The following is a 71,403-nucleotide window of genomic DNA, read 5'->3' as shown; positions in this document are numbered from 1 at the left end:
CTGTCAGGGAAGGTCTAGATAATACTGAGTCCTGCCATGAGTGCAGGGGACTGGACTAGATGACCTCTCGAGGTCCCTTCCAATGCTATGATTCTGTGCCTGGCTCTGACAAGTGGACTCTGTATTTTAAAAAAAAAAAAAAAAAAAAAAACACCTTTGAAATGAGGCAGGGGGCTGGGGTCAGGGGAAAAACTCTGCGTCTCTCGCTCTCTTTCAAAGCATGAAAGCGTCACCCCAGAGCTAAAAGGGTCAGCGTGGAGTGAGAACACCGGCACTCCTGCCGCCGTATTCCCAGCTGCATTAGCAGCTAATGTGCATCCCTCGCAGCACCCATCTCTGCAGGCGAGCAATTCAGCACTCCATTTGGGGAAGCGATACGGCAGGGGATGGGGGGGCACAAGTGGGACAGGGTCAGGGAGTGAGGTTTGTAGAGATGGGCCAGGAGGGATAATCCAGAGCCTTGCACTTCTCTTCCACCAGGTGTCTAATGGGGCCTCATTCTCCTCTTGGTTACACTGATGTAAATCAGGAGTAATGCCAGAGGGGCCATGCCAGGATTGGTGTGAGGGGGAGCAGGCCCTGAAGCCCAAATTCAGTCCTTGGTACAACCTTCTGCTGACTTTAGTGGGGGAGGGCTGGGCTCAGCACTTGGTGGTTCATTTTCTGGCCTCGATGCTAAGCGGGTTCCTAACCCCATCCCCCTGTTCTGCAAGAGACAGGAAAAAGAGAAGCAGGAAGAGGGAGTGAGCTGTTACCTGGGAAGATCAGACATTTAAGGCAATCAATAGGCATCGCTCTGACCCAGGGTGCTGGCCTGCCTTATGCTCCTTTTCCTCCCCTCTTTCACAGCACCAGCCACCTCGATTCAAAAAAAAATCCATATTCCTCTCAGATCTCAGGAGAAAAGTACTTACAGGGCACTCCGATCGCTATCAACTGCCCCCCATTTCTTTATCTCCCTCCTCCTGGCTTTTCCTCCCACTGCTGATCCATTCCCATTTACACAGCCAAGGTCAGCTCGATGGCAGCAGAAGCGCCTAATCAGCTGCGCGCCAGAAGCACACTGTTCAATGCGCTGCCAAAGGGCGAGAAGCAATGGGGTTGAGGGGCACCAGAGAGATCGTCGCCCACCGGAGCGTGGGGAACCCCGCCACACTTCCAGGCCTGTGCCCGGGACAGGATTGGGCCCAGGGTTGTGGGGTCCCTGATTTTCAAAGCAGGCCTCCTTTATCTGTGAGTACCATGATGATGTACCAATAGTGTGTTCCATGCTTGTTCCTGGCCAGTAGGATGAGACCATTGGTCCAGCCTTCATCAGCTGGTAGCTGGTGCCTATGAGAATAGCTGGGCAAAAAGAAAGGGCCATCCCATAATCCACCTGGGGCATGATTCTCCCCAGCACCTCCAGGAGGTGCAGTGTACCCAGCCACAGCCCATTCAGATGTTTGGGATTCTGAACCATGCAGCTGCCTGGAGTTACCTGGGCAGCCAGAAGCCCCAGTGCAGTGTCCTGTCACCCTCCCGTCCCCCGAGCCAGGGGATCTAGGGTGGGGGATACAGAGCCAGCTTCACACACTGCTGTGGTTTTCTCTGGGCTGAGGGCCTGTACAGAGGTGCCGTGCTGGAGGGTGATGGTACCTGAAACCAGCTCCCAAGGTGGCCTCTCCCTGCCTCCTGTCACTCCTGGGATGGATTTTTCAGGGACTGTCATAGTGACTCCTTCCCAGCCACAGCAGGGTTTGCCTCAATGCCTGGGATTTCCTAGGATTTGCTTTTCCCGTCCCTCTGCCCCAGGGATGCAGTCCTCATGACCACAAAAGTTTGTGTCTTGGCTGCTCATCATTCTGCTGGTTTAGCTGGCCATTAGGGCCACATCTGACTCCCTGCAGGAGCTGGAGGCCGCTTCAGCTCACCCATCATGCCAGATGGGTGACTCGGCCATGTATCTTTAAGTTCAGGATTGCACAACCTCACAGGGCAGTCACCCCCTGCACAGGCATAACCCACAGGCATAGAGAGCCAGAGACATGTGGAGCATCCTACCAGCTATCTGCCTTAGTTACCTGCCCCACTGCTCCCTTAATAGCCAAGCACCTCACAATCTTTAACGCATTTATTTTCACAGCTATCGGGGAGGAAGGTGCTCAGAGCTCTGTGTTCCAGATGGCACAGAAGGGCTAAGGGACTTGCCCAAGGTCAGAACAGGACCCTGTGGCAGAGCAGGGAGGGGAAACCCAAGGTCTTCCCCATGATAGATGAGTGCCCCAACCACTGAACAGGCCTTCCCCACATTGCTGCCTGGCTGCAAATCTTCAGTGCCTAGAAGGTGTAGAAGGGCCTTGCCTGCAAAGTCCCAGCGTCCTCCAGGACCAGTGCCCAGCTCTCTGGGTCCAGCTCCTCAAGCATCCCAGCTGCCTGCCCCAGGGGACGTTTCCGGGCTGACTGAGTCCTTACCACCCAGGCCAAGCTCCACTGACCCAGTCACATCATGAGAAAATCCGCATTTCTCCCTTTCTGTCGCAAACGTCCCAGCTTTGCAAATTGGCAGTGCCTGGAGTTAAAGTTGGCCAGCCGCTCCCTCCCTACCCCACCTCCCAGGGCCTTCCACTTCCCTCTGAATCAGGCCACCCCAGGGAGCTCTCTTGAGCCATTCATTGCTGAGCTGTGGTGCCCACACTATGTCCATTACCAGTTCACTGAAAAGGCCTGGCCAACGCTCCTGGGCTGCTGATGCCTCAGGAGCCTGCTGGATTCTCCTGAGATCGCGGCTCTGTTCCAGGGGCCACAGTTGCGCTGATTCAAATGTTTATAACCGCAGCACCTGGAGACCCAGCCCATGCCTCACTGGACCCGGACAAAGGGGAAATGACTTGCTCAAGCTCACCCAACAATAAGGAGAGAACCGTGTGAGCACATGGGCTGAAGCTCTCCCAGAACAAGTACTGCCTCTGCTTTCTCTCCGCATGGTGCTTTCTCCATCACTAGGCCTGTCCTTGGGCATTTGGACTGACCCAGCTTTGGGGACTGAGGGCCAGGCATCCCCTCGTCTCTATCGCTCCTCAGGCTGGGACCCCATTAGGTTGAGCTGGGTCGTTGCTTTCAAGAGAGACTTGGAAAGATCACCCAGGTGGTGTACAGGGTGCTAGTGAATCATAAATTGTTAGGGTTAAACAGGACCTCAACTAGTCCAACCCCCTGCTCAAAGTAGGGCCAATCCCCAAATGGCCCCTGGAAGGATTGAACTCACAACTCTGGGTTTAGCAGGCCAATGTTCATACTACTGAGCTATCCCTCTCCAAAATCCAAAAGCACCAGATGGAATAGCAGTGAGCACTGGCATGGACTTTTTTTTGCCAGTGGGTGCTCACTCCTCTCCAGCCCCTTGCCCCTGTGCAAGCAGTGGGCAGGGCCTCAGGGGTGAACAGGCCAGGTGGGAGAGGGACCTCAGGGCAGAGCAGTGGCAGGGCCTTGAGGCAGAGTGGGAAGGCAGAGCCACAGGGGCCCACAAAACATTAATACACCCCTGCGGGTGCTGAGCACCCCCTATTTTTTTTGGCAGGTGCTTGAGTCCCAGAGCACCCACGGAGTCAGCACCTATGTCTCTGAGTTAGTCTGAAACCAGCATCTCAGCATGGAGCCAGGGACCCTGTGCTGAGATATTGCCTTTTGGGTGCAGCTTGAACCCAAGGGCCTGACTAGCTGTGGTGATTAAAGTTCCCATTTGCACTTTGCATAAGAACAGGGCATCGTAGCAAAATTCCCACCTGGCTTTCTAGCCCGTCTATATCAGCTCCCTCAGCAGTTTCAACTAGAGATGATTTCCCCTGTTCATTCTCTACCCTGCAGTGTTGCTGTGGGCAGGTAAACAGCCCACTGCGCTCCACCCCAGAAGTGATTGCATTTCGGTGACACATGTCATTAGTTAAGCGCTTCGGGTTGGAAAGGTGCTGTGCCGTGTGAGCCTTTTGTCTTTCCATATCACTCTATTCCGTGCCCCATCTGGCGGTCTCAGCCTCCCCACACTCTGCCACTTGCTTTTGAACATGATCACCTCACCTGTTTCTATTTCCAAGTATAATGGGCCATTGAGAAATGAGCCTTTTGCCTATACTGCTCTTGACAAACCGACTTATCAGGGTTCCTGTTTCTTAGCTCCAGCCCATTTGTTTTCTTTCATGCCGGGCTCAGTCTGGAGCTGCCAGATTCCCTAAGCAAGACATACACAAAACCCCACAAAATTTAAGCTTCTCCAGAAATCCCTGAAACAGGCTGTTGAGAAAGAAGCTTTTCTATCTTTCTGATCGCAGTGGCACTTAATTAGCCCTCACGCCAGAGAGACAAATGATGCACAGATTCCTCTAACAGAAGTCAAGTGCTTTGTAACCAGGCACCAACTCTGCTGCTGGCCTCAGAGCTGCACCTACATATGCCAGAAATGGGTTTGGCTCAGGTCCTTAGATGCTGGCTTCATCACTTGGAACCTCGCTGACGTCCTCCCCTCCAAACACTGAAAGCCGGGGAGAAGTTCTAGAGTTTATGTCGCACTTTCCCAAACATGACCCTCACAGCACCCCATTGAGTATCCTCCTCACCATTTCACAAATGGGGAAACGGAGGCAGAGACATGGAGTGGCTTGCACAAAGACACAGAACAAACTGGTGCTAGCACCAGGGTTAGAACTCAAGAGCATCTTGCTTAGGGTGACCAGGCAACAAATGTGAAAAACTGGAATGGGGGGTAATAGGACCCTATATAAGAAAAAGACGAAAAATCAGGACAGTCCCTATAAAATTTTGACATTTGATCACCCTAATCATACTGCCAGGCCTGTGTGCAGATGGCGTGGTCTCCCCACTCTGTGTAGGTGCATACAGGTAGGAGTGGGAGCTGCACCTCTCCAGTGTTGAGCATGCTACAGGCCACCAGACTCATTACCCTAATGCCCCAAAACCAAGATTCAAATCTGCATTTCCTGGAATCCCACTCATCTCCCCCAGGGCTAAGGCTGTTCAACAGGGATGGAAGGGACCTCAGGAGGTCATCTAGTCCAACCCCTTGCTCAAAGCAGGGCCAATCCCCAGACAGATTTTTGCCCCAGATCCCTAAATGGCCCCCTCAAGGATTGAGGTCACAACCCTGGGTTTAGCAGGCTAATGCTCAAACCACTGAGCTATCCCTCCCCCTGTGTAATTGCTGAGGTTCCCAGCAGCCTCATCTCCCATGCCAAAAAAAAGTCACATCCCAAGGGCAAACCGGTGTGTCCTTCCCCCTCTAAGCCAACGCAGGGCTAAGGGAAAGGAGGCTCACCAGAGCTAGCTTCAAGGGCTACTTTCCAGCTAGGTGTCTGTGGGAACCCTCCCTAGCTCAGAGACAGAGCCATAGGGGCCAGGTTCAACCCTGGCATAAGTTGGATACACCCGTGGCTCAAGTCCCTGGCATTGCACCGAGTCTGAATAAAATTGACAGGACACATATGAAATAACTTAAAACCTGGCTAACTGATAGGTCTCCAGGCCCCACCACGGGGGACAATTACCCAGGGTCCCAGGTGATTTAAAAGGGCCAGGAAGCCCTGGGCCCTTTTAAATCACCCGAGCAGGCCGCAGTGCAGGGGTGCTAGGTGCGCGTTTGGTGGTACTGGTGGCGGTGAAGGCAGCCAGGCAGGCATGTGGAAACCCTGCCCGTGCCGGAAGGAGGTGCCAAGAGCTCCCCGGGCACCAGCCAGCGCAGGCGCAGCACTTCCCAAATGTCAGGCGGAAGGCGTCCATGCAGGCTGAGGGCCCATTCCCTGTTCTGGGACTAGAATTGCTGTCACTGGGCCTGTAGGTCTCCAAATGTAACTGTAACTGGGAAACCATATTCAAGTGGGTGTGTTTCTAGTGGGGTCCTGGAAGGATCACTTCTTGGCCCCTAAACTATCAAATGTGTTTATCAGTGACCTGGAAGAAAAGATAAAAGCATCACTGATAAAGTTTGCAGATGACACAGATTGGTGGAATGGTAAATAATACAGAGGGATCTGGATCACTTGCTAAGCTGGGTGCAAGCAAACAATAGGCATTTGAAGATGGGTAAATGTCGGCCATACTTCCAAGATGGGGGATCTCTCCTGGGAAGCAGTGACTCAAAGAGATTTGGGGGACGTTGTGGATAATCAGCTGAACATGAGCTCCTAGGGTGAGGCCATGGCCAAAAGGGCTAATGGGATCCTGAGATGCATAAACAGGGGAATCTCGAGTAGGTTATTTTACCTCTGTATCTGGCACTGGTGCAATTATTGCTGGAATAGTGTGTCTGGTTGTGGTGCATACAATTCAAGAAGGATTGGTGAGGGTTCAAAGAAGAGCCACGAGACTGATGCCTTATAATGAGAGACTCAAGGAGCTCAATCCATCTAGCTTAACAAAGAGAATTTAAAGGGTGACTTGATCACAGTTCATAAGTACCTATAAATTCCCTTATTTGGGGAACTGTAAACGGTTGGGACTCACCACCCGCAACACCTCCTGCTAGTGATTTTGGGAATTAGCTCAATTCCAGTGGAGCGCCCCCTCCTGGTGGTGTCCCATCCATTGTTCTGCCCTCCACTGCTGTCGCTGGACCCGCGTTGCTCCCTGCTCGGTAGCATCCTCTTCAAGGACGTTGCCCTCCAGCAGTGTCCCTTTGTCCATCTGGACCCCCTTCCAGGGATCGATGAGCAGCAGTCTGACATTCCAGCCACCATATGCAACCACACACCCCAAAGTCTAATCCCTCTTGTCAGGGATTGGCTATAGTCTATAATGGCCACTCCCCACAGTCAATGGCTGGGTGTACTGCAAGAAAGAAGGGGGGACCTAGGCCTTCCCTCTACTCTGGGTCCCAGCCCAGGGACCCTCTGCATTCAGCCTCGCTGTTCTCTTTCTTTCCCTTCCTCTGTCTGTTCCCCTGGGCTGCTTTCCCTATGGCCCCTTGCACCCGCTAGGCCCTTCCCTTCAGGGCCTGCAGCCTGGGGGCTATGGGCTAGAGCCTTCTAGCCTCCCTGAGCCTGCGCTGCGCTGTCCACAGTGCTAGTCTCCCCCTTGGAGACTAATCTTCCCCTATCAAAGGCCTGGGACAGACTAACCAACCACTCCTGCTCTGGGCAGCCTTTATATATGGGTGAGCCTGGCCCTGATTGGTTCCCTCCAATCTGGGCCCTGATTGGCTCCCCATAAGCCCTTTTCTGATTGGCTCCTGGGCTGCGCAGGCTCCCTGGCCTGCCACAGCTTATCCTCCCAGGGAGTGGGGCAGTCCACCCCACTACAGGAACAAATATTTGATAATGGGTTCTGCAGCCTACAGGTCTAACATGATCCAGTGGCTGGAAGTTGAAGCTAGACAAACTCCGCTGGAAATAAGGCGTACAGTTTTAACCAATGGAACAATTTACCAAGGGTTGTGATGGATTCTCTATCACTGGCAATTTTCAAATCAAGATTGGATTTTTTTCGCAAAAGCTCTGCCCTAGGAATGATTTTGGGGCAGGTCTCTGGCCTGTGCTAGGCAGGAGGTCAGACCAGATGGTCACAAATGGTCCCTTTTGGCACTGGAATCTAGGAATTTGACCCTAGGCAACATCAGAGATCAGAACTGAGCTCCCAGCATGCAGAATAATGAGCATTACAGCAGTGTTCCTCTGGACCCAGCCTATGAACCCACCCACCCTCCTTTCTCCACCTTGTTACTCTTGACATTCAACATCTCCTATGGCTTTGCAGCCACGCTGGCATCACCAGATGAGATTTCTTGGCCTTTGTTGCCAGTCTGTGCTACTGCTAAAGCTTCCCCTTCACCCCAGAGCCCCGCTGCAGCAGCTCAAGGGGTTAAGAAATGACCCCAAGTGCCCATGGTATCCCAGCCCGAATTGGGAGCTATCCAGTATTGATGGCTGTCCACTGTCAGACCAGTCAGGCCAGTTCCCAGCAGCCACATCTCAACAATAATTTATTAGTTGTAACCCTCGACTGAGCTTGATTGTGCCAGGGGCTGCAGGCACAGGAAGACAAGGTGCCAAAGGGCTTACGCTCTAAATAGACAAGAGGAGAAGTGATTTGGCCAAGGTCACCTGGCAGTTTAGCTGAGATTAGAACTTATGTCTTCTGAGTCCTCCTCTGGTGCCTTTCCCACTAGAGCACGTTGCCTCAGGAACACCTATGCACCTGGGAGGAACTGGCTTTTTTGTCAGTGGCAGCTGAGGCTCAAATGAGCCCACTCTACTCTGCCCCCTCTGGGAGTGGTCCCCAGGGCAGGATAGAGGCAGCATGGGGGAATCATGGCCCTGCCACTCTGTAGGACTCACAGGAGGTCTTCAGTCCCCAGGGCTGCCAGGCCAGTACCTCTCCCGAGAACAAAGGTCATGTGACGCCAGGAGAAACAGCCTGCCTCAGGGAAAACATGGGCCCTTGAACTTGCAGCCCAGAGGCTGCCTGCTCTGCCACCCGCTGCCAAGCAGCCTGGCCAAGATTGTGCCCTGTTAGCTGTTTTCCCCCCCTTTCCCACAAGGGGCGTGGAGCTGCCTCCGCTCTGAACAAGGAGAGCTTCATTGATTTCTTCCTCTCGTTTGACAAAGGGAACGGGGGGTGGGGAGGGTGGAGTATTATTAGCAGCTTCTCCCTTTCAGGGCCAGTCCGACAGCACCTTTAAATAGATCGGAAGGAGTCCAAGCGCCTTGGGTTAATTGATTGGCCGAGTGGATAGGAGATCGTTCCCAGCTGCATATCGGAGATGCGCCAAAGAGCTGAGAGCGGCTATCTCCTTCCATCCATCACTTGTCCTTTGTTCCTTTGATTTCTTCATCGTCTCCTCTCCTTCCACCTCAGACTCTGCCTCTCACGCTTGCTCCTTCCACTGGGGCCAGTTCCGCCCCCAGCCGTACTGCTGGCTCCATAGGGAATGGTCCACGCGTGCAGCTAGAGTCTGCCATGGCCCCTCTATGCAGGTCCCTTAGTGCCAAGGGCTTTTCCGGCTACCTGAGAATCGTCCCAGCTGATAGGGAATCTCTGAGTGGGGTACATAGGGTGGTAGCTCACCACTGCCCCCTCCCAGTTCCTGTCAGAGGGGCAGGTCCAAGGGAAGGGGGAGAGGCCAGAGCATTTCTACTCCCCAGCTGCCAGAATGACCCCGTGGGGCTATGAGCATGTAGCGGGGTGACCGCCCGCTCCAGCCTGGAAGGGGTTAGAAAAGCCCTGCAGAGGGCAAGGTAAAACCCTGGCTGATTGGGGGAAGTGGCTGTAGCTGGGGCCATGCCCCAAACTGAGCAACAGGGCCTTATATGGTGGCCAGGGAAGCCAGGAGCAAACAGTGTCTCTCTGTTTGTAGAGGGAGATGGGCCTGGCTGCAGGGAGCTGGACACAGGGTACCTGAGTGGAGCAGGGCTTGGGAAAGGCTGGGGAGCTCCAGCCCGGAAAGCCCCAGGCTGCGGCCTAGCATTGGGCTAACAGGTACTGGGGGTTGCAGAGGGCAGCCCAGGGGTAGGCCAAGGGAGCAGGTCCAAACCCCTTTGCCTATGATGAGTGGCTGATACTGCAGTCTGCCCCAGCGCGTGGGGCTGGACAATGACTGGCAGTAGCCATTACTGAGGCGAGGTGGGAATAGTGGGTGGGGGTTCCCTGGGGAGGGGAGACCCTAAGACTGAGGGGTTACTGCCAGGGGCAGCACCCCAGGTAAAAGGGCACTGGGTCCAGGGAGGGACACAGGGGCCAGGCGGATCACCAGCCTGCAGAGGGCGCTCCAGAACTGGAACCGAGCCAATTCCCAGGACTCACCAGCAGGAGGCGCCGCAGGGGTGAGTCTGCACATCTACAGAGCAGCTAGGCATAAAGCTAGAACAACCTTCAGGCTGCTCTATCTAGGAACCAGTCCCAGAGCCAGGGAGATGCAAAGGTAACATACAGCCACCTTTGCCCTGACCTGCTTCTACCCCAAACACCACTTGAATGGGCCCAAGAATCAGGACCTTTGTAGCAGAAATGGGCTGGAGCCTGGCCTCCAGATCCAGACAACCCCAAATCTGGGTCTAAGCTTCCGAGTGGGCCCTTTCCTCTCTAATGGGTTGAACCAAAGGACCCGACACAGACATGCCCAGGCTTGGATGCGTTTGCATCTCAGTCTGAAATGTCCGTCTTGGGCCTTTCTCCTCAGGCAGAACATCCTAGTGACTGATCCTCAGACAAGCATCCAGTCCTGCTCCAGGGTACTTAAAGAGGATCTGTTGGACACCAGCACACACCCAAGGGCAGACTGCAGCTGGAGGAGATTGCCTTGTTGGATGATCTACATGGGACGTGGGTTTGGTTCAGAACCAAGCCACAACTTTCAGATCCAGAGGTGGGATTCTACCCTCTGCAGCCCCTACATACCGCTGCAGCAGCTGCAAAAGCCCCACAGCTAGCGAGGAGGGGAGAATTCCCCTGCTGAAACCATGGAGAAAACCATCTGTGCCCTCCCTCTCCCAAATCTGTGGGGCCTGGAATTGGAATTTGACTTTTCAATTTTATTTTGGTTTTTGTTTTTTTGCCCTAAATTGAGACAAAAAGTCAAAAAAATTGAACTACGTTGCAGATAGATGTTTGGAAACATCAAAAGGCCTTTGCTTAAAGGCAATATTTCAATGATGTCAAAACATTAGAACACAATCTAATGGTCAAAACGAAATGAAATGAAACAAGAAAGTCTGCCCCAACTCCTCCATTTTGATTCCAGATCGTTTTGGAACTATTCCGTTGGAAATCTCGTAGCAATCGACACGTTCCCGGGAAGCATTGTGACTTTGACAAAACAGCCTTTCCCAACAGGCAACCATTCCCTCAACAATTTCTCACCCATCTCTCCAACACCCCTCTCGGAGGCCCAGCATGGAACCTCACCCCAGAGCCGACTCATTTTCCTAAGGTTTGTGGCTGATTCGGCTTGATGATCAACCCCCGTTCCTGAGCTCCCCAACCAAGAATTGAGTGCTGACCTCTCCTGTCAGTGTTAGTGGTAGTCAAGCACCCTCAGCACTTCACGGCTTCTTGAGCTCCCCAGTAAAGTTCAAGAGCAAACAGCCTGCTGGGCGTCTCTTGGTGAAGCTCCCATGATAGAGTGGCTACGTCCCTTATCCAACATCTAATTCATTGTTTGTGCCGTCAGAAACCGCCCATCAGAAGAAGCGTCTCATAGGATCAGGCCCTATATTAATAACCCAGGTCTCTTTTTATATTGGGATGCTATTGTGTGCTGCGAATGAAAGGTTAAGACAAGAATCAAGCGCAGTGGTTCTTAACCTCCGGTCTGCCGACCCCTGAGGGTTTGCAGATTATGTCTAAGGGGTCTGCAGAAGGTTATCTTTCCCATAGAACAGTGGCTTTCAACCTGTGGTCCGCATACCCCTGAGGGTCCGCAGACTGTGTCTAAGATCTCCAGAGGAGTCAGTGCCTCCATTCGAAATTGTTTAGGGGTCCACAAATGAAAAAAGGTTGAGAACCATTGACCTAGTGGTTAGAGTTGGCAGGGAGGGGACTGGGAGTCAAGACTCCTAGGTTTGATTCCCATCCCTGCCCCTCACTTGCAAGTCATGTGGCTGTTCTGTGCCTCAATTTCCCCATCTGTACCTATATCACAGTACGGTGGGTTTTATTCCATTCCTCATGTATACTCCAATAGTGACTAGGCAGGATGGGCTGGGCCAAGCACAAAGTTTCATAAAGGGCATGCCCTGCCCCCAAAGAACCAAGGCATTGTCTACATGGCAAGATTTTTCAGTATAATCTAAGGAGTGAATTTACACTGACACCTGTAGCAGACCCTTGTACTGATATAAGAAGTGGTCTTTTTTTCACTTCATCCTATGTCTCTTGGGAAGGGGTTTCAGCTCAACTGAAAAAAAGGCCGTTTTACACCAGAATAAGTGTGTCCACACAGGTGGTTGCACCAGGAGAGCTACTTGACCTGGGCGATTCCATTTTGTGGTGGATTTAGAAATATGGAAATCCAATTTCATTCTGGTTCAGAGACAGCACCAAAAATTTCAAAATTCTCCATGGAAGGTAAGCAAGGCAGGGGCTGGGAGTCAGGAGTCCTGGGTTCTATTCTTGTACTAGGAGGGCCCGTTGTTCGGTGGTTATCCCTAGAATGCCCAGCTCTGAGGCAGTCCTGGTGGCCACCCCAGAATCACAAGCCCTGAAAGTCCCATTTCCCAAAGGAATCACACAGCCCAACTTTCTTTATCCTCCGGACAGTCGAGTTTTCCCACACTGCACCTCAAACCAATGGCTGCAGCAGCCACATTTTGGGAGGGTGCTAGGAAGTATGGGATACTGGTGGTTGCAGTGTACATGCTGGAGCTCCAGATTGGAATCCAGGGGGCAACAATTCCTAACCTGGGGGTACAAATGAGTGCAGATGCTCACGCCCTAAAACAACAAACCTGGGATCTGCTAACTCGAATTCTGCTAGCCCTGGGCTTACACTACAACACAGACAGTCCCTGGGCAGGTCATGCCCACAGATCAGGTGCCAAGCAGAAACAGGGCAAAGAGCCAGTGCCAGAATGGGGTGATGGGGCCATATTAAAAAGTGACTTTAAAAATCACCTGTCTCCTTACTTTCCATATCCATAGATGGGGCATAATGTTGGATGATTGTTGTGCTAGGGGAAATACTCAGTGTCTCAGTGTTGGGGCAGGGGGTGGAGTAGTTTGGGTGTGTCAGCATTTGTATGGTTGTGTGTGTGTGTGTGTGAGAGAGAGAGATAGAGAGAGAGAGAGAGAGATGTAATCTGTGTGTACGTCTCTGTGTGAAAGACATCTGTGATTTGTGTGTGGTGTGTGAGACAGGTATGGGGTTTGTGTGTGTCTCTGTGTGTGTGAACCTTTCTGTGTGATCTGTGACGTGTATCTGTGTGCACCTGTCTGGGGGGTGGGGAGGGCGTAAGATCTGTGCTTTTGTTTTGTGCCTGGCTGTGAGGTCAGGGATGTCTGTGTGTGGATGTCCCTTAAGCCCTAGGCAATGTGTTGCTGTGACGGTACCTCCCATAAGGCTTTATGGAAATACGCTTAGAATGTGTTTTATGCTACCTATGCCATGTACCATGTCTCCGTAAAGATTATGATCTTCTGAATGTATTCATTCTATTTGTATGCATGGATCATTTTTGTATTCGAAGTTATGAATGTTGGCTGTGTACTGGCTTGATTTCTAAATAACCTTAGTAGAGCATTTGGTCAGTTCCTGGAGAAAGGAATGTTGAAATTAAGTACCTAATCAAGAAACACTTAAAGGACAGTGGATCTTGGAATGCTCCAGTTCACAGAAGAAGTCTACTTGAGGATGTTCAAGGTAGCGTGTAAACAATGGATGCTACCTGTAAAAACTGTGATTCGTGCATGGACATGTGACTTGCCAGGTGACTCCAAAACTCCATCTTGGAGCTAGACTTTGCATAGGAGAGAGGATGGGGTCTCCACCCACAAGAGAAAGTCTATTTAAACCCCTGGGAGACCCCTCCATTTTGTCTTCAGCTGGCTAAAGAGAGAGCCTCTCCACCCCTCTAGGATACCTGAAAGAAATTGGCACAAAGGACAGTGACTGCAAGGGTGTGAGTGATTGCTGGACTCAGGCTAAAAGGAGATTAGTCTGTAACAGGGAGCATTCTGGAACTAGTGAGGATCTTATCTGTATTCAGTTTGATTAGACATAGATTTGCACATTTTATTTTATTTTGCTTGGTGACTTTCTTTGTTCTGTCTGTTATTACTTGGAACCACTTAAATCCTACTTTCTGTATTTAATAAAATCACTTTTTCCTTATTAATTAACTCAGAGTATGTATTAATACCTGGGGGGGGGGGGTGGGCAAACAGCTGTGCATATCTCTCTATCAGTGTTATAGAGGGTGAACAATTTATGGGTTTACCCTGTATAAGCTTTATGCAGTGTAAAATGAATTTATTTGGGTTTAGACTCCATTGGGAGTTGGGCATCTGAGTGTTAAAGACAGGAACACTTCTGTGAGCTGCTTTCCGGTAAACCTGCATCTTTGAGGCAAGTAATTCAGACCCTGTATTGGACCAGACGGGAGTGTCTGGCTCAGCAAGAGAGGGTGCTGGAGTCCCAGGCTGGCAGGGAAGGCAGGGGTAGAAGTAGCCTTGGCGCATCAGGTGGCAGCTCCCAAGTGGGTTTCTATGATCTAACCCTTCACCGTTGCTTCCAGCATTTTTAGGTCTGTAGCACAATTTCTGGGACAAGCAGCGCTGGAAGGGCCGCGGAACAGGCAGCAAAGTTAACTGGGGAGTGGAGCAGGGTTTGCAGACGTGCAGGGCTCTTTCTGAGTAAGCCATGCACTCCTTATCCCTGGGGCTGCCATACTTATCCCTCCCCTGCTTGGTTTTTCGTAGTAGCTTCATATCAGCATCCTCACCGTTCAGATCTCTTTAAAGCGTTTTGCGGGTGCAATGAATCTCTTCTTTTCTCTTTTCTGGTGATGATAAAAGCTCTTTGGAAGAAAGCCCAAACAGGAGCTAAGAAATGTGAAGCAGCACTTGGGAGATGTGAATGCACACGTAGACACGTGTATCTCTCCTTCTGCATACATGTGCATGTATGTATGCCCCAGTCTGTCTTCAGGGCGTGGGTATACACATGCTTGGGAGTGTCCTTGCACACAGGTGTGTGGGTGAGGGTTTCTGCGTGTGCATGTCTCTTTCCCTCAGAGCACATGTGTGTATCTGTCCCTGTGCATGTAGCTATGTGCTCTGTGTGTATGCACTTCTGTGCGTGTATGTGTGAGAGTTTTCTTTATTTTTCTCCTCTAAAGCAAAAACTAGATGCCTGATTGGAAGCAGTCTTTCTCTCTCTCCTGAGTCGCCCTCTTAGGACACTAAAGAGAATTACTTTAACTAATCACTTAGCCCAGTCTCTAGCACTTTATACGCATTCGTTCATGCCATGGAATTAACGCACCCCGGTATTTTGTATTGCTAATAAAATGTGAGACCTGAGCCTAGTCCCGCTCATCACTGAAGCAAAACTCCCATTGGGTTCCATGGGAACTGGACTGGGACCTTAGTTTGAGTTGAATGAGAATTTTCTGCATGGGGGAGCAGCGAACAAAACACACACTACATCCACACTCATCCCCAGCAACCCTGCTGGCTTGGAAAACTCCCATGAAGGCTAGTGGTGGGTGGAACCTCTAGGTTCAGCCTGGACAAGCACTCAAAGTTCTAATCTTTCTCCAGGTCTCTTGAGGGACTGCAAACCTGGGGTACTCCTTGCTGTCCAGCCAGACCATGAATCCCCAAAGAATGCTCTCCCTTGGCCCACTTTCTTCCAGAAGGGCAGAGAGAGAATCAACACCAATTAGGAGAGCAAATACTCTTAAAAACATTTCAGCTCTAAGACTGAACCCAAGGGGTAGCCTGTCTTTCCTCTGAATCGCTTTGTCCCTCCTCAGGAAAGGTCAAGGTGGCCAGGAATCAGATGATGGGAAGCAGAGAAAGAAGGCGTGAGTCATACCTGACTACAAGACTTATAGGGCCCCGTAGCATCACATGGATAGGAGGGAAGAATAATTCTTTCCACTACTGGAATCAGTGGGTGAGGTGCTGTGCCCTGCGCTAACCAGGAGGTTGACTAGATCAGGGGTTCTCAAACGTCTTTGTACCACAACCCACTTCTGACAACAAAAATTACTACACGACCCCAGGAGGAGGACCAAAGCCTGAGCACACCTGAGCCCTGCCACCCTGGGTGGGAAGGCCAAAGCCCCAATGCCCGGGAAGTTGGGAGCTTCAGCCCCAAGCAGGGGACCTGTAATCTCAGCCTCACTGCCCAAGGCTGAAGCCCTCAGGCTTTGGACCCAGACATGGGGCTCGGGCTTTGGCTTCAGCCTCTGGCCCCAGGAAGTTTAAGCCAGCTCTGGCGACCTCATTAAAACAAGGTCCCGACCCACCGTTTGAGAACCACTGAACTAGACGACCGCAACCATCCCTCCCAGCCTTAACACCCATGAACAAGAATCGAAATGCCGCCCTGAGGCCATACAGTTCTAAAGTGACCACTAGCGGCAGGAGCACTGTGGGGCCTGCTTTTCAGGGTTGCCGAGTGCACACACAACGCCCTTGGGCTTCAGCTGGCACTGCGGAGCTCTGCATCCCTGCAAATCAGAGCCACAAGTCGGGCATCCACCAACCAAGTCACTCAGAATGACACGCCTCTCTCTGGAAAATGCAGGCCTGAGGTTTTTAATGAAGACACAGGCAAAAAGCCAGAGATACTGAAAGTAGCACTCCCTGGCCCCCTCCACTGAAGCACTTACCTGCTTGGGGGGCAGGGGGACAGCTTGACTGGTATTGGTAAAGGGCTAGGAGAACCTTGGAGAAAGATTGATCAATATATTTCTGAATTATTGTTAATTATTTTTATTATTTGTAGTAGTCGTAGCAATATGAAGACAAGCTTCTTCGGAGTGTGAACTTCCTTTTTGCATAAACACGTGTGTGTGTTTGTGTGTACACATGTGTAGATGCGTGGGCTCGGGTGTGCATTTGGCCATATCTGTGTGTGTGAGTGCCGGTCTGGGCATACCTATGAGTTTGTGTGCACACGTGTACCCGTGGGTGTGCCTGTGTGTGTGCATGCACATGTGTGTATATTTGGCCATGTCTGTGTGTGTGAGAGAACCGGTCTGGGCATGCCTGTGAGTTTGTGTGCACATGTGCCCATGGATGTGCCTCTGTGTGTGTGCGCACATGTGTGTATATTTGGCCATGTCTGTGTGTGTGAGAGAACCGGTCTGGGCATGCCTGTGAGTTTGTGTGCACATGTGCCCATGGATGTGCCTCTGTGTGTGTGCGCGCACGTGTGTGTATATTTGGCCATGTCTGTGTGTGTGAGAGAACCGGTCTGGGCATGCCTGTGAGTTTGTGTGCACATGGTTCTGCCTGTGTGTGTGTGTGTGAGCACATGCGTGTGTATTTGGGTTTGGGTGGGGTTGGGTTGTTTTGTTTCCATGGTGATTTATTTATGGTTCCTTGTCCATCACTGGAGTGAAAAGCCAGGGAAGTGGCTAAAAGCCAGCTGAGAGCCTGGTGCAAGCTGCTCCTTGATGCCCTGGATATACTCTCCTCACCGTCATTTGAATTCAGATTATTATGTTTTTAATATTTGAATATGGAAAGGCAAGAAATCAATCATTGGTGTGAGTGTTTGGAGTTCAAAGAGACTCACCCAGCGCCCCCTGAGTTAATAACCCAGCTAGAATCAGGAGCGAAAGCAGAAAACTTAAACACACATGCACAAAGGGAAGCCCGACTCATTTGTTTAATATTTCATGTGCTGGGGAATTGCGGGGGTCTGGGAACTGGGCAGGGGATGAGCAAGAGTCACACAGCACACGTCCGCAGGCTCTTTAAAGCCCAGCAGAGGCACAATGCAGCAGTGCCCCCTGCCAGGGAGGCTCAGCCCTTGGAAGGGGCTGTAGTCCAGGGATTCACCCCGTGGAGGCTGGTGGGGGGATGTCTCCTGGGATCAGGTGCCCTTGCTTTCATTCTGAGGTCTGAAACCAAGTCCACTCACCCTGGACCTTCATGTTTCTGGGCCTGTAATAACTCACATGCCCACTGTAGATCTGGCCACAGCTACTTTTGGGGCCCATCATGACCCCCCTGAAACACACACTCCTGCCACTTTCCAGGAACTCTGTGATGGCCATGAGGGGGAAGCTAATTGTGTTTGCCAGGGAACAGCCAGAGGCCAGGCCAGCCAAACCATTGAGCAGACTCCTCCTTCCAGTGCGTGGCACCTATCCATGACCACCGCTGAGACACCAGCCAGGTCCCTGGAGAGGTTGGGTCACAGGTAGCAACCCCACCTGACTAGCACAGTTCCTTCCCACGTGTGTGTTGAGGTTTGCCAGCCACAAGGCAGGGGAGGAGGAATGGGTGGACAAAAAGGCTGCAAGGTACTCCAGAATCCCCCGTCCCGCTACGCTGAAAGAAAGAAAGGTCAGCAGCCCAGGGAGGTGAGTAACAGGCAAGAGAAGAGTGACGGTGGGTATATCTACAGTCCAATTAAAAACCCGTGGCTGCCCCATGCCAGCTGACTCAGGCCGCAGGACTCTGTAATTGCAGTGTAGCCTGCCAGGCTCTAGGACCCTGCAACGTGGGTCCAGCTGCTACCCGCTCCTGGAAATCTACATTGCAATTGAACAGCCCCACAATGCAAGCCTGAGTCAGCTGGCACAGGCCAGCAGTGGGTTTTTATCACTTGCCCTCTCAGGGCCTGTTTCCCCTCCACCCTTTGTCTATTGAGACTGCAAGATCCTCAGGGCAGGGGCCAGACCTCACCTCGCACAATGGAGCCCTCTCCACTCTGGGCCTTCTAGTCAATTGCATAATACAACTGGATAACAACTACTCTCATACTTCACACCCCTCTCCCCCAAATTCCAGGGGACCTCTAATCACCCCAACCAGCTGGCCCTCGGTTTTTCATCTCACCCGGAAAAGGAACCCTTCTGCGGCGCGATGCACGTCTGACACCATTGGATGCTGCTGATCACTAACAAACACAGAAACAATGCTCAGCCCTGGTCACCTTCTGTCTTCAGAAAATGGTGGGTTTGGGGGGGAAGAAAATGGCTTTTACCACAAAAGGAAAATGTTCACAAGAAATGGTCATTTTTCTCAAATGTGAGAGGAGCCTGAGAAAAAGTAACCTCCAAATCTGAGCGGAGAGTTCAGTGACTGAAATTTTAAAGTTTTAAAGCATAAATGCTCATTTTTCAGTTGCGAAAAGTGGGGGGGGGAGGTTAGTTTTCAGTTTTTCTATGAAAACTCCCCAAAATATTGAGGAAAAGGTTCATGGGAAATAGATAAAATTTCAGTTTCGTCAAAAATTGTCTCTAGGGAAAAAGAAAAATTCCAACCAGGTCTGCTGAGCAAACAATGGGCCCTGCCTCTGAGTGAGAATCCTGCCTCAGGGCTCATTTCTGCAGACCGGAGACACCCAAGCCCACGACTGCTTGGGAGCCTCGTCTTACTCTTACTCGACTCTCACCTGCAGGCAGAAGATGATATACCAGGGCAGGCAGAAGTAGCCAATTGCCATTCACTACACGTGGCACAGCTGATGGAAACCCATATCAGGTGCCACCAAATATTGGCGGGGCTCTTTGGGATACATGTTTGAATCTGAATATCACCTATACTCCTAAAAGCCAATGTCTCTGTTCAGTTACTCTGTCTACGGGATGTCAGATGATCATCTTCATTCACTACAAACTGGACTACCAGTGACCTGGGGATAAATATATCCCAACCACCTATCCAGGGCAAGCCCTTGGGCCTGCTTCTATGTAAACCGGCACCAGCTCCATCAGCCTATGTGGTATTTTGCCCATTTATACCATCAGAAAAATTGAGCCACATCGTCTCTTATTACCAATCCCCAGAGTTATCCAGCCTCAAGTCAACAGGGGCCCAAACTACCGTGATCTGAACAGCTCCAATCTTGGGAGACGTCTCAAACATGATGCCACATTCTCGTCACCAATTCCCAGTGTCTGGTATGTTTCTTAAAGCGCCAGCTCCTGGAAACATGTGAACATGATCATTCATCTGCTGTAAGGAAAGTTTAACACTGGACTCGGCTTCCAAGGGACATTCTGGAATCCCCGTAATTGGATGGACAAACACTTGCCAGGGATAGTCTAGGTTGACTAGGTCCTGCCTCAGACAAGGAGTGGACTAGATTCCTTCCTGCCCTCCATTTCCATGATTCTGTGAACACATCAGGATTTCAAGTTTCAATGGGGGGGAGAGGAAGAAAGTAAGTTTCAACCTCAGATTAAAGCTTGAGAGCTTGACCCAAGTACGACCCAAAGGCTCAAAACTCAGAAGGCAAATAAAAATAACACAAGATTGATTTTTCATTTTTACAATCTCATACTTTTTAAAGCCAGTCTCATGTGTTAGAGCTGAACATGACTCTGACAGGGACTGCGTGTTTACAGGGCTATCAGCACAAGCGCTGACTTTTGGTGTTGCCAGTGGGTGTCCTTTCTGCCCCTTCCCCCAAGTGCGAGCAGTGGGCGAGCCCCTCGGCAGGGAAAAGGCCAAGCGGGGGCTGGGCCTGAGGGTGGGCAATGGGGCCCATGAAAGATTAATCCTGCCCTATGGGTGCTGAGCACCCCAAATTTTTTTTCCTGTGGGTGCTTGATCCTGGAGCAGCCACAGAATCAGCACCTATCAGGGATATCCAGCCTTATCGCAGTTAGTGATGACAAATTTGGGAAGCGGTATTGAACCTCCTGCTTCAGGTCTCAAGCCAGTTTCAAACGATTAAAGTTCAGGATGAGACCTGATGTGCAGGCAAATTCTCCCCCATTTGCTCCTGCAGGGTTCTTATGCCTTCCTCCAAAGCATCTGGTGCCGGCCACTGCCGGAGACAGGACACCTGGTTAGATGACCCTTGGGTCTGATCCAGTCTGATGGTGCCAACCTGCATCTTGTCACCATCGAAGATAGCGCTGGGTTGGAGAAGGTTTGACTCCATGTCATCTCTGCCAAGATTGGCCAATGCACCTATCCCCCGGCACATACATGGACACGCTCCGTGAACACTCATTGAGCAATCGATATCTTTTTATGTTACATTAAAAAAAAATAAAAAGAAGCCACACATTTAGCAGTGGCCCAATTGCTGCTAATTGCCTCCAAGTGCAACGCCTCAATACCTGGCGGCTGCAGGACTGAAAGGCTTTTGTTTCCTTGTACAATCACCAGCTGGGAGCAATCGCACCAGACACAAAAAGCAGCCTGTTGGAAAAAGCTGGGATTTCTCCCTAATTTCCTCACCACTTATCTGTGCTGAGTTCCATGCAAAGACCGAGATTTTCCTCCCCCTCGGCCAAGCAGCTTCCCCCCTGCTTCTGTTCTCCCCCTCCCTTCGCCCCGTGCATCTGCGCTGGCAGCATTCTGCACTCCGCCGTGATATTGATTTGGCTCTCACTCAAAGAGGAGCGAGCCAGGGCACTGAGTGGTAGAAGCACCCCATTGTTGTCAAGGTCCAAGCCCTTCCCCAGCCGCCTTTGCTCTGGGAAGAAAGAGTAAAACGGTGCCCTCGAGGGGATCAGGGAAAGGGAACTTCAAATCCCCAGTCTGTGTCTCTGTGGCCTCCCTACCCCTCTCCCCTAAAAACAATCCTCTCCCCATATCCTGTCCCTCTCCAGTCTCCTTCCCCCCTCATCCTCTTCCCCCAGGCTCTCCACAGCTCCCAGCGGAGGAGAAAACACCAAGCAAAAACTTTGCTTTAAAAACAAAATGGAGGACATGATGGCCTGAAGCATCATGGGATTGCGCAGGAGCCCTCCCCAGGCAGTGCCGCTGCTTAGGCACAGTGCTGAGACTGCTTTCATGGCAACTTGAAAGGTGGCTTGAGAGCTGCTGGATAAGCAATTTCGTTTGACCTTGCGCAGACTCCCGGCCTTTCGTGGCTATGTGCCGCCTCCTTCCACGCCCGCCTTCTTTAGCTTTCCTGAGCCCGACAAAAAGGATCGAGACAGCCGAGAGGGGGAAACAATGAATGAAACTACCCACCCCAGATCTCCGTGGGTCCTGAGGGTTCAGCATCACCAGCACCCGAGCATCGAAACCATCACAATTCCGGCTCCCCCAAACTCACGAGATTGGCTTCAAAATCACAGGACTTTTACAAACAATGCATTTGGTGTTCAGTGATTCGCCCTCTGGGTGGGAGGCTTTTAGGGACTCATGATTCCCAGCTTTTTCCAACAACCACAAGAGCTAGGAGCAGATTATTTTTTTAAACAGAAGCTGATATGTTCATGTAACCCCAGGGTGCCAGGAAATGAGGATTTAAGACACACACACACACATCGCAAATGTGGCAAAAGTTTGCATCAACCTACAGTGCCTCATTCTGCCTGGTGATATTTAGGGAGAGTAACAGAGGAAGAGGAGGGGCAATGGGAGGAGAGGAAGAGAGAGAACTACACTGTGGGACTGGGAATCTGGGTGCCAGCCCGGAAAAGCTGGTACTGTGCTGGCAACAGATGGGACCGCAGGCTCTGTCCCCGGTTTCTATCTGACACACAAGCAGATAAAGGCCGTGCCAGTCAGGCCAAGGCAATTTTGTCTTCTTGCTACACACGCACACGCCCAAGTAGAGCGGCAGGCCCTGTTTGACATGTATTACCACGGCCCCTTGAATGCCCAACCAAGACCAGGACCTGTCCTGGTCGCTGCACAGACACACAGCGAGAGAACAGTCCCTGCCCTGGAGAGCTTCTAATCTCAGTAGGTGAAGGGCAAACAGAGGGCAAGTGGCTTGTTTGACACCAAACCCAGGCAGTGCCAGGGCCCTGGTTTCTGGAGTCCCACAGCCTTATCCACTAGCCCAGGGGTAGGCAACCTATGGCACGGGTGCCGAAGCCGGCATGCGAGCTGATTTTCAGTGGCACTCACACTGCCCGGGTCCTGGCCACCAGTCCAGGGGTCTCTGCATTTTAATTTAATTTTAAATGAAGCTTCTTAAACATTTTAAAACCGTATTTACTTGAAAAACAACAATAGTTTAGTTACATATTATAGACTTATAGAAAGAGACCTTCTAAAAACATTAAAATGTATGACTGGCATGCGAAACCTTAAATTAGAATGAATAAATGAAGACTTGGCACAGCACTTCTGAAAGGTTGCTGACCCCTGCACTAGACCATACAGCCTCATCTCTAGTTGCCCCCACCCACCAGGCAGGCTAAGCGGGCTTGTAATGGGCCCATGCAGGGGAAACAGAGGCAGGTGTTTCCAGGCTATATGCTCCAAAGAAGATATGAGCCTAGTGCTGGCTGGAAAGGCAGGAGTGGAGCTGGGATGATGGTCACCTCCTTGGCTGACATGCCAAGGACAGAACCGGACGCCTTCATCTCTCATCGTAGGAACTGCTACTGCTTGAGCAAAGCTCCTCACCAGGGCTGTGAAACACCCACACTCACACACACAGAGTTTAGTCTGACCCTCCAGACGTTTTAACCCGGCCCTCGAGCTCCCGCCTGGAAGTGGGGTCTGGGGCTTGCCCAGCTCCGGTGCTCCAGCCAGGGAGTGGGGTCTGGGGCTTGCCCAGCTCCGGCGCTCCAGCCAGGGAGTGGGGTCTGGGGCTTGCCCTGCTCCGGCTCTCCAGCCAGGGAGCGGGGTCTGGCGCTTGCCCAGCTCCAGCGCTCCAGCCAGGGAGTGGGGTCTGGCGCTTGCCCAGCTCCGGCGCTCCAGCCAGGGAGTGGGGTCTGGGGCTTGCCTGCCTCCGGCTCTCCAGCCAGGGAAGCCGGGTTCTGGGCTTGCCCTGCTCGGCACTCCACCCAGGGAGCAGGGTCTGGCGCTTGCCCTAGCTCTCATGCGCTCACAGCCAGGGAGTGGGGATCTGGGCTTGCCCACTCCGGCGCTCCAGCCAGGAGTGGGTCGGGGACTTGCCCTGTCCGGCGCTGATCCAGCCCAGGGAGTGGGTCTGGGCTTGCCCTGCTGCCGGCTCTCCAAGCCAGGGAGTGGGGTCAGGGGGGCTGCCCAGCTCCAGCACTACCAGCCAGGGACGTGGGTCGGGGGGCTTGCCCAGCTCCAGCACTCCAGCCAGGGAGTGGGGTCTGGGGCTTGCCCAGCTCCAGCTCTCCAGCCAGAGAGTGAGGTCGGGGGCTTGCCCAGCTCTGGCGCTCCAGCCAGGGAGTGGGGTCTGGGGCTTGCCCAGCTCCAGCTCTCCAGCCAGGGAGTGGGGTCTGGGGCTTGCCCAGCTCCGGCGCTCCAGCCAGGGAGTGGGGTCTGAGGCTTGCCCTGCTCCAGCACTCCAGCCAGGGAGTGGGGTCAGGGGTTTGCCCAGCTCCGGCGCTCCAGCCAGGGAGCGGAGTCGGGGACTTGCCTCACTCTGCATGGCTCCCGGGCTCCTATGCTGCCCCCAACCCAAGTGCCGCCCCCGCAGCTCCCATTGCCCACCCCCGGTTTAGCGGGTTACACTGGCATGCCCCTTCCTTTGGCCAAGCCCTTCTCCATCTCCTGCCTTCAATGCCTCCCCCCGCCCATCTCCTCTCCTTTTACTATCTCCCCCTTTAAGAGATTTCAAAGCCGCTCAGTTTCTAAGCCCAATTACTCCAGCACCACATCCCGCCTGCGCTCGGAGCATGGTTGGCTGGTCCCCCAAGCTGCCCAGATGGCTGGCTGCATTCAGCCGAAGAGCATGAAGGAAGGAGGGCCCAGGCGAGGGAAATCGATATGCTGGGTTTATCTCCCTGCCCGGTGGTGCAGAGAGCAGGTTTGGGGGCTTGCGGTGTTTTCTTCTCAACCCTCATTATTCGAAAGGACCCTCTGGCAGGAAATCAGCATGGGGTGAATCCACTGCGGAGCCAAATCCTTCCCCACCAATCCGCCTTCTCAGAGACCAGTGCTTGCACTGAGGCTTTGCAGCTAATCCCAACAGTTAGAGGAAGTTAGATAGTTCCCCCCTCCCCTCCAGCCATCTCCCCACTGCCCATGATGATGGGATTATGAAAACTGCTTCCCTGACGGCAAAGGCCTCCTGAAATATGTGTGTGTGTGTGTGTGTGTGTGGGTGAGCACATCTGTTCTTGCATGTGCAGCAAGCAGGCACATGCCTCATTGTCTGCAGGCATGTGTGCATAGGGACATGTGCCAGCACGTGTGTTTGTGGGTCTCCCCAGGATGTTCGTGGGTGTATGCATGTGTGTGTATTCATGCCTGGGGTGTTTGTGCTGCCTGTGTGTGTTTCTGATGGACCTGCCTGTAAACGCCACTGTAAAAATTGATCTCTCCCTCCATTTTCCCCTCCCCTGTAAGATGGTGATAAGAGATCACGCTAAGAAATTAACACCCTGCAAAGGAAGATGGAAATCTTTCTTCGCGCAGTACAGAGCTCCCTGCCAATGGATGTCAGAGAGTCAAATCATCCCCACTTATTAATGTTACTTTCCTCCTCCCTAAGTCCTTGCTCCCAGGGGTCTCAGGCTGTTTACAGTCTGTAATTAAGGCCTCCCCACATTCCCTTCTTTCCTCTGACACTACAAATGCAATGGCAGACTTCCTTGGGGTCCGTCTCCCCTACAATCAGACATGTGAGTGCAGCAAGTGTGGACACCCCTAAGCTAACTTTGATCTGTCTCGCTTGAATAACAATAGCAGTGGAGCAGCAGCAGCAGGAGTTTCAACATAAAGTGTGCGCCCAGCCTGCTCCAGGACCTAGGTACTTCCTCAGGCTATTAGCCAATACTGGCACGACTTCATTACTGTTGGTACTTGCACCAGCTGGATCAAAGCTAGATCTGGTAGATCTAAACATGCTGCAACCGCACCTCTCAGCAACAGGATAGACACCCTTAAAGACAGGCAACAGAGTCAATGGGCCACTGCCCCACTTTGCAGCATGAGATGGGGGCACAGGCAGAAAGCAAGACTGCAGGCAGGCAATTCACAATGCACCAGGGGCTGACGGGGCGTTTGGGATTTGCTGGTGTGTTATTCTGTGAAAATTTCCAAGATTTCAGCAGGAACAAATTGTCCCAATTCAGGACAAAAAGTCAAAATCTTGAAAATGTGGGTGAACTGAAAAGCTGACAAAAGAATCAATTCAGGTCAATCAACATTTTCTTGTGATGTTGACCCTCTTTTATTTTAAATAAGAATTTTTTTTTGCTCTAATTAGCTTAAATTCCAAAGTAAAAAGTTGTTTCTATCCAGAGAGCTGGAATCTTTTGTTTGGAAAATTTTAAAATGAAACATTCTGGAGATTTCAAAACATTCTTTTGAACATTCTTAAAGTGGAGAAATCTGCCTCAACGGACCCTTTCCCGTAAAAAGTTTTGCTTTCAATGGAGCTGCATTTTTGCATGAGAACGTTTCACAGCAAAATTCCTGACCCGCTTCATTACTGGGCTTGGGCTGTTTCTGTCTGTTGCATTGGCATCAGAAGGGCCCTTCCCAAATGCAGTCATTAAGGTTCTGTCTCTGTTCCAACCACGAGACCAGCCTGTGTATTAAGAAGCAGAGGCGCAACCAGCTATAGTATCTCAGTACCTTGAAGGAATTTATCCTCTCAACATCCCTATGAGGCAGGCAAAGCTGTAATCCCCTTCTGTAAGAGGCACAGAGAAATTAAGTAACTTGCCCAGGGGCAAACAGGGAGACTGTGGCAAAGGGACATGTCCCCCAGTCTCCAAAGTCTGAGGTCAGCACCCTAACTTGTGGACCACCCTTCCTCAGGAAGAGCTTTGTCCCAGTACACCCCTATAGCATTTCTGCTCAATAGAAGCCATTTGTATCCTTTGGTCAGAGAATGGGGCCCCTTGATTTAAGATGAGCTGGATAAGAGAAGGGAAATCAACTCACATGCTTCAAGGCATGAGATCTCCACAGGGATCAGGAAGGAAATCCCCTAAACCCAGGCCAGGAGCATTTCTGAGGGATGAGTCTCACCATCCTTGGAAGCATCAAGCATAGAGCACCGCAGGAGGTTGGCTACACCGTGGGTGTCTGAGTCACTACAGTAAATCCCTTAGCCCTTTAAATCAGTCTTATGAAACTGACTAACCAAACCAAGCATAAAACCTACTTGCCTGTTCTTTGCCATGGTGATAAAAAACAATACAAAATATTTTACTCACCCGTCCAAAAAAAAAAAAATGAGAGAGAGAGAGAGGCAGTCTAAGGCAGACAGAATTGCTCAGAGCAGCTGAGCATTATTACTCATATTATGGTGGCATCTCAAGGCCTCTGTTGGCTAGCTGCTGCGTGTACAAATAGCGAGAGACAGTCTGTGCCCCAAAGAAGGGCCAGTCTAAGCAGGCTTCAGTAGGGAGGGAACAGAGGCAAAGTGACTCAGACAAGGTCATACCGCAGGTCAGTGGCAGGGCTGGGACTAGACGCCACGTTTTCTGATACCCACACCCAGACCACAGCCTCTGGAGCACATAGGGCAACCTCACAGCTTTCTCGTGTTTGCCATCCCGGGAGCTTCCCGAAAGCTGCCCAATCTCTGTGCTGCCCCAGCCTCCTTTTAATCAGCAGCTAATGGGCAAGCCCAGTGCACAGGCTTCCTCCCCCCGCTCCTTACTGCCTGTCCTGTGATCCCTCTCTGCCCACAGCGCTCCACCTCTCTTGGGCACACACGCCAGGTGCCAGGGCAAAGATACCATTTAACTGACACACCGCAAACCCATCCTAACCCAAAACCTCTGCGGGGAGCTGCCTTACAAGAAGAAGTGCGCCGGCTTCCCAGACAAGCCTCCCAATCCACAGCACACTTCCAGCCATACATAATCTAATATACGTTACCATAGCGCCAATCAATAACTCAGTAGGCCAGCTCCAAAATTATGCTCTTAAAGGGACAGTGCACCTCTTTCCCTTCCCGTTTCAATCCATCCCCCAGTGGTTCCTGGTGCTGGGCTCCAGGGAAGTGACTCTTATTTCAAAAGCGCCAGACAATGCTCAGGACAATGGGACAACCAGAAGATCTGGTTCTGTTCTGGTAGCAATCGCCGACCGGCCTTGCTTTCCCAGCACAAATGCTCTGGGAAACTCTCTTTATACCAGGCAGCTGCAAAGCTCTGAGCCTCAGGAGAGATCATGGTATCACTCGGCCTGTGCTGGGTCGGTTCTGGTCCTGCTGACACCACTTCAGATACAGCTGCTGGGGGAGAGGAAGCGAACTGTAATGCAATTCTTTCTGATGAATGAAAGCACATGGCAATCCTTGCTCAATGCCCCATCACTGACACACAATGAAAGAGACACACACGACAGAGACACACATGAGACCCCATCAAACACCAACACCCCCTCACTGCCACACACTCGGCCAGTAACACATACAAACAGCCCACCCGAACACACCACATGCAAGCTGGGATCTCAGAGCCCCCACCCACTACAGGGTGAATCCCAGGCAGCGAAAGCCTCACTGACTTTTGTGATGATTTGTGCCCAGCTCTGAGTCATTTTTAGTCCTCATGGTTAAGGAGAAAAGCTTGAAAATGAGACCCCCTAAAGCCTCAAAAATCAGAAGACAAATCAAAACAGCCCAAAGGTTATTTTTTTAAATCTCATGGTTTTTAAAGACCCATCTCATGATTGCTGAGCATTCGGCATTGGCAATACTAAGGGAGAGATGCACATGCCCACAAAGCCAGATGATGCTGTGACAGGATCCCAGTGCTAGCAGAGCCCTGAGCTATCAGACATTGCAACAGGGGGGTGTCAGCACTTCCTAACTGACCTGTCTCCTTCCACTTTCTCTGCAGTGTACGCTCCTGATGGATTCGAGGCTGGAACCTGGTGGCGTGCGAAAAGAAATCCTCACACACGGGATGGGGGGGAGGACACAACAATTTATATTGACCCTTGGTTAGCCAAAAATTGACACATGCTTCGTTGTGTGCAGAGGGAGAAAGAAGAAAAAAGCAACGATTCCATGGAAAAACTGGCAAGATTTCTCTGCAAAAAAAAAAGTGAAATCACAGGCAGCAACATCACATTCACATTGCTACTCAGATAGTGGGATTTGGTTATTTTTTATGGCAAAATAAATAAGAAATAAATAAGGCACCTGCTGCCAAAATGGACAAATTTTGATGGTGATCGATTCTCCTAAAGCAAAGGGACCATCTTGCCCAAAGGGATTGGCAAATGGCTCACTCGGTCAAGGGCTCTATCATTCTCTGGATGCAGGAGTCAGGGGGGATGATTGGACCAGTTCGTGATAGCTTGGTGAGCTGTTGTGTTAGGCTCTAGAATCTCGCTTTCATTAAAAGCACAACAACAAACAACAAGAAGTGTCGTTAGCCCATAGCGAAGAAAACCTTCCAAATGTGAACCAAGCATGAAAGATGTTGGGACATCTGCCTGAAGCTGCAGGCAGTCTGAAACACAAGCTCAGAGAGGTGTGACCTGCCCCACTGAACATTCACTCTGAAGCCTAATGGTGACATGCTCTACATCAACCTTATGAACTGTTTCACTGCCAATCAAAGCATTCAGGGAAAAGGAGGTGCAATGGTATTGGGATGATCTAATGAACCTGAGCAACTGGCAGAGATGGCAAATTGTTTTACATCTTACCGGGACTAGACAGAGTTTGGGAGGCTACCAATGGTTATTTTTGTCCAACCACGTGCCCAGCAGTTGGGTCTGACTACCCTGCATTAACAGTAGTAGAACTCGTCCACCTGATCTGAGGGATGAATGGTTGGCACCAAGGAAACATGAAAGACCAAATGCCTCTTGGCTGCTTTCTCCTCTTTGCTTACATGGCAGCTGCTTCAAGCTGAGCAGTGCCCCGAATGTACTGATCTTTCTAGCGCTGGAGGGACAGCTGGCTGGCAAATGTCAATTATTTTTGTGGGAATGTTGACATTTGGGGGATGGTTCAGAATTTCCCATGAGACGTTTCGGAGGAGCCAAAACCACACCCTGCAACTCTTTCCTGTTTCTGAAAACCGTTTGCAATCCTGTTTCGCTCTCGCCTGAGAATTTATACCACAAACCGGAGTGGAAAACAATAACATTTTAACCAAAACCCAAAGATTTTTACCCCTTCCAAAACTTTCAGTGACAAAATGGAAAGTTTCCACCAAAATAATAATTTGATGGGGGAAAAATCCATTTTAGGTCAAAAAAACCCCAAACTGCATTTTTGATGGAAAAAAGTTTCACTGAAAATCATGGTGACTGGCTCTAAGGAAGGGTGAGTTCTGGGCTAGAGATGCCTATCATCATGCTGACAAGTTCAGAAACCCACTGAGCAACAGACAGCTGGCATGGCAGAGCACAGCTATCCCAGCAGCCCTGAGAGGAAATTTGCAGACCTGTCTGGAAACTGAGAGTGACCCCCGAGGCTGCTCTGGAAAGCCGGGATGATCAGGGGTCCCTAGCCACACTCGCAGCCTCAGGGCCAGGGAGAGTCTGTCGTTGCGCAGTGATTTCTGACTCCTCCCTCGTCCTTGCCACCCACACCCAGGATCTGTCCAGATCCTGCCACATCCTCAACATCTCAGACCTGTCCCTTTCTCTCCATCCCCACAGCCACTGAGTGGCATCCTCGTTGTACCCTATCTTCCCCACAGCAACTTCCCCACAGATCCACCCACTGCCTCCCGTGCCTATCCATGTCAAATGCAGTCACTAGACCCATCGGTTTGACCATGTTGACTCCCCCGCCCCCTCTGTTACTTTCCATTTAAATAACTATCCCCCTTCTCCACAGCTTTCCATAAATAATAGAACAGGGGGTCTCAAACTGGGGGTCGGGACCCCTCAGGGGGGTCACTAGGCTATTACATGGGGGAGTCGTGAGCTGTCAACCTCCACCCCAAACCCCGCTTTGCCTCCAGCATTTATAATGGGTTAAATACATATACAAAAGTGATTTTAATTTATAAGGGGGGGTCGCACTCAGAGGCTTGCTATGTGAAAGGGGTCACCAGTAAAAAAAGTTTGAGAGCCACTGTAATATAATAGCAAAAAATAGCCTTGCTCTTTTCATCAGGAGAGCTCCAAGCACTTTACAAAGGAGGTCAACATCATTATTCCCATTTTACAGATGGGGAACCTGAGGCACAGAGCGATGAAGTGACTTGGCCAAGGTCATCCAGCAGGCCGGTGCCTGAGCTGGAAATAAAGCCTATTTCCAATCCAGTGATCTATCCACTAGGCAAAGCTGCCACTCCCAGTTTAGCTTCTTGTGTCACTCCCCTGCTCTGCCAGCATCCCTAGCCTCATCCACCTATCAGTCAGGTTCTCAGCTGGTCCCTTCCAGGCCTGTCTCGGCACAGTTTAACATCCCTGAGCTCTGTCCCAAGGCCTCTCCCCACTCCTAAATTCTGCTCCTGTCTACACTGGCCAATGTTGATTTGGAGAGAAAATCCCTTTGGTTGTTCCCCTTCCCTGCCTGCTGTCTAACTGTCCAGACCATGATCCCTTTGGGACAGGGACCTCCTGTCTCGAATGTCTGGAAAGAACCCAGCAGCAAACAAATAACCAATGCTGATAATAACCTCTGTCCCTGCAGATTTCAGCCTCTGAGCAGAACTTCCTGCAGCTCCCTGCGCCCCTGCCCTCCTCAAGCCTGCTGACCACCGCTGGGAGAGAACCAGCTCAGAACTCCCTCCTGCTCACCACTCCTCCAAGCCAGACAACCACCGCTCGAAGGGAACTAGTTTTCTTGTCCCCCGGGGATATTTTCGAGAGTTTGAAATGTTTTTCTGCCTCAAATCAGCGTGAAACGTCAAGCTTCCACAGGGACAGCTTGTTCTCCAAGTTGGCCCAATCAAAACGTGTCATTTCGAAACTTTTTTGCTCCTGACATGTTTTCGAGTAGGGAGATTTGTCGGCCCTGACCTTGTTCCACAAACAGTTTCAGTTTTGATGAATTGGCATTTTTTGACCCAGTTCGTCAAACAATTCATCATAAAAACTGCCAACCGGCTCTGCCCACAGCCCCATCCGCTAATGTCTCTGGAAAGGACTCACTCCAGAGAGGTGAGATGGTCCGCTGCCCACCCTACCCCCTGCTGCCCTCAGGCCTGGGACGCCCCCAGCCCACTTTCCATGGATACGCCCCTTGCACCCGATCAGAGGAACCGAGCCAGTCCTGGGCGCTGCACCCACTACTAACTAGAACATCAACGCTGCATCCACGGAGGGGTAGCAGAATCCAGGGTCATTTCATAGTGACCTTTGGTGACCTTTGCCCCTTCACCCTCCCCACCCTACATAGGGGTTCCGCTCCCATTCTCCCAACCTGTGAATGCCAAAGAGGTTCAGATCCCCGTCTTTCCTCCTCCCCTCCAAATATGCAACCTCCGTAAGGATACAGAATCCAGGACGTCTCTGCCCTACTCCCACCACTCCTGTGCCCCCACCTGTCCCCAGCATCACCACTGCAGCAGCTTGAGGGGCCTGGAGCCAGCCCCCCGAAGGGTGGCCAGGTCTCCGCAGCCTTGTCAGCCGGCCCTTCCGTCTTCCATTAATTCACTTCACACTCTCCGCATTGATTCTGCTCGGCTTTCTCTCCCTTCCCCCCCTCCGGTGCAGCTCTGCCAATGGGCAGCCGGGGCTGCCTGATCCATACAAACTCACTTACTCAGGGAAATCAATGGGCCAGAAAGAGCACACGCAGCACGGCACGGAGCCTGTCTGGGGATCGACCGCGCAGCAAGGAGACCCAGAGAACAGCACACGGAGTGCTGCCGGGGCTGGGCGCCCCATGGGGCAGGGAAGGGCACACGGCATCCAAGTGCTTTCCCCACGGGGCCTGATTCCCCCCCGGGGCCTGGCACAATTCGGGTCTGATCCTGCAACATGTTGGGCGCATTTCAGCAAGTGCCCTTGGCATTGCTGGCAGAGGCCAGCCTCAAAGCAGTTCAGGCCACACCCAGCACCGTCCAAGATCGGACCTTAAATCAGGAGTGTTTCCACTGAAGCAAAGATCCCCCAATGTGAGATCACAGTCAGGCCCAGAAACCACCTGTGAGTGGGCAAATGCTCCAAAACAGGCCAGTTTTCATCCTCCTTAAAAACTAAGTTTGGAAGGAGCTTAGTGAGAGAAACTAGGCCGCTTTATAAGGGTTTACATGGATTTGCTGCAGTATAGGTGTGTTTGTGGGGGAGCATGGTCTAGTGGTTAGGGAGGGGACAGCTAGGAGCCAGAACTCCTGGGTTCTGTTCCTAGATCTGGGAGTGAGTTCCTCTAGGAGGAGACAGGGAGCCAGGGTTCCTGGGTTCTCTGTCACTGACTCACTGTGTGACCTTGAGCAAGTCACATCACTGATGTGCCTCAAGTTCATCCACAGTAGAATGGAAGAATCCCTCTGTCCCACCGGATTATTGAGGTTAAAGCACAGCCCTGCCCAGTAAAGATTGCCTGGTGGGGTTCCAGAGTGAATGTGTCTCGGTGACACCAGATCAAAAGTGGTTGTTTTAAAGAATAAAAAGATGTTGTTCCTCTATCTCAGCCCAAGCAATTAGCCAACATTCCGGGCCTTCCAGGTTGTTTCCGTTAGGAGAGATGGATGATGGAGTCAGGTGTTTCTGTAATGCAGTCCTGTCTATTTACAGATAATGTACAACACCCTTCATCCCCAAACACAGGGAGAATCACACAGCGGACTCACACAGCAGAAGACTGTTTCTTTGCTTACAGTTCCAAGCTTCATTCCAGCTAGCGCTCTGCCCAAAAGCTCTCCCTTGGTGTTCTCTCACGGTGACACTACAGGCACTTCTCTTGCTGTCTCTGGTGCTTCTGCTTGGTTTTGCTCCTGCCTTTACAGCTGGATTTTTCACTTCTGTTCCACATAGACACATACACAGTTGCAACCAAATCAAAACCCAGCCCTTGCATTTTCATTAAGTCTTTGGGTGGTGGCTTCTATTGTTTTAACTACCACAGGGACCCTTGATTGCTTCCTCATCTAGCCTGAATGGCAGGCAGCCAGCACACCCATTAGCTTCAACCAAGTTTCACCCAATCTCTAGCTTAACAACAATATGTTTTTCCAGCTTCCAGTTCCAGAGAGTCCCCCTGGACTCTGAGAGTTAAGCTGGGCTTTTTCCCGCATCATCATCTGCAATAAAAATTCCACAGGCCAATTTCAGCTCTTGGTGACATATGCACGGTTCCATTAACTGCAGCAGATTCTCACCTCCATCCCAACTGGGTTATCACCGATGTGATCACGGAAGGCAGGATTTGGCCGGTCGGTCAGAGCTGACAATTCTAGTGCTGATTTAAGAGCAGGAGACTACAGAGCCTGGTCCAGCACATCTGTTTCTGTCACTTCTCACTGCACATCGGGGCGTGCACAGTGCAGGATGATCCCAAGAGATGCAGAGTGAGAGTGTCAGGGTTCCAGAAAGGGGAGTTTACATGGATTTGCCCCCTGCCTCCAGCTGAGCTGCTGCCACTTCTTGCATTGATGCTGAGTGAGATCCCACCAACACCCTGACTTTGCAAGGGGCTCAAATCACTCAGACCCCCTCCGGGCTCTAGGCCACTGAAGTCGGGGCAAAAATCTCATTGGCTTCAGCCGGAGCAGGAGTGGGCTCTGGGTCTCTCACACCGGGTTGCTGATTAGCGCGGGATGCCTTTTTGCCTTGTTTAAATAAAACAAGGGGCCTGATCCCGCTGCCCATGCGCCTGCTGAGAAACACCTTAAACCTGTGAGTTACCCTGCTGATTTCTGGAGGAAGGCAGCATGGCCTAATGGAACACACCTGAGCTCGGGAGACCTGAGTTCTTTGCCAAGCTCTGCCAGCAGTGCATTGGTGAGCTTGGGCAAGTCACTTCCTGTGCCCAAGGGAGGTGGGTAGCATAGCCTGGGGAAGGCTGTGTCTGCCCAAACAGCTTAGCATGGTCCCGTCCATGCTCCAACCCCAGGCCCCCTCGTGCCTGCTTCCAGTTCCAGCTCTTCTGTGGGTGAGAGGCTGGGGCCAGTACTCACAAGGCCCAGGGCTGGGGGCGCTGGGACTGGGCCATGCTGCACCACCTGGCACTGTGGGTGGTGGGACTACGCCACCTGCCTGGCACTCAGCGTGAGGTGCTCCTGCTATGCCACCCACCTGGTGCTCTGGGGCTAGGGGGGCCACCAGCCACAGGGGGGGCTGTGCTTTGGGCTCCGGCAGGGAAGAAGGGATGGAAGGGGACCTTGGGAAGAGGGGGAGGGGCCAGGGCTAGCCTCCCCCAATGGCTCATTCACCTGCTGCCCATTCCTGTGCCTCAGTTTCCCTACCTGTAAACCAGTGATAACAATACTGGCCCAGCTTCGTAAAGCACTTTGAGATCTAAGGAGGATAAGAACTAGGTTTTACGATGATTAATTGCAGAGCCCAGGTGCCACATGGCGCACATAGGACCAGGTTTTCCATAGTGTTCTGCTCCACTTGTGACTGATTTTCAAAAGAACTCAGCCCTCAACACAATTCCACTAACCCAGCTACTTTGTGGGGGGGAGGGCTCCCTGGGACAAGGAGCCCCTCTGAAAACCTGCATGATCGTTGGCACTCCACCTAGACCCAGCCGCAATCGTTAACGATCCATCTTGCCCTGAGACCACTCCTTCCAGGCTGGAAGGAAATCCCTGAGTTTCCTTCTTGGGTCATGGCAATAAATCCACCTTCCAGCCCCCAGATGCACTGGGCTGGATTCTCACTTACATTCTGCTCTGCCAGGGGGAAGGCAGAGCAGGGAGGGCAAATTTAAGGCTCCTCTATGCTGCCAGACTGGCCTGAGTGTAAATGAGAGTTTGACCCCGTGTTCGAACAGATCCAACCCTGCAAACATTATCAGGCTTTCTAGCTGCACTGGAGTCAAGGACATGGGGGTAGGAGGCCCCACACTCATAGGAAGGGTTTGGAGGCCTAGCCCCTGTGTGGGCACTGTCCTGCATCCCTAGTTTGAAAGTCCTCTCCCCTGAGAAGGGATTGTGCCTTCCTCTCTGCTTCACACTGCTCCAGACAAACGAAGTACCCTCGTGGGAAAGGGACCAAAGATCACACTGGGATAGAGGGGAAACCTGGCCATGCTGAGGGAGGGATTGCTTAGTGGTTTGAGCATTGGCCTGCTAAACCCAGGGTTGTGAGCTCAATCCCTGAGGGGGGTATTTGGATATTTAGTTGGGATTGGTCCTCCTTTGAGCAGGGGGTTGGACTAGGTACCTCCTGAGGTCCCTTCCAACCCTGATATTCTATGATTGACACAGGGTTGGATGTATTCCTGGAGGTCTCATCACATGACATACTCAGTCTTCAATTCCTGGAGACTCTGGGACAATCCTGGAAGGTTGGCAAGCCTACCCAGTAGGGCCAGAGCCTGTGGCATGTGTTTAGTCCTTGCCTGGTTTTCTATCTATAAAATCCCAATGCAGGGAGGGGGAGAGAACAATAACATGGCTGAAACCACACGCACAGCCTCAGCCCTGGTCAGCCCTAATAGCAAATGCTGGAAGTTCCCTGGTTTGTGGGTAACCCAGGCTGGTACGCAGGAGGCTCAGAGAGCAACAGGCAGGAAGTTTTCCTAGCAGACCCCCTGCTCTGAGATCAGTGTGGTTCAGCGCTGGAGATGCAGCATCTCTTCTTCCCAGACTTCAACCTCAAACCTAAGTGGAGGGGTTGAGGGGAGAAAGCCGGGAGGAGGGGAAGGGAGGAGGGGAAGGCAGGTTTTGCTTTATCTTTCGTTGGAGGGCACAGCTCAGTGCCGGGGAGTCAGAAACAGCGAGAGTCCATAGCACCATCCAGCACTTGCCTAATCATCCTTCTGGAGCAAACACAGAGTCTCTTTGGGTTCACTTTGTGCATGTGACCATAGAAACGAAGGCCCTCTCTGCCTGGGGTGACCCATAAAGAGGCTATAAGAGAAGGGCTTTGCCTTGGTGTCTCTTGGCCAAACTCTCCATTCTTTCCACTGCTGTTCCATGCACGTGACCGATGGCCTCCAGCTCAGAGGTATTTTGCATTTTGTATCCCTTGCCCAAATTCTCCCTTCTCTTCACTGTTGTTCCATGAACATGACAATGCTCTCCACCCCAGAAGCAGCTGCATTTTATTGCTGCTGTTTGCACCTGATTTGTGGAACACTTTAGGGTTGAAGGTGCTGCATAAGTTGCCACTTCCCAAGGGCCTCCTTTACACCAGCCGCACCAGATGCGTGACTCTGCCATTGCATCAGGGTAAAACACCCCAGACCAGAGCACTCCACAACCCAGAGGGGTCAGACTAGCCCATGCATATGCAGCTACCCTGCAGACAGAAGTTCAAGAGTAAGCAGGAGAGAAGTAGCCTCCTTGGAAAGGAGACCAGGGGAAGGAAAGCACTGCTTCCAGATCCACCCCTGGTCTACACTACAAAGTTAGGCTTCCGAAGATTTCTAGAGATGGCTGCCCTCATTCTTCCTCCGTGTTAGGACACTTTCCCACGCCACTCTGCCATGAGTTTGGCTGGCACCTTTGCAGTAAACAGGCTAGTGCCATATGGGCCAAGGTGGCTTCGGTCTCCAAGAGCAGCTGTGCTCTCTGTGCATTTGTGAGTCTCACGACCGAGATATCAGCTAAAACCACCAATGTCTCTTGTGGAAAACAGGGCCAGTGCTCAGTGCCTTTGCCCTGTACTCATATCCATGGACCTGGGTCCAAAATTGTATAGCTTCATGCAACTCAAAATCCTTCCCCCTTCTGTGGCAAGCTGTACTCACCAGTGCTGTAGCTGGAGAGCGGTGCTGTGCAGAGGTGCTCCAAGCTCAAGTGCCAATAAGCATTTCTTATTAGAAGAGTTTATGGGAACGAGGGAAGGGAGTTTTGAAACTTTGCTTTCCCTTGGGACTTTACATCCAATGGTACATCCGTCTGTTTTTATCAGCTGCTTCTAGTGTGGTGGCCTCCAGGGGGGACATCTGACCCTAATGTGGAGAAAGGAGAGGACTAGGGAGAATGTGTTCTGTGAGATTGTACAAGACAGTGCTGCACTGGCTGTGAACAAAGAGCTTAGAAAGCCAATATGACGAAGCATGGAGAAAGACAGAGAGAACAAAAAAAGAAAAAAGGTCCAGGAGTCCCACCAAGAGAGGGAAACGCACCAGGACATAATGGGGCTTCACAGGCCGCAGACCCAAAAGCTGCAGACCCTGTCTGACCTACAGGTCCAAAAATCCCAGACTCTCCATCCTTTGCAGTCCTGGAAGAACTCCATGGTAGCAGTTCCCTACATATCACATGGCATCACAGGCTGCATTGTTGCCCCTATCACTCTATGCTGGGGGACAGAAGGCAAAACCATAGTGTCACAGACACCTACCTGTGAAAGTCATGACTGGTGGGTGTGTGTAGCCAAAAGGGATAAATTTGTACACTGAAAAGGACAGAAATGTTTACTCCCTTTTCAATTCTAAAGTTCCAACCTGTTGATTTATGTTAAAAGTGTGTCTTACATTTCCTGTGGGGTTTTGTGCATCATTTTTCTGCACACTTTTCCTCACTCAATAAAGTTCTATTTCTGGAAAATCAAACAGCTTGTATTAGTTCACAAGAGGTGTTGCAAAACGCAGAATGGCATAATGCAAAAAGCACTCCAAACACCACTATAATCCATAGGTTCAGGAGAACACCCAGTCATGTTTACCAATGCACAGCCAAGTACTAAACAGTTGCTAGCAGCACCCGAAGTTCCAGGCACAGAGAACACGCCAGCACAGAACACTCCTGGGGCTGCCTGTAAAAGACTCTTTCAAAGGCTCCTTCAACCGCACAGCTCCACACTGGGCTATTGCAATTCCCCTTGCATCTGGCTGTTCAAAGTCAGCAGAAAGCTACTCCACCTGCACTCTAGCAGCAGCTTTGCCTCACAGATATTACACAGGACAAAGCAGGCAGCTATAGCCATTGGGATGTTTTTCTCACTGAGATCCAAGCTAGTGAGTGAACACCGCCAGCATCCCTTCAGCCTACCAAAAGCACATTCCACTGGTCATTCGCTGCCTGCTGAGCCAGTAGTTGAATCCTCCCCTGGTGCTATCAAGATAGCCAGCATACAGTTTCATGAGCCAGGGAAGGAAAAGGTAGGCTGGGTCCCTGTGACAGGGAATGAGGCCCTCAGCTCCATCTTCTACAAATGGCTCTAACACCTCCGGTTTGTAAACACTGAGGTGCAGTTTATTTGTCTTAGCTCAGCCACGGCCTCTTTACAGCCCCATGCAGCCGCTCTATTCACGGTGCCATACAAACATTACCTCCTTTTGCCAGAGAAATGAGAGTGCAGAGATCTCCCTTTGCCCTGGTCCTGTTGGCCTTTCTCTTTCCGGCCTTCCTGTCGCCTTTCTACTCTTTCAGTAAATGAGCTAACTAGCTCCTTAGCTCCCCGCTGTCCAGGCTGATCTAGTAATTACCCCCAGCTTCCCTCAATCAGGCCCGTCTCTGGGAAACTAATTGGACGTACAGTGACCAGAGTGCTGGCCCTCAGCATTCTGAGATCACTATTGGCCTTTCAATATTGCCTATGGTAATCTGCCGGTCAGGAAAGAATGTTCCTTCTTGCAGCTTTCCGAACAAGTCCTGTGCTTTTAAAGATTTAAGCTCCACACACCTTCGCTCCCAGCCCACACTGAGATCAGTGAAACGTCCCTGGTCACCTACGTGTGTCCATATAGAAGAGGAACCCTTTCTGGGAATGTTGTCTGGGGCCAGGTGCCAAATCAGGGGCACTTATGCCTGTAAGGCCCCATGAGTCTAGAGCCCCCCAGCAGCAGCAGGAGCCAGATTACACCCCACTGCCCATGACCCGTTGTGGACACAGACTATGGGATTGGGACGTCTTGCCTTAAGTGGTCTGACAGGCAGCAGTCTGTTCTGATTGGCTCCCCGCCCTACATAAATCCAAGGGGCGTTCCAGGAAGCGAACAGGTAATAGTGTGGATCTTCTGTAGCTGCCATGCCCATTCCTGCTCCTTGTTCCTGAGCTCCTAGCTTTGACCTTGGGGTGACTGCAACTTTCCCACCCTACTCGAACTCTGACTCTTGGTTTTGACCCTGGCCTGAGACCTCCTCTGCTACTCCCAACCTCAGGTTTGCCCTGACTGTGACCCTTGTTCCCAGCTGTCCTTGTTGGAAGCCGGACGGTTCCATTTCTTGCCCCACCGTAGTTCAGGAACCCTACTGCTGCAAATCCATCCATTATGTCCCACATGTTGCTGAGAGTCACTGTCCTGTGCAGCAGGAGATGATTAATGGCCCTACACGCTTGCATGACAGCAGCTCCCACTGTGGGTTTTCCAACTCCAAACTGATTTCCTGCTGCCCGGCAGCAATTCAGCATTGCAACCTTCCAGGGTGCGAACGCTGCTCACCTCTCAACTGCCAGCTCAGCTCTCATTCTGGTGTCCCTGCAATGAAAGGCAGGAGCGAGGTCAGTGCACCGATCCAGGTGTGCGACTTTGCACACCCAAAAGTTCTGAGACACTCCTCATCATCCCAAGCCTGCATGACAATGCGATCCCACCAGTCAGGGCTCATTCCTCGGGCCCAGAAAGAGCGCTCCACCTCCTGCTGCTGCTCCATGAATGCCTCCAACAAGCTTGAATTGTTCTTCACATGTCCCTTAACAAACTGTCCTCTAAGAAATCCTCATGTCCCCACATCATTGCAGACTTCTTGTGGGTCTCCAAGTACAGTAGAATTGTTGTCTGCAGGCTCCGTGCTTCCCGCAGAGATGGTGGAAACAGAAAAGTGACATACTGGTTTGTGGGATTTTTTTTTTAATATGCAAAAATTGTAGGATACGAATAGTATTATGGGATGGAGAAAGTTGTGTGCTGGGAACTTGACCCATAGTTCCCAGAGATCCTTGGATGAGGCATTTCTATCACAACACATTGTGAAAATTTCCCAGAAGGCATCGAGCTGGTTAGCGGCATGTGGCACACTGAGTGCACCCCACTTGGCAAAGACACACACATTCCTCGCGAGTACGCACACCGCACAAGCAGCCCAGTGTGCCCATGTCCGAGCCCTATACAAACATGGGTGACTGTCCACAGACGTAACTGGCGTTGCCTGAAGTTCATAGTGTAGGCATAGCCCTCGACTTCACTGCTACCTGCTACAACACACTGATAAGCAGCGGGGCTTTTATTCCCCGCAGCCCTGGCATTAGGGGGCGATGACACACACACAACTCACAGGCAGACTATCCAAGCCACTTGGTTCTTCAGCATTGGGCTGGAAATTTCAGGGGAATGGACTTCTGAGTGAGATTTCTCTCCTTTCCTGTGCACAGTTGCCCAAAACAGGCTTGCTGGTGGCATGTCAGGGCAGCTGATCCCAGTTGCCTAAACGCCTCTGCTGGGAAGAAAAGTCTGCTGTATCTCTACTGTGACAGGCCTACCCACCCAACAGCACCAGCAAATAATTTCCAGCCCTTCTGGGTAGACGGGGCCAAACTTTGACACGCAGTTCATGGGAGAGTCTGGCCTCTGAGCTGCAGCTGGGGTGGGGGTGTGGCAGGAAACCCAGGAGCAAGGTGGGGATGTGTGAGATGAATGGGAAGCGTGTAGGATGACCAGACAGCAAATGTGAAAAATCGGGACAGAAGGTGGGGGTAATAGGAGCCTATATAAGAAAAAGATCCAAAAATCGGGACTGTTCCTATAAAATTGGGACATCTGGTCACCCTAGAAGTGTGTCTTATTCCCAGCTGGGAATTTCTTTTCCTGAGAAGCCTGTACAAGAAGAGATTTGCCCTGGTGTCCTTTGTGCAGAATCTTCTTTCTCGCCACTATTGCTCCGTGCACAAGAGTGAAGCCCTCCACCCCAGAGGCAGCCTCTGTCCCAGCCCCACCCCGAGACCCAGCTGTCCCCTGCCCTACCCCTGGGAGCCGTCACTGTCACCCGTGCAAAGTGAGTGTGAACCGCTGCCCCATCAGGCAGGTGATGGTTTGCACCTGCTTGGCTCGAGTGGGAATGACTGCATGAGAGGGGGGGCTGTGGATAACCAGGCCCTGGGCATGGAGTTTGCGGCCTGTCTCTGCACAGCGCCCACCCTGTGCTTGGCATCACTGGGGCACCAGGGGTGTGGCTCATAGAAATCGGGGACCCAAGGGAACCACTGCTGGGACAAATTCCCTTTTGTTAGCAAAGGAGATTCCCTTCCCTCCCCCCGCCACCAACGCTCATTAACTTCCCCCCAACCCCATTAGCTACTCATGCCCCACCCCTGTTCCTTATCACCATGTGATTCTTCAATGAGTTTCTTCTGGGGGAGGGAAAATTGAGGCAGGAATCTGTGCTCCCCCTCCCCCTCCCAATTGGGTATCGATTGACTGAGGCCTCCGGCCCCTTCCCTCTCCATCCCCGGTCCGGCAGCAGCAGCCTGGTGACACTCAGTGGCCAGACACAGTAACACCAGGGAAGGAGAGGGATGGGGGAAGGGTTCAGGAACAATCAGGTGGCCCCCAGCACACACCTGCTGGGCGTGGCAGGATTGCCAGGATGGGGATGTATCCTGGCACGCGGTGGGACAGAACCTGTCAGGGGCAGGATGAACTGGAGACAGAAGAGCGGCTCGGCAGAGTGAATCCAGCCGAGTTGGCACCAGCTGCCCAGACAGCAGGATCTGGCCTGTTGGCGTTGGGCATGGCACCTCCGCAGCTGGGGGCCCCCCTCCCAAGCACTGAGTGTGCCCACAGGACGGGGAAGCTCGAGCTGGAACTGGCTCCCACAAAACCTCCAGGGGTTTTGCAGAACCAGAGCAGAGGGCGACTCAGAGCGGGAGCCTGTTTCCTCTGAGCCCCCAACCCGGGGTGGGGAGCGAAACAGCTCTGGGGTGGGTGCCTCTCTCTAGTGAATGAAACGTGGCTGGTTTCTTCTTCTTCGCTGCACGTTTTACGGCTCTGCTGCTTTCCCACACACTCTGGCCCTTCCGTTCTTCCCTTCATTTTGCCTCGGTCTCTGGTTCTTTCTCCCTCCCCCTTTCCCACCTTGCAGCTCATTGCTGGCGCTGGCCAGCCCAGACAGGGCCCTCTGCATAGCAATGAGATTGATTGACCCCCGTGACCCTGGCCGGGGAAAGGGCTTCTGCCAGGTCCCACAGGTCACTATGATGCTGACCATCAGTGGTTGCTATGGTGATGCCGCCATTCCCTGGGGGGCCTGTCCGGGAGTGTGCAGGGGCTGGTCAGCATGTCAGGCCAGGTGCATTAATGGGGCAGGTGGAGGGGTGGGGGTAAATTCCAGGCCCCAGCCCCACCTCATGGGACTGGCCTCCACCGGGAGAGGGCAAGAGAGGGGTTGGGAGGGAGGACGGCAAGTCAAGTCTGAAACTGGGCTTTGCACAGAGAGACACAGAGAGATGGACAGAGCCCGCAGGAGAGTGAGAAAGAGGGAGAGAGACACAGAGAAATCACATCTGCACAGAGCTGACCCTTTGAAATGGGTGGGGGGTGAACTGCAGCCCTGTGAGGCCACCAGCTCCAGCGGCCGTTAGCACCAGCCCCTGACCTAACGGGCACCAGCCACTGACTGTGCGGGCGCAGGCTGGGTGGTGCTGTCTAGTGGGTAGGGCACTATGCTTGGACACAGGGACCTGGGGTCTATTCCCAGATCTGCTGGGTGAATGGGGATGGATCTTTTCTAGCCCCTTGGGGGATTCCAAAGCACTTTGCAAACATTCATTAATTTCCACACACACACTGCCCCTGGATGAGGATCACTGTGTTATCCGTATTGTATTGATGGGGAAACTGAGGCATGACGCAATGAAATGTCTGCCCTGCTTCTCAACCAAGGTGGTACTGCTGGCAATAAAACCCAGCTCCCCTGCGTTAACCACTAAGCCATGTTGCACTTCTTCATCTGTCTCCAGCACAGAGTGGTGGGGCAGGGATTTCCTTAACATCTGCACTGAACTGAACACAAGCCAGAAGCTGCCTCTAGCAGAGAGGGAGCAGACTGCTAGACATGTAAAGACAGTTGCAGATCCACATAGGCAGCCAAGACTTCCCATGCCCATTGCACTGAAGCTGAGTCTGGTGGCTGGTCTCCATAAGAGGTGGAAAGCCAAGTTTTTGGCACCCAACATCTATTGTGATGCCTGATTCAGATGGTTAACTGAGACCTCCTGTGCTTGTGTCACTGGTGGACGGAGCCACATCTGAGCCGAGCGGAGCAGCTCCTGTATTCACCTGCCTAGGCCCTGAGCCTCCCAGGGCTTTTAGTAAAAACGGAAGTTGAGGAAGAGCGAAAACCCACACTGGAATTTGGAAGCAGTCCTCTCTTCCAACCCCAGGGAGAGGGGAGCAAGTGGGGGGCCTCTCCCGCATTCATCTGTGGGTCAGTGCAGCAGGATTCACCCACAATAAGGCCTGGATTGATCTCTGTCTCCTGGCGCTAACTGGCTCCGCCGTGACTGTGTAGGGCTCCCCTGGCTCCCCCATGCTCCAGCCTCCTCCTCTTTCCAGGACTCTTTTCTTTCTTAAACGCTTTGCTAACATCTGGTGCCCCAGCTTCACCCCTGTGACCTTTCCGCCTGACCTCCCACCACAACCTTCCCATTCGAGCATCCCCTGGGTAGGAACTGAGCTGTTTGGAGTGAGATCATTAGGATCCACCTTATTCACCGGCGCCTGGCTGCCACAAGCCACTCGCTGCTGTGGGCAGAGCTGGGGTCAGCAGAGGCATGGGACTCATTCAGTATGAGGGTACCTGCAGGCCCAGCCTCTCCCCGCAAGGGGGCGCTGTGGAGAATGGGGCAGGAGCGCTGGCTGTGGGGCAGCTCCCAGCGACTCCAGTCCCAGCCTCGCCCAGGAGGGGGTGCTGGAGAGAGCACTGGGTGTCTCCCAGCTATTCCACATAACTTGTCAGGGGCGTTATCCCTGGTAAGCAGGGTGATGGGGTGTGTGAATCCCGCGTGGGTTAATCCCAGCTTACATGCAGCCTGAGCCCAATTGGATCACTGGCAGCACCTGAAGGGGGGTTAGGCCGAACTGATGATCAAACCCAGTTGGGGAGAAAAAGGAAGGAGCAGAGGGCTTTGTGAAAAAAACCAGGGAGGTGACCTGGGTGAGGAGGTGTTTCCACTTGTGGGGATAAAGGCTGAGAATAGGCTGGGAGCTGCATTTAGAGGAGTCTGAGCCAGGAGGAGGCCTGGGAGGCCTTGCTCTGAAAGAAGAGCAGGAACGTGAGGATGAGCTGGAGCCCTGAGGAAGGAGGATGGGGACGAAGCCCTGGAAGCTGAGAGTACCAGGGAAGGCTGCGAAAACCTGGATGCAGACAGCTGCAAGGGGACAGCCATGGGAGAGGGTGAGTCTCACTGCAGCGGGCGCCACTCAGGGCTGAGCACGAAGTAGCACCAAGGAGGTGGGAGGAGGGGTTGGGGAGCCTAAAATGGGGTTTGGTAAAGTGCTGGGAAGTGAGGGGGCCTGGAGCTGGGGTTTCATCACGTGCTCGACATTGATCACCCCAGGTGAGGAGTCATGGGGCTTAGTAACCCCCAGGATAAGGGGCTGAAGAGACCAAACTGGGGAATCCCAGTCCAAATACCCCTGGGAGGGTGGGGACTGAGCCGGTGCTTGGCCAGAGGGCTGAGTTGCAACAAGAGGCAGACCACCACCAGGAAGCACTAGGGAAGGCAGCACTGCTAAGCCACACGCTGCTGCACCCACAGCAAGTCCACCCTCCTATGTGCAGCTGGAGAAACTGAGGCACAGGTCAGCCAGTGAGTCAATGGCAGAGCCAGGAATAGAACCCAGGTGTCCTGACACTACGTGCCCCACTGAGACCTTCAGGCCATGCTGAGCCAGCTGCCTGCTGCTATTTAACCACGTACTCCAATTCCTCACAGTGCCCAGCTTGGACACTTGAGCTACAGATGGGTTCAGACTGGAGTCATTTTATCTAACACTGCAGCTCCCCTGAGCCCTGAACTCCAGGGCGATCCCATAAAAGAGGAGCTGGCTCCAACTGTTGGTTTGGGGGGTGGGCAAAACCTCCGGCAGTCCTGACTCTGCCAGACACGGCATGGCCCTCGGACCCCCAGCAGGCCCCATCACACACAAGGAGCAGAGCCCCATGTGCAACAGGGAACACAGGCCTGGGCAAGGATGCACTGAGTTCATTCATGCTCAGGGCCCTGCACCCTCTCCCCTTCCAGTGGGCCACAAAGGGGTGTCTGGGTCCTATCCTCCCATGTGCATGGTGGCCCGGGGCATGTGCCCGACGGCAGAGTGAGAGCGACACTGCCTGTGCCACAGACATGTCAAGACGCGGCTCCCTGGAGAGCTGCAGCTGCTCTGCCTTACGGTGACCAACTGGAGAGCAAGGGGGCTGGTGCAGGGCAGGGGGGCCGGCACTGTGAATGGGGCAGTGAGCATGGGGAGAGAGAGCGGGTGCTCTGGGCAGGGGGCCGGCACTGTGGATGGGGTGAGGCTGGAGAGCGGGTGCTCTGGGCAGGGGGCCGACACTGTGAATGGGGTGAGGCTGGAGAGCGGGTGCTCTGGGCAGGGGGCCGGCACTGTGAATGGGGTGAGGCTGGAGAGCGGGTGCTCTGGGCAGGGGGCCGGCACTGTGAATGGGGTGAGGCTGGAGAGCGGGTGCTCTGGGCAGGGGGCCGGCACTGTGAATGGGGTGAGGTTGGAGAGCGGGTGCTCTGGGCAGGGCATTCCCAGGTGACAGCCTTTGTGGGCTGGATCGTCCCCGCCGGAGGCTGTTGGCCCAAGCCAGAGGGCAGCCAGGGGACTCCAGCATCTCCATGGGACGGGAGAATGCGCTGGGGCTCTGGGATAAATAGCTCCAGGCTGAGGCATGTGGCACAGGCCGGTGACTGCGCTGGCCGAGCTGTGGGCAGTGCAGGGGTCCGACCGGCCTAAATCTCCTCAAGGGCAAAACGGCTCCCGGGACTGGACCTGCGTCACAGCAACAGTCTGGGCTTGTGCAGCAGGTCCCCCGGCCCCTGGGCCAGCTCAGATCCATGCCCCACAGACAGGGCATCAGCCACAAACCATCCAGATCCCAGGACGGGGAGGGGGGCGGCAGGGAGATCTACCCGTGCTTTACGCAGTACATCCCGGTCCCTGCACCAACAGCATTAGCCCAGGCACTAGGGAAGAGCCGGTTGCAACTGGGGGGCAGGAGGGGGACAGTCTGCTCATGCCAGCCCCCGTGAGGCCTGGCAGAGCCGGCCCCTCCTGCTACAAGTCCTTGGGCAAGCGTCCCGTGGGGATGGGCCAAGCCCCCGTCCAGCCGTGGGGTGCACGACTGTCCTGCCCAATGCAGGCAGGGGGCAAAGCACCGGGAAAGATGCCTAGAGATGGGGGGGAGGAGACGTGGGGGGCTGGGGGCCGAGGGGGAGCAAGCTGGAGAGGCCGGGGTGGAGGCACCAGGTGCCTATTTCTGGGGTCCCACTGCCCCCTAGTGGGTGAGCCGCACATTGGGACCTTCACGGCACAGTGTTTGCTCTCTGACCCCTTTGTTCCTGGGGCTGAGCCCCCCACCTCCGTGCTCCCACCCTCTAACCATCTGCCCTTTGCTAGTGGCAAAGGCGGGGCAGGGCTTGTGGGGGGAGCAATCCTCAGGCACACTCAATCCCTCCCCAGGCCAGGGCGGGTGGTGGGGTCAGCCGCCTGGTTGGCGCTGCCTGGGTCTCCGGGCGGCGCAGCCCTGTGGGCGCACAGTTCCCCACTGGCAGAGCTCTCTCAGCCCCCAGCATCCCCACCCCAGCCGTAAGGAGACTGAGAGAGTCACTTCCTGGGGTCAAGGCAGGGATCTGGATGTCCGGGGCAGAAAGGAGGGTGATGCAGAGGTGTGGGTGCCAGGATGGGGCTGGCAGCATCTCAGGGATCCGGATGCCTGGGACATGGAGGGGAGGGCATGTGGCCCCTTCTAAAGGGCTGGGGGAAATCAGAGCTGAAGGCTGAAGGGAAACAAGCCTCGGCCAGGGAGGGTTGGGATGGGGAGAAGCAGAAGGAGTGGGTGGGCCTGGCTCATCCCCTGGGAGAAGCCCCAGCACTGGGGTATGTGTGAATTGCATAGAAATAAACCAGAGCCCGAAGGGGAAAGTTTCCAGGGCTCTGGAGTGGGGGAGCCCTCAGGAGGCTCTGAAGGGGGGAGACAGAGACAGGGGCCACAGAGCCAGCAAGGGGCAGCAGCTGACGTTGTTCCAGTGAGGAATTCTCAGCCTCCGGAGGGGCAGGAAGCTGCAGTGCTCCCCGGAGCCTATTACGCCCAGATCAGCCCCACCCTGCAGGGCTCCGTCTCCAGGCAGCCTGGCGAGCACTACGTTGCTCGTGGGAAAGGGACCCGGCCCTGTCCATCCTGCCTCCGGCCTGGTAACACAGCTCTGACCCTGGGCTCTGGTTCCTAGAGTCTGCTGCCAGCTCTGACCCTTAGCCTCTGACCTCCTTCCCGACTTACTCCTGCTCTAACCTCTAGGCATGACTGCCCACGCTCCAGTCTCCGACACCCCCCTGCCCACAGCTGAGCTCTCACCACCCAAGGCCAGTGTGATGGGCCCTTTGTGGAACTCTGGTCCAACCAGGACTGTCCCTGCTCCCCCCCCTGCACACCCAGCCTATTCCTGCCATGGGCTTCGGCTGCCTCTGGATGGTGTGGGCCCAGGATTTGAGCAGGGGACGCCCAGCAGCAGCAACACACCCTGCTCTCAGCCCCACACCAAACAGGAATCTCTCCCTCCTCCTAGGGGCCCCACTCTCCTTTCCCTTCCAGCTGCAGCAGCACCGGGGGCCTGCTCAGGCAAGTGACCGACGACTGTTGACAGGAAAATGTGTAAACGTGAGATGAGCATGAATTAGTGCAAACAAACAGGTTCCTGGTCTAACTCCAGGCTGGGTTAGGTCAGGCCCAGTAAACAAGACAAGTGAGATGAATAACCAGTGAGCAAAATGGGTGTGTCAGAAATTACACCTAATTAGAGGATAAACTAATGAGGGGCTGGGCTGTTCCCCCCACCCCCTTTTTGGGGTCCTTCAAAGAACAAGATGGTGGGGAGAAAAATTGGCTATGGGAGGCGACCTTCACCATCCTGGCTATATGTACTGACTTTGAGATTTCCTGGGGGGGTGCTTGACCCCTGCTCTGCCCAAGGCCCCACCACCATTCCAGCCCTTCCTCTAAGCTCCCCCCCACCCTGCCTCTTCCCACCCTGTTCTGCCCCCTCCCCCAAGCAAGTTCCGCCCCTGCTCCTCCCGCTCCTTCCCCCCAGGGCCTCCTGCATGCCGCTGAACAGCTGATCACTGGTGGGTGGGAGCCAGGAGGCAGGCGGGGGTGGAGGTGGAGGAACTGATTGGCGGGGCTGCCGATGGGTGTTGAGGTTTTTTCCCCATGGGTGCTCCAGCCCCGGAGTTAGTGCCTTCCATCCTGGTTGCCTCCCCAACCCGGATCCCCTGGGGCTCTGGACCTTCACCATCCTGAGAGCTGTCCTAACTGGACCAAGCCAGAGAGAGAGACGCAGACAACACTCCCACCGGATCAAGCTAAATCCCAAACACCATCTGCAATATGAAACTTCTCCTCCCCCCGTCCCCACCCGACATACGCTCGGGGCGTCGTTTTCCTTCCTCACTTTATTTCTCCTCTTTCCGCTCTCTCTCCTTTTGCCTTCTGGCTAATAAGAGCCTGGCTTAGCCAGCCAAGGTGGCATCTTTTGCAACACTGCTGTGACCCGAAGGAAGCAAATCAAAGCAATGCCCTAAACAGCCCGATGCCAGTGCAAATTTGCCAGGCCTGGGAGCGGCTGATCAGAGCGGGAGCAGGGCCTGTATTTTTCCAGCAAGGCCATTGCAAGTGAAAGTCGGTCCCTGAGCCCAGGAGCTGCATTTTCTATCTTTGCCGTTCTTTTTGCTCCCCCTTTTGTGCATGGTTCTTTCGTCTCCTTAGGAAGTGGGATCAGACTTTACTGCAGCAGCAGCAGCTCTGACCACCTCAACTGACTTCTCTTTTCCCCTGAGAGGATAGTTATTGCCATTTAAATGACTTTCCTTCTACAGCAGCATTTCTCAAACTGGGGGTCCCAACCCAAATGGGGATCACAAGCCTATTGTAGGGGATCAGAGTATTGCCACCCTTCCTTCTGTGCAGCTTTCAGAGATGGGTGGCCAGAGAGCAGCAGCTGTTGGCCGAGTGCCCAGCTCTGAAGGCAGCGCCGCAGCCAGCAACAGAGCAGAAGTAAGGAGGGCATGGGATGCTATTGCCACCCAAACTTCTGTGGTGCTGCTGGCAGCGGTGCTGCCCTCAGAGCTGGGTAACATAGTATGGGAGGTGGAGGTCACAACAGTCTGCAATATTTTCAAAGAAGGTCCCAGCAAAATAAGTTTGAGCACCCCTTTCTAAAGGCTCTCTCCAGCTCAAGGCAATAAGGACTGCATTAAAATGACCTCCTTAAACTTTATATTTCCAAGGCTTTCCTTGTTTTGCCTTTTCTGTACCTTGAACAAAAGATGAAGAGAATTTTAATGGGGTTCTTGCCATGGTGCTAAGTGGGCTGAAGTCTCTGTAGAGCAAACCTCGTTTGAATGTTGCACTGATTCAGGATCACGTTAACACCTTGCAATGAGGATGTGAAGGGGCTGCGGTGCCTGGAGACGACAGGGTGGGGTAGCTCAGCCACTAAGCCTTCCCTGGAGCACTCGGCCTTCCCCGTGGGAGCTCCCCTTAGACAGGCCTCTAGCACAGGCATGCGCAGAGGGGCAGGGAATTCTTCATCAAACCCTTTCCCATAGGGAGCAGGCTGAGAACTGTCCCAGAGCCAAGTGGGCAGGATGATCAAACTGGCCTTTCAATGGTTATACCTGGCTAGGACTTGTTAACAAAATAATCACCACCTTGAATCAGACACAGGGTGCGTCCGGTTGAGTACCCTGGCTCAGATAGCGACCAGTACTAGCTGTGCTAGAGGCCTCATTGCGTAGTGCAGCCATTGTGCGCCGTTAACCAGCTGCTGCATTCCACTCCAGAGGTAGCTGCAGTTCAGTGGTGGGATCCATGATTCCTAGATACACTTCCTAAAGCAGATTCCTCTGGTTCCGACCTGACTAGCTGTTACTCTCTGATGCCTATTACTTTTTTAAGAAGAAATAGTGGCAGGAAACACAAATTCTGCCCAAGCCTGGTGTAAGGAGCACACTGGCCCTCAGCAGAGCAATCAGATGTGGTCAGCCCAAGCAGCACCCCCAGAGGCTGTGCCCTTGGGGGGTTGTGAGGTTACTGCTGGCAGGGGAGGGGCAAGGGGATGGATCAACTAGGAGGAATCATAGAATCATAGGACTGGAAGGGGCCTCGAGAGGTCATCTAGTCCAGTCCTCTGCACTCAAGGCAGGACTCAGTATTCTCTAGACCATCCCTGACACGTGTTTGTCTAAACTGCTCTTAAAAATCTCCAATGATGGAGATTCCACAACCTCCCAAGGCAATTTATTTCCAGGGCTTCACTACCCTGACAGTTAGGAAGTTTTTCCTAATATCCAACCTAAACCTCCCTTGCTGCAATTTAAGCCCATTGCTTCTGCTCCTGTTCTCAGAGGTTAAGAACAATTCTTCTCCCTCCTTCTTGTAACAATCTGCAAATGCCAGCAAAACTGCCTGTTCCTGGGGGCAGGAGAGACCACAAGGACAGGCACGCTGGGTAAAAGGCCCGTTGGCAAGGAAGTCAAGCAGCCAAGAACTCCCCCGGTGCCACTCTTTCCTTTCCCTGGCTGGGCATCCCCTGGGTGCTAACAGGCTGTCGTGCTACAGAGAGACAGTCCAGGCTCCCTGGCCAGCAGGCCTGTTGCTGCAAGATCACAGCACTGGGGGACATAATGGAGTTGGAGTGGAGGGGGGTTGGAGGCAGGGGGGAGGACTGTGTTTCTGTTTCTACGCTGACAGCTGGGGGGGGGGCATGATTCCCAGCTGGAGGCGATGTATCCACACTGGCTCTCATGCAGCTAACATGCTAGAAATGGAACGTAACCCCAGACACGCCAGGAGCGGGAAGGGCTCAGCGCCCAAGGACGTGCGCAGCTGAGACCACAGGGGAGCATGCAGGACAGAGCAAGTATGTTTCGTTGACCCGGAATCCCAGCTCCAAGAGCAGATGTACCCTAAAAGCCCCAGCCACTGGCCCTTTAAGGGGATGTGCAGCCCCCAGCCTATACGGGGACATCTGCACTGCAGTCAAAGACCGGCAGCTCCGCTGGCTCGGGCTTGGGGGGCAGACATTTGGGCTGGAGCTGGGCTCTCGAACCCGCCCCCTGGCAGGGTCCCAGAGCTCAGGCTCTAGCCCGAGCCTGAATGTCTGCACTGCGGTTTTGCAGCCCAAGTCCCATGGCACCTGACCTGGGCGTTTAATAGCCGTGTAGATGGACCCAGGAGTAGGAGGAGGTGAAGGATGCAGGGTGCCGTTCTCCAGGAGAGCCACCAGGTGGTGCCACAAGCCAATCCCCTGGCATGGAGTCAGGGCAGATCCAGCTTCTCTCTCGCCAGGGGACAGAGCCAGACTCCCCGCTACATTCAAATCCTTCCCCATCGCCCTCTGCACCCAGAGAGGGGCCTTCCCTGCGGGGGTCTCAGCCCAGCGCCCGAGCCACAAAACCCGGCAGCACAGCTGGCATGGCCCAGGGCCCATGGTGGGGAGCACCAAGCTGGAAGCTCGACCTTCATGGGGTCATACAAATGCGGGGCTGGAAGGGACCGCGAGAGGTCTCCAGTCCAGACCCCTGCGCTGAGGCAGGACCAAGTGACCCACCTAGACCAGCCCTGACAGGGATTTGTCCGGTCTGGTCTTAAAAATCTCCAATGACGGGGATTCCACAATCTCCCTGAGGAACCTGGTCCAGAGCTTCACTTTCCTGACAGTCACAGTTTTTCCTAAGATCTAACCGAAAATCTCCCTCGCTGCAGATTAACCCCATTGCTTCTTGTCCTGCCTTCAGCGGACACGGAGAACATTTGATCATGGTCCTTTTTATAGCAGCCCTTAGCATACGGTTTTCAGGTCTCCCCTCAGTCTTCTTTTCTCAGGACTCAACAGGCCCAGTTTTCTTAACCTTTCCTCGCAGATCAGGTTTTCGAAACCTTCCACCACTTCTGTTGCTCTCCTCTGGACTCTCCCCAATGTGTCCACAGCTTTCCTAAAGTGTGACACCCAGCACCGGACTCAGGGCTCCTGCTGGCCCACACCAGGGAGATCCACCTCGGCCAGGTTCACAGATTATAGAGTGAAATCTCCCGAGCCATTCAGCTTCCAAGGCTGACACGCTAATGAGCAGGGACCTCAAAGGGTCACCGTTAGGGTCAGCTGGTTGACGGGAGCAGAAGATGCTTATCTGACCCTTCTGGGAATTAGCCAGGTTTTCGGAGTGAGAGTACAGTCAAGAGATGGGGAAAAGAAACAGCTCTGACATGTACGTGTGTTGGCACATAGGGCCAGAGTGTCCAGATGTCAGGGCTAGATAATAATGTGCTCAGCACCTGGGGACCTGATTTGCAACAGAGCTCAGCCTCCCAGGGGCCTACACGGGCGAACCAGCTCTTCTGAGAATCTGGGCCCTAGAGGCAAATACCACACTCATTTATATCCTTGTAACCCCACTGGAGTCAGTAGGCCTGATCCTTTTCTCCCCTGGTAAAGGGGGGTAAATCAGGAGCAACGCCATTGATGTCCGTGGAATTGCAGCGGTGTAAATTCAGTGTAAGTGAGCCGAGGCGCCAGCCTTAATGGACAGCTGGGGGGAATATTCAGCTGGGACAGGCGAGGTGATTCCGATCCAATCAAATCCAGCCTGGAACCCAGCACTGGGTCTGAGCCCAAGAAAGGAGCCCTATCTCTCAGCTCAAGACTATTTAGTTAATTCTTTATTTTGGACGGGTCAGGTTCATGTGCCCCTGGTTCTGGCTGAAAAGCCCAGAGAGGTTGCAAGGAAGAACCCAGACTTTAGGGAGCTTAATTGAACTGAAGCCTTGAGCCTAATTCTGATCCCTCTCACCCTGGTGTAAGTCAGGACAGAGTAACTGCACTGAAGTGTCAGAAGCCACCACTGATCTCCAGGGCTCGTTTTCTGTGGAGTAAGGCAGTTGCCGGCTAATGGAGTCCTCGGGAGTGCTGGAGCAATGGAGGCTGGGCCCCTTAGTGCTGCTGCTAATGGCCCAGGGTGGGGAATCACTTGTCAGGCCTCCCTACATCTTCATGGTGCTCCACCAGGTGCAATTGGTCACCCTGGGCTGAGTGGGTGTAAATGCTCTGGCAGCATGTCACACCCACCGCGCACTCCTGCATGCAGGACCAGGCGATGGAGAATCAACCCCACAGATATAGCCTGAGATCAATTTCACCTCCGACACGGTGTGGATTGCACGTACCCTAGGAACTGCCCAGCTGCAGCCTGACTCCAGCTTTGTCCTAGCCCTGCAGCTTGCAGCTCACCCTTCCTTCTCACCCAGACAGCACGTGGGGGGCCCGGCGCAGACACTGCACTTGGTTACACCTGTGGCTGCCGTCACTGGAGCCGCAGAGAGTAAGCCACGGGCAGGGCTTGGCTTTGTGATTTGCAAGCCCTCAGTTCCACTTCCCTCTGTCCCACACAGGGACCATGTGCTCCCAGAGCCACAGGCTGCACTCAGTGATGCGGGTGGAAATCCATAGTCGCTCCCCTGGAGTTAACTCCAGATTTATCAGTGGGCTCCCCAAGAGCAGGATCTGGCTCCGGAGACGTTTGGGGGAAACTTTCAGGAACTTTTCGTTTGGCTCACTTGGGTTCCCCCAAACTGGGAGCAGCTGGGAGGCGACACCCCCACACACCTCAAATGCTGGTCTGGGGACATTCCCGGAATGACGGTGGAATCCAGGGAGCATTAGAGATGGGAACGTTCCGAGATCCAGTATCTGGTGGGCAGCAGGCAGCTGGCGCACTGGTCCCCTAGAGACAGGGGTTACATCCCGCCTGCTGCTGCCTGACTCAAACTCAGTCCGGGTGCAGGTGTATATAACTCCACTGGAGGCACAGAGCTGGAGGGGGAGCATCACGCTGGGGCCTCTCTCTAATGCTGCTCCACTGGCCTCACCCCACCCTCTGCAGGGGAAGCGCCGGCCACATTCACAAAGTACCACAGCTGGCTGGGGGCCTGGCAGAAGTTTCCATCTCGCCAGCCTCGCTCCTGGATGCGGCTGCAATGCCATGACAACGAGAAGGGATCTGAGCCCTCTGGAGCATCTAACTACCTACAGTTGCCAACCCCTATTACTGGGGGTGGTGTCAGTGGGCCTCTGAGCCTTCCCTGCACCAGACCGTCCTGCCATGGAGACAGATGGAACCCGCCATCCCCAAAACAAAATATCTGGAGTCAGGTGCCTATTTGTTTCCAAGGGCAGTGCGGACTAGTGGTTCTAGCACAGGGCTGAGGCCCAGGCACTGCTGAATTCCATGGATGGCCTTGGATGAGTGACTCCCCTCCACCCCCCACTGCCTCATTTTCCCCATTTATAACATAGAGGTGGGCAAAGTGATATTGGGGACTGTGTCTTTAAGGGCTGAGCCTCCCAGGCAGAGAGTCTGAGCAAGAAGCTGTGAAGCTCTTGCTGTGCACAGCCCGTTGGATCTGGAGAGAATAACTGAGATCTCGGGCGAGTGCCTGAAGCGCTGAGTGACCCCTGACGCCCACAAGTGGCACTCAGCCAGCAGGAGGGGTGGGTAGTCAGAGCCAGCACCTTGGGCAGCCATTTATCCCAGCACAGCGCAGTCACAGGGAGTGGGTTGTGGCTCCCTGAACCTCAGCTGCCCAGCGGACGCAAGAACAGCAGGGGGGCTGCACTGACTCTGGCCCCTGGCATCAGGTCCTTACTTGAGCATTCACCCTCCTGCCCATTCCCCTGCCCCATATGCCCGGCATGGGGGGATGCTTGGCACAGGAGCCAGCAGACTCTACGCAAGGGGCATCTTCTCTGGCCACCAGTGGCTGTTTGAAGGCCCTTTTGCCTCACTGACTCAGCTCCACCTGGACCTGGTGGCTTTTCCCACGCTTCTGCTTTCCCGCGAAGTGCTGGGCCACGGGGGCTCAGATGCCACAGGATTGCTCAGGGTTGGGAGTCGGGCGCTGGGCGGGGAGCACAGAGCATCAGCCCACGTGCTCTGTATGCAGGACACCAACCAGTGCACCTGCCTTTCCTCCCGTCACATTGGATTGCTTTCACCGCAGCCTCTCCACAACAAACTGCATCCCCTCCCTGCCTATGCCCATCCTCTGTGCCCAGCTGGCTCACCACGCTGGGGAGGAGACCCCTGGCAGCACTGGCTGGCTATGGCCCCAATTTAGATCCCCGGGATGGACATCCCCCGCCCGCATTGTGGTTGGGCCCTGTGTAGTGGAAGTAACAAGCGGCGACACCGCTGGCCAAGGAGCCGCCGGCAGAACAATGGCTGTGAGCACACAGGACACACGGTGCCACTCCCACCCCAGCACTGCCGCTGCAGAGCCTGACTCTAGCCACGCTGCGTTCTAGGCGATACCCACTGATCCCCACTGCAAGGCACCACTGCTGCCTATGTGGAAGGAGAGGGGTCCCTGCTGCATAGGCTGCGCGACCCGGATGGGATTATGCGGTGCTGGTGATTAATGCCAAGACCACGCTCACAATTTCAAAGCACTTCGTTAATTACACCCTCATGTCCTAACCGGGGATCTGGGATTCTGGGGGGGCCGGGGGTTGCACCCAAGAGGGCTCTGAAAGGCCATCCCCTGGGGCTGGGCATTGGCATGGCTTGTTGCTCCAGTGGGGAGCACGAGAAGGAGAAAATGGCAGGCGAAGTAGCAGAGCTAGCAGGACTCCTACGCCTTTAAAATAATGCAGCAAAATTAGCAGCTCTGCAGTCATTAATATGCAAAAATGCAAATCAGGAGGTAATTAAGCTGCAGCCCTCCGGAGGATATTTCCATCATAATGAATTCTATTGTCAGGGAAAGAGCAGCCAGGCGGATTTATGTTTCTTCCATGAATATAAAGTATGAACATCAAAGCCTTGTCCTTCCTGCCCGCTCTAACCATGCTGCCCGCAGTGCCACTCCAGTCCCTCCAGACCCACAGCCTAGGCTGCCCACCTATAGGTCAGAGCGAGAGCCAAGGAGCCAGGCACCTGCAACAGGGGAGAAAATATTTAAATAAAGATGATACAAAGAGTTTGATGCATCAGTCATTAGTCATCGGGGGCAACATACAGAGTATGGGGGGATGCTGGTATTTGGTTATGGGTTAGCATATAATACATACAGTCTGTAATGTCCCCAGTGCGGGATGTACGGTGGGTGGGGTCAAGATATAGTAGGGGAGCAGTGAGGGTACATTGCTCACATAATGGGTTACACATAGCCATGATTAGAGTAAGCGGGCCGAGTAATGGGGACAGGGTGACCCTCACGTGGTGGAATCCAGATCGGTGGGTTCAGGACTCAGGGGATATAGTTTAGTAGGGGAGTTGTAAGGGTTTCCCCCTCCCCCCCGTGGGTGCGTGGAGCCACATCGGCTCACTCCTGGTATTGGCAGTGGCCGGTGATGTGTTCAGTGTAAATGTCCCCAGACCACCGGATAGTGTCCGAGACCATCAAACGTCTCATGGTCGCACACTAGCCCGCAGGCTAGTACACGTCGTTAAGGGGTCCGCGTCTAGCACCCTGACGAGGTGGCATTTCGGTTTGTAAACCTTCGTTAGCCCTTTGCCCACAATGTGTCAGTCAAGGGGCTAGTATTTCGGTTTACGGGCTCGGGGCTTCGCGGAAGACCGGGGTCCTGTTCTCGAACGGGATCGTCATGTCGACAAGGATGATCTTTTTCCGCTCCTCGTCCGTGACGACGATGTCCGGGCGCAGCAGGCTGTCGGTGTCGGGGATGGTGCGGTTGACTGCGCCCCACCCTCGGTACCGCATCCTCGCCAGCAAATGCAGACAAACAGCCGGTGCACAACCTTCCAGAAAGGGGCCACGCCCGCAAGATGGAGGGCACAGGACTGCGGGGGTGGGGGATGTGTGCCCAGGTGTGTCTGTGACTGAGGAGGGAGAGGGCATGTAACCTGGCTCGTTGGAAGCTGGGGATTGAGATGGTTCTGTCCAGGGTTCTCCTGCCGTTGCTGGGACTGGCCCTGGTGACCTGGGCGTCCCTGCCAGGCCCCTGCCTTCTGAGTGCTTCTGGGGTCCGTGGAGGGGAAACACGATCTTGGGGTGCACCCGTGTCAAGAGTGTGTGGAGTGGGTGTACGAGGGTTTTTACTGGGGGGAGGGAACAGGGCACACCTCCCTCTCGTTCCCAGCAGGACGCACATTTGGGGACTCCCCAAGCTCTGTGTGTCTGAGTCTTTACATCAAGGCTTGAGGCCGTCCTCAGCCTGGGGTCTGGGGCCTATCACGGGAGTGGGGGGCGAGGCTCTGGGCCTGCAGTGGGCAGGAGGTCCGACTAGCTGAGCATGATGGGTCCCTGCTGGCCTTGACATCTGTGGGTCTAGTTCTGCTGTTGCACCGAGCACTCCAGGGCTCCTCTCCCAACTATGGGGAAGGGGGTGCTCCCCAGCCCCATGTGGACCATCCCAGTCCCCTGCTCTGCTGCAGAGCTCACCCCCCACCCACATCCCTTCTATGCTCGTGGGGCAGGTCAGTTCCCTGGATGCACATGGCAGCCAAATCTGGCTGCCTGGATCATAGAAGGCAGAGCTGGAAAACCCTCAGGAGGTGCCCCCCCAGCCAAGGTCTCCATGGCTCTGCTTCAGCCCCACCGCAGCCCGACATATCCTGAGCCCTCGCAGCCATGGCTGACGTTGGCTGTGCTGCTGGCGGTGGATTTCCGGGATGTTGCTGAGGGCGGCTCATGGGATCCAGGTTTCCAGGCCGTGGCACTGGGGAAGCAGGTAGGGAGTTCTGGCTGGCTCCCAGGTCGGATTGGGGAGCCACTGAGAAGCAGAAAAGAGCCAGCAGGGATCCAAGTAGCCCCATTAGCTGATGGGGCAGCGGCATGACCCAGCCCCGTGTTTTTAGATGTGCTCAGAGCAATTGGAAACTGCTGGAGGAAGCCCTCGATGCAGCCCCAAGTGATGGGTGCCAGGCACTCAGCAGTGGCTGGTACCAGCTCTCCCGGCCCTTCGTGGGGGCCAGGGGAGAGGAGAGAGGTGGTGCAGGGCATGCACAGTGGCTGGTGCGAGCTTCGTGTCAGGTGTGAGCGGGGCAGAGAATGTCAGTGACAGAGCAACGCACCCGGCACAGATCAGGCAGACAGTGCGTGTGCAAACCTAGGGTGACCGACAGGCCACGGGGGAGCTGAGGGAAAGCAGGGTGGGAGATCCACCAGCGCGGGACGGCCTACTTTAGCTCACACCCTCCTGCCTGTCGTCTTCCCGGTGGCCAAGACACTCCGTTTGCCCCATCCCCCCACTTAACCCCAGCTCAGGTAAGTCAAGTTGCTTTGCCACCTGTGATTGTTTTCTGACCAAGTCACACCCCTAAATGTGTCTAAATGGCCCCGTTGTTCTGCTCACGGGGCCAATTCACCGCGGGGGCCCAACAGCAGAAAGTGTCCTGATTCTCGTTCAGGCTCATTGGTAACGTCCCGAAAGGGCTGAATAACACATCATTCTCCGTAGAAGGAGAAGGAGGAGCTGCTGCAGCTAGCTCAGGCCGTGGATGCTCCTGCTGTAAGATCTGAAGGTCCCTGGTTTAATCCCCACTGCTGATGACTCATCCTGGACAGAGGTGGATTAACGGTCCATGGGGCCCTGGGCCAGAGCAAGTGGGGAGCCCCTCCCAGCCCTTCTGCCTACAGCCCTGCCAACGGCCCCACCCTGTTCTGCCTCGTGACCCTGCCCCATTCCAGGCCTCACTGCAGCCCCGCAGCCTGTTTGCTCCTTTCTCCCCCCCCAGAGCCCCACCCTGTTCTGCCCTGTGGCCCTGCCCCGTTCCAACCCCTATTGCGGCTCCACAGCCTATTTGCTCCTTTCTCTTCCCGCCCCTGTGCCCCAAAACTGGAGAAGCTCTGTCCCCCCCGCCAGGGTCCTGGGGCTGAGTGAGAGCTCCTCCACCTCTGGGGCCGCAGCCAGGGTTTCTCCCACTGCTCCACACTTCTGCCAGGGACCAGAGCCAGGGCACGGGGTGCCCATTTTACCAGGCCACTCCAATTGGCCAAGGCCCCTGGGCACAGGCCCTCTTAGCCAATGCACCACTGACCCTGGACATTATGTTCCCATTGGCTAGATTTGAACCTGTGGACTAACAGGGAGGGTTGCTCTCTACTTAAGCCATTTGCTGCCCCCAAAAGCAGCAGTTCTCAACCTTTCCATGCTACTGTCTCCCTTGCAGGAGGCTGATTTGTCTTGTGTACCCCTAAGTTTCACCTCACTTGAAAACAACTTGCTCACAAAATCAGACACAAACATAGGAAAGTGTCACAGAAACTATGACTGAACAACTGCTGACTTTCTCCTTTTTACCCTGTAATTATAAAATACATTAATTGGGATAGAAACGTTGTACCTACATGTCGGCGTGTAGCACACGGAGCAGTATAAACAAGCCATTGTCTGTATGAAATTTTAGCGTGTGCTGACTTTGCTGGTGCTTTTTACGCAGCCTGTTGTAAAACTAGGCAAATCTCTAGATGATCTGATGGACCCCCTGGAAGAGCTCTGCCTACCCCCAGGGGTGCCCGTACTCCTGGTTGAGAACCACTGCCCTAAAGCATGGTGGGTACGATGGTTTAGCAGCCACGTGTATCGCATCCATGTGTGCTGAAAATAGACCTGCTTTTTCTGCCCTCGGGGTGTGGGGCCCTCGGCCTCAGCCCCTCAGCGTCATCAGCCGAGACGCAAACTTCAGCAGCCGGCTTCTCGTTTCATTCACAGAACCGGCCAGGGCCGAAAACAAACTGAAACGCACCCAAAAGGAACCAGTTGGCCTGGTGCCACCCTGCAGCTGCCGTCTCCTGTCGGAGCCTGGCATTTTTCAAATGTCAGGCAATGCAGAGCAGGGCTGCGAGACACCCCAGCTCCGGAGGCCATGGAGAATCGCCGGTGGGGGACAGCGGGGGGGGTGTCAGAGAGGGGTGCGTCAGGTGGGGGGAGGGGATGCCCGCGAATCCTGCAGCTGTCACTGTCACAACTGAGGCGAAGGTGGCAGTGCTGGGGAGTGGGGGGAGGGCTGGTTTTGAGCCGGCTCCGTCTTAGCGCTTCTGTGGTCGAGGCACTAGACGAACTAAAAAAAAAAAGAGAAAAAAAGCAGCAGGAAAGAAGAGCAAAGAGGAGCAGCTGCTGCTGAGAGCCGGGAGCTTTTCGTTCAAGCCACAAAGTTCACACTCGCTCTGTTGATGGCGAGCAGACCCCCCCACCCCCACCCCAGCCAAGGGGAAAGACCAGGTGTGGCCAGGGGTTGGGGTGGGGATCTGGGACGGTTCCCCTCCCTTCTGCTCTTTCAAGCATGGCCAGAAAGGCTTGTGGCCACAAATGAAAAGGCTTGTCAAAGCCACAGTCGCCCCCAAAAGCTAGAGAGGCCTGGGTGGGAAACTACCCCGGTTGGGGGGGCAGATAAGAGGCACAAGTGTCCACATGGATCTACGCCCGCTCCCCCACCCCGAGGACACAATAGACAAGACCCCATGGGATGGAGCAGGCGAGGAGGGGCGTCAGGGCCTTGGTGGGGAGAAGCTGGGGATGTGTCGGCGTGTGATTCGTGCAGTGCCCAGCGCTGCCCAGCCAGCCATGGGTCTCACCGCGCTTTCCTGCAGCAAGCCCCATTTCCCAGGCATGGGGTAGAAGCCGGGCCTGCCAGCTGCCAGCCCCCTGCCCTCACCCTGGGGACAGGCTGTTCTTAGGGGAGGAGGAGCCAGATGGGTGGGAACTTCACTCACCAGCAGACCCCTGTCTGTCTGCAGCCCCCCCCCCCCCATGAGCTGTTGCTGGAGGAGCTGGCTGAGTCTAACACCGACACTTGCAGGCCCTCAAGGTGCTGAGATACAGAGGATGCAACATTTGGGTGACCCTCGTTGGCAGCAATGGGAGGTTGGGCCCCCACATCCTCCCCCCACCCCGAGGATGAGCACAGAGTAATGGGTGACTGGAGACCCTGCCTGGCCAGGCAGCCTGTACTGGCTGGAGCAGCGGCCCAGAGATCCACGGTGCTGGTACCGATAAAATAGCTGTTCTCCTGGCAGTGTCTAGGGGCCTCAACTCGAGATGATCCAACAGCCGCACAAGGGCCCCTATCCACCAGAGTATCTGAACACCTCCCTGTCCTGACTGTATTTAACTTCCCCACACCCCTGTGAGCATTTTACCCCCATTTTACAGATGGGGAACTGAGGCACAGACAGGCTAAGTGACGTGCCCACGGTCACACCACAAATCTGTGGCAAAGCAAGGACTTGTGCCCAGCGCTCAGCAAGTGCCCTAACCACTGGGCAATGCTTCCTGCTGGCATATGGTGTCTGGTAGCCCAGCGAATTTCACTGCCATGGAAGTGTGTGTTTGTGTCACTCTCTGCCCTGGGGTCAGTGAGATTTGAAGCACAAACCCTGGTACTTGACATAAGGAGCAAATCTGGCAGCTGTAATAGACTCTTATCCTCTTATGGGGACTATAGAGAGGAGGGAACACAAAGCCACAATCTGCTCCTGCGGGTTATGTTTACAGGGTTTTGTGTGTAATGTAGTGTCCATACGTTGGGAAATATATGGGGGGGGGGTATGTGTTTGTGTGTAACTTTGCTCATGCATGTGCGTATGTATTTGTGGCTGTGGCTGGAATGTGTATTTGTGTTGGCGTGTGAGTGACTGTGTTGTGTGGGAAAGTGCAGGTTTCGCAGTTCTGGGTCCATGACTGGAGCCGTGTGCAAGGGCATATACGCTTTTGATTGTGTGTATGCCGCACAAACCAAGCAGCCTTGCAATCGCTGCCTTAGCAGCTGTGCACAAGGAGCGTACACATTCATATGCACCCTGTTCCAATGCCCTGCAGAGGATCGCCCGGACCCAGGAACGTGGCAGCAGCGGGCATTGCCAAGTACCATCTGTGGCTGCAGGGCTGTGTTTTTGCAGCATCTCCCACATACACACACACCTTTCCCTCTCCCCCACTCCTCTGCGATCGGTGACAGCGATGCATTGGCATCTTGAAAGTTATTTCATTTGTCACACGATTCCGGAGCCAAGTACATCGCTCAAGTCTCAGATGAGGCTCAGGGGAGTCGAGGCTTGTGGGTTGCAAGCTAATCACAGAATCCCTCACAATCTGCAGACTACGGTTTTATCTGCTGTACATGGTGAGGACAAATCTTTCCTGCACCTTTGCCAATTGGAGCAAAATTCCTGCTCCCCCCCATCACCCAGACAGGGGCTGCTTCTAGGGCAATTGATCGCATACAGGCCAGCAGGCCCAATGCTTCCCCCACTGCTCCGAAAATGCCCAGATACTATGTGGATCATCTTCCCTCTCCACCCACTCACTTGTGCTGAGCGGCTGCAGGCAACAATGCATGAGCCAGACAGGACCCCGCCGGGCTGCCTGTGTAGACACTGGTCAAGTGGTGTTGCCAAAGAAAATGAGTCAAGCCCGGGGCGTTAGCTGGGTCCGTGGGTCTGAGTTAGTTGGGGAAGCTCTGAAGAAGCTGGGACGTCCTTATGAGTTTTTGCCCTCTCAAACCAGGGCTGCCTGGGGCCCCAATAGTCAAAAATTTTGCTATTTCTCACTGAATTTGCCACTTCCCCATGTGCTGGTTGTTTGTCAGCACTACACATATCCTAGTCCATATTTCTGGAGAGGCACCTGAGAGAGGGGTCAACTCTCAGTCCTGTCCCACACACTTCCTGGGTGATTTTCACACCTGTTGTGTGCCTCAGTTTCCCTGTCTCCCAGGGCTGTTGTAAGAATTAACGTTTGTGGGATGCTCGCCTACTGCACTGACAAGTGCCACAGAAACTAGTAATTAAGGGCTCTCAGATTCTAATCCTAGACCTGACATGGACTTTCTCCATGGCAATGGGCAAATCCCTGACATAGTCTGGGCCTCGGTTTCCCCATCTTTAAACCAGGGACAATGTCGGCTGCACAGGGCTGTTTGGAGGTTTAATTAACAGTGAGCCAACCACAGCGTTTTTCTCCGCAGGCCATCTTGCTGGAGTGCGGCAGTTTAAAATCTAACCAGCTACTACAAATGGGGAAATGGAGGCACAGAGAAACGTCTTGCTCAGGGACATGCTGTAAGTTCATGGAGCTGGAGGAAGGGCCCAGATCTTCTGGCTCATGTGCCGTAAAAACAAGACCCCCTCTGAGCTTAGGGTGCATTGGTGGCTCTGGCAGAGCCAGGCAGAAGATAAGGCTTTAGTATCCCTGTCACGGTCTTGTGCCCCTTGAGCCAGCCAAGCCTGGGAGTGCAGTGGGAGCAGGGCATGTTGCTCAGGTCCTGAGGGGAGAGGTGCTCATGCCACTCACCAGCAAGGGATCTATTGTGAGACCAGGGAATATTCTCTAGACCTTGTTATATGGACAAATGGGTGCTGTGACATCCAGGGAGGGGCAGTTGCAGTGGGAGCCAGTTGGGGGAACCCTCAGGGCCCTGAGCAGAGAGAGATTCTAAATCTTTGAGGGAAGCATAGGGCAGGAATTGCTGACAGTGCCGACTGGTAGGAATTCGCCTGGTTTTAAGCCAGACAGTCATGTTTTTGTGTCGTTTGTCCCCCATCCAGTACTAGTAAAACAACAGACTTGGTTTTGTCCAGTATCATGCAAGGAAAACATAAGAACGGCCACACTGGTACAGATCAATGGCCCAGCATCCTGTCTGCCAACAGCGGCCAGGGCCAGATGCTTCAGAGGCAATGACCAGAACAGTCCAATTATCTTCCAGTCCCAGCTTCTGGCAGTCAGCGATTTCGGGACACCCAGAGCCTGGGGTGGCATCCCCGACCATCTTAGCTAATCACCATTGATGGACTCATCCTTTAGGAACTGATCTAATTCTTTCTTGAACCCAGTTATACTTTTTACCTTCACAACATCCCCTAGCAAGGAGTTCCACAGGTTGTCTGCGCGTTGCGTGAAGAATATGCCATCTGGAAGAGCACATCACAATGCATGTGGGGTCACGCTGGCAGGGGGTGGGGTCACAGTCAAGCTGGTGATGGCGGGGTCATGCTGGTAGAGAGGGGGACACTTCAGTGGAGGGGGGCCCATGCCATTCCCAGAAGTACCAGAAAGTCCCGTGCTGATGTGGCAGCTCTCCTTTCTCCTCCTGCTGCCTCCTAGGGGCCAACTCCCAAACCTACAGAGGGGCTTCCATTTCAAACAGACACAGAGCCAAAAGCCTGTCCCTGCTCCAAACAGCAAATGGCGGATAGGGATTTCCTGCTGAATAGTAGCAGAGGAAAACTTGTAACGGGCCCCAGCCAGGACCACAGCACAAGGAGACGCCTGATTCCCCAGAGCAGCCCACGGGGGTCTCTACAGCAGGGGGGTGACTCGTCTCCAGCACCCGGCGGCACCTGACCCAAAGCACTGGGTGACTGGGTGACTTGCCCGTGCAGGTGCCTCTACCACAAAGGGCACACAGCTCCCAGAGGGAGTGAACCTGTGCCCAGCCAGGCCAAGCCCAGGCCACGAGGGGAGGCACGTGGGGTGCATAGCGGTGCGAGGCGGCGGAAGCCGACAGTTGGGAGAGGAGTGCCCGTGTTTACATACAGTGACTTGCAGATCCTCCCCCCTCCCCACGCAGGCTCCTCTCTGAGGTTTGAGGTGACATCCTGCCTGCTGCAGCGTGCTCGTAAAACGGGCCCTGGGCCTCCCAGCTCAGGTAAGGGAAACCGCAGAGGCAGCAGCAGCCGAGGCAGCAGGTCTGGGGGGGTGCACAGCCGCGGGGAGAACCGCTCCTTCCAAGCCAGACTGCTCTAGAAAACACATCAACAAAGGCCTGCAGAAAAACAAGAACCCCCACAGCTCTCCCTGCTCCTTCTTGGGGCAGCGAGGAAACTCCGGCCAGGGCACTGCACGATGCCGGGAGCTAGGACTCTGGGTTCTGTTCTGGGCAAATCCCATCCCCTCTGTGTGCCTCAGTTTCCTACCCACCCCCTCTCAGATGTGCGCAGTCATACATGAGGGGAGTGAAGCATCACTCATGTTTTAGAGCTACAGGAGCCCCAAGGATGATGGAAACCTGAGGAAGGTAAAAGTGTTCTCACTAGGGGGCCAAATCCCTGTTGGGGACTATCCACTGAATCCGAGCACTTTGCTTTGGATGTTTCTTTGGGTCAGGAGGAGGCAGGATCAGTTGTGGGACCTGAATCCCCCGCAAGCCGGCCCTCTCTGTAACGCTTCAGTTCTGGTTGTAAATTACCTCTCCCTCCCTTCCCCGATCCCAGCAGTGCCAGCAAGCAACTGTGCCCACCAGCTCTTCTGGCACGAGCGCAGCCATCTTGTACGCCCCCAATCCCGTGCACATTGCCCTGAGCAGAAGGAAAACCCGCAGCGCCAGAAAAATCAAAGGGATTTTATGGTGCCTTCAGATACTACAACCTTGAGAGCAGGTGTGAGGAAAAGGCAAAGCCTGAGAGATGCTGTGGTGACTAAGAGATGAGTGTATTGCTTCTCTTTTTGTTTTCCTTCTTCTTGGCCCCTGCACAAAACCACCGCCCCTCTCCTGCCTCACTGATCATGGAAATAATAACAGAAAAAAAAGATAGTGCACCATAGCCAGTTGCCCCCTTTCCTCTACTCCTTCCCAGGAACCTGGGTCTCTGTTTTAGGCGGTGAAAAGCAGAGATGAAAGAAACAGAGATATCTGCATTAACCCCATAATACCTGCAGGCACAAAACGTTGAGATGTGCTACTTCCAGACACAAGGGAGGAGGTCTCAACGTTTTGTGCCTGCAGGTATTACGGCTGCTGTAGGCGATACTTCCTGGATTATGGCACAGGGATAGCGGATGTAGTCGTACTGCTGGAGGAATGTGGTGTTAGCCCACCAGCAGGGGAACCCAAAGTGCTCAGCATGCACCAGGATGTAGAGATAAGATGAGTTTTCTGGTGGCTGCCAAGCTAACCTGAGGTCAGCATGAGCTGGGGCTGCGTGAATCTGGTGAAGTGAAAATTGTCCCCCAGATTTACGTGCACACGCATGTGTTTGCTTCTTTCATTTCAGGCAATTTTGTGCCCCTCCAATCTGACTCTTCTGTTGAATTTGATAAATTGGCTCCCCCAAGCTCCCAGGAAAAACAAACCGATTTCAAGTATATGAATTATCAGAGTTCACATTTCAAAGCCACCTTTCGCTCATTTACACTGACAAATTGGGTCCTTTTCCCAGTGAAAAGTTAGTGGAATGGGGCAATTTTTTCAGCAAATGACACTTTTCGAGTTGTGACAGATCATGAAAAGGGGAGGGGGAAGATTGTGTTTCAAGTTGTTTCACGTTGTGGTGTGACTATTTTGCACAGCGCTAGTGACAACTCACAGGAGAGCCTCCTCACTGCCCAGATTAGCCACTGCTTTTCTTTGTAACTGATCTAGTCTCTCGCCTCTCTCACAGTTGTGGTGGTCAGTACTCTGGCCCCTCTTATAGGCTATCTGCGGCTTATTCAGCGTGGTCAGCACTCTACCATCTCTTATTTCTTCTCTGTGGTTTATTCGTACTCTAGCCTCTCTTAAGGCATCTCTATGGTTTGTTCATGAGGTCAGCACTCTAGCCCCTCTTCTAGCTTCTCTATGGTTTTTATTCATGTGGTCAGCACTCTAGTGTTTCTTAGATTATTTCTATGGCTTACCTATGTGGGTAGCCCTCTAGGCTAATTTATAGGATCTCTGACTTATGTGGTCAGCATTCTAACCTCTCTTATATGTTCCCTCAGACTTACTCATGTGGTGAGCATGCTAGCCCTCCCAGAGGCTCTCTATGACATCCAGGCTCAAGCAGACCGTACTGTCTAGGAATGAAGCCTCCCATTCTGAGAACGAGAAGCTGGATATGAGTCAACAGCGTGTCCTTGTTGCCAAGAAGGCTAAGGGCATTTTGGGCTGTATAAGTAGAGGCATTGCNTAGGGGTTACAGCGGACGAGAAGCTGGATATGAATCAACAGTGTGCCCTTGTTGCCAAGAAGGCTAACAGCATTTTGGGCTGTATAAAGTAGGGGCATTGCCAGCAGATCAAGGGATGTGATCATTCCCCTCTATTCGACATTGGTGAGGCCTCATCTGGAGTACTGTGTCCAGTTTTGGGCCGCACACTACAAGAAGAATGTGGAAAAATTGGAAAGAGTCCATCAGAGGGCAATAAAAATGATTAGGTGACTGGAGCACATGACTTATGAGGAGAGGCTGAGGGAATTGGGATTGTTTAGTCTGCAGCAGAGAAGAATGCGGTGGGGTTTGATAGCTGCTTTCAATTACCTGAAGAGGGATTCCAGAGAGGATGGATCTAGACTGTTCTCAGTGGTACCAGATGACAGAACAAGGAGTAATGGTCTCAAGTTGCAGTGGGGGAGGTTTAGGTTGGATATTAGGAAAAACTTTTTCACTAGGAGGGTGGTGAAGCACTGGAATGGGTTACCTAGGGAGGTAGTGGAATCTCCTTCCTTAGAGGTTTTTAAGGCCCAACTTCACAAAGCCCTGGCTGGGATGATTTAGTTGGGAATTGGTCCTGCTTTGAGCAGGGGGTTGGACAAGATGACCTCCTGAGGTCCCTTCCAACCCTGATATTCTACTATTCTATGAATGCTCCAGGGGCTACAGAACCCAGCAACCCGTCTGCTTAGCAACACGGGACATCATGGACACACCACCCCAGGGGTTGGCTGTCTGCACTGGCTCCCTCGTTCTATACAGAGTCCAGTTCAAGTTTTGGTCCTGATATTCAAAGCCTACCCTGGGATTGGCCTGAGCTATCTTCGAGGTTGCCCCTCGCTCCACCACTGGGACTTCTCATGATCGATCGCCCAGTGATGCTGTCCACCACTACGGGAGCTGGGTGAGTGCAGGAGGAATAACTCTCTTGGGAGCTGGAGCAAGGCTATGGAACTCCCTGACACAAGATAGAAGAGGCCCCGGGCCACCCCACATTTTCACACTTAAATGCAACTCTCAACGCGACAGTTTAGCTTTCCCTCAATAAGTTCTTCAACACACACACAAAACATACCTCTTCTCTCTGTCTCACCTGAAAACACGCACACACACACACACACCAGCCAAGTAAATACCTCTATGAACTAACCAAGCTATTTCTCCTACTAGCTTGCAAAGAAGATAATGAGGCTGTGGTCGTTACAGTGTCACCAGCTCCAAGTGTTTAAAAATCATTAGTTCAGCCCCCTAAAATTCATGAGTGTGGCTTAAAAATCATGAGTTTGAGTTTTTTTAAATTTGCTTTGTGGTTTAGGGCATACTGGGGTTACATTTTTGTGCTTTTCTCTGCAACCATCATAGCTAGAAACTCACTTTTTGTTTATGAATGAAAGCTGAGATGCTCATGTCATCCCCTGACTCCGGGAGCTGGGGCTTTAAGACAACATACCAAATACAGTGAGAATAATAATAAAATCACAAGGGCTGGCAAGACTGAGACGTTCAGACAGTACAGCAAAGAGCGGAGGGGGTGGGAATGAGTAGACAGAAAAAATGGACAGACACAAGGGTGAATTAGGGCTCCAAATAAAACCCACAAACCCAAGCATCCTCGAAGCTTCCCTCAGCCCAGGCCTTCCCCACGAAGGCCTGCTCAGCAGAACTGCCCCCTGTGCAAACCCTGATATCGTAATGGGGAGGCCGGAGAGGGTGAGCCTTGGGCAGGGGAGGGAAAGCAGCTAGCTTAAATTTCTGGATGATGTACCCGAGGGGGCGGGGATAGAGTGGAGAAGTCACCGGGACCCAGTTTCAAACTGAAGAGGCTTTGACAGATGGGTCTGCCCTAGATTTAACAACTGGCTGCCGTTAATCTGGCTTCCTGCGCCCTTCCCTCCCCAATCACTTGTAACTCACTGCAGTCCCGTCCCTAGCTTCTCCTAGCTGCTGGGGTTGGAAGCTTTGCTTCACCCGCCCTGCGAGTGCCACGTGGGGCGTGGAGAGGGGGCTGGCTTGAAGCCCAGGGTGCAAGGTGTTGTAATTAGACTTCCCAGCTCTTTGTCTAGTCCACAAAGCTTCCTTTGTTAGAGGACAGTGTCCTCCCCCAGAGCCCATTCTGGGTGGCCACAGAAATCCAGTTCCACTTTTCCCTGCCCAGGGCAGTGAACCCAGAGTCATTCCCTATGAGCACACATAGAAATCCAGTTGGAGGGCTCCTCCCCCTACCCCACCTATATGAACCCCTCTCTTTGCCCAGTGCCAAGGTGGAATTATTTAGCAAATCTCTTTGCAAGCTGTTGACAGCGACAGAAATCAGTTTTTCTGACCATTCCGCCTGAATTCTGGGAAACTGGTTGGTCGCAGCACGGGTCCCTCCTTCCAGAGTACAGGAAGTTGCATTACTCAGCCCCACCGAACTTAAGGCTGAGAATGAAAGACCTGACCCAGGTACTCTCTCTGTGCATGTGGGGGAGATGCAGATGCCAATGAGAGGCAGCAGCATTGTCTAGTCCAGTGGTTCTCAACCAGGGGTGCGTGTACCCTAAGGGTACACAAAAGTCTTGCAGGGGGTCCATCAACTCATCTAGCGATTTGCCTAGTTTTACAACAGGCTACGTAAAAAGCACCAGCAAAGTCAGTACAAACTAAAATTTCATGCAGACGATGACTTTTTTATACTGCTCAGTATACTATATACTGATATGTAAGTACAGTATTTAGATCCCAATCCATTTATTTTATAATTATCTTGTAGAAATGAGAACGTCAGCAATTGCTCAGTCATAGTTGCTGTGACACGTTTGTATTTTTATGTCTGATTTCGTAAGCAAGTCGTTTTTCAGTGAGGTGAAAGTTGGCGAACACAGGACAACTCAGACTCATGAAGGGGGCACAGTTAGTCTGGAAAGGTTGAAAGTCACTGCACGAGTGGACAGAATACAGGGCTGGGAACCAGGAACTCCTGACCAAGTGTACACTAAGGAAGTACAACCATGACAGGGGCACGTTTGTTACCCCCTGTTTATCCTGTCAGCTGTTTATAACTTCCCCACCAGGCACCATTTCAGAAAATTTCTTAGACTATCACTGCCAAAAACAGTGGAATTTCTACAGCAAGATATGCACAGTGATCACATACATTTGAGTTCTCAAACGAGTTTTTGCTGCAATTTCATGGTGGCTGCAGTTTTTACTGTTTAAATATTATGCTAGGGACAGTCTAGTCACGCAGTTATTTGGAAGTGTCATGTATATAAAATGTTACAACTACGCCTAATACCACAAATGCTACACTAACTATATCGACTTTTAACCACTTCTCATACTTGGTTGGTAGCAAAGTAACTGTAAATATCAATGAACTTTTTTTATTTCCAAAGGAAAAGGGGGTGGGGAGAGAGGGCTGGTTTCCCACCACAGCCAGAAGCAGTGGCCCTGTAATGAAGCACTGCTGGGTCCACCTGCCACCGCTGCAGGGGGCTGAACTGGTGGCCATGGCAGGGAGCATCGGGAAAAGGCTCCGGGACTCCGAAAGTCATGACGGATGCACATGAAGTCCCTGGTGGCTGCACTAGAATCACTACCAGTATCTCAAGTGATCAGCACCCCAGTTAGCCTAGCCCGGGTGCGAGCAGCCACACGACGAAGTCAGGGTTGAGTTACTGCGTCCACGTCACTAGCACTTCTAGGGGCTCATCCCATGGTCCTTAGCACTGCAGTTCGCTGAGCTGCTCTCTGATTGCTCCCCAGTGAATTGTGGGAGAACTTGCCTGTCCTTTGGGGCACCAGAGGGGATTGTGGGTAGAAA

This window comes from Chelonoidis abingdonii, chromosome 11, assembly GCF_003597395.2.
Source record: "Chelonoidis abingdonii isolate Lonesome George chromosome 11, CheloAbing_2.0, whole genome shotgun sequence".
NCBI classification, from domain to species: domain Eukaryota; kingdom Metazoa; phylum Chordata; order Testudines; family Testudinidae; genus Chelonoidis; species Chelonoidis abingdonii.
This window is presented reverse-complemented; position numbering follows the sequence as displayed.